This window comes from Crinia signifera, chromosome 9 (assembly GCF_055691185.1).
Source record: "Crinia signifera chromosome 9, ASM5569118v1, whole genome shotgun sequence".
Taxonomy (NCBI): Eukaryota; Metazoa; Chordata; class Amphibia; order Anura; family Myobatrachidae; genus Crinia; species Crinia signifera.
The window spans coordinates 153,813,423-153,885,511 of record NC_139225.1 but is presented as its reverse complement, the minus strand read 5'-3'; the positions used below and the strand labels follow the sequence as shown (position 1 = coordinate 153,885,511).

Sequence of the window (72,089 nt, the reverse complement as noted above, 5' to 3'; positions counted from 1 at the left end):
CCAGACACAGAGGGACCCGATTCCTGACCGCACACTACTCCTCCGCTACCAGAGACAGTACACAGCCAGCGGCCAGACACAGAGGGACCCGATTTCTGACCGCACACTACTCCTCCGCTACCGGAGACAGTACACAGCCTGCGGCCAGACACAGAGGGGCCCGATTACTGACCGCACACTACTCCTCCACTACCGAAGACAGTACACAGCCAGCGGCCAGACACAGAGGGACCTGATTCCTGACCGCACACTACTCCTCCGCTACCGGAGACAGTACACAGCCAGCGGCCAGACACAGAGGGACCCGATTCCTGACCGCACACTACTCCTCCACTACCGGAGACCGCACACAGCCAGCGGCAAGACACAGAGGGACCCGATTCCTGACCGCACACTACTCCTCCGCTACCAGAGACAGTACACAGCCAGCGGCCAGATACAGAGGGACCCGATTCCTGACCGCACACTACTCCTCCGCTACCGGAGACAGTACACAGCCTGCGGCCAGACACAGAGGGGCCCAATTACTGACCGCACACTACTCCTCCACTACCGGAGACAGTACACAGCCAGCGGCCAGACACAGAGGGACCTGATTCCTGACCGCACACTACTCCTCCGCTACCGGAGACAGTACACAGCCAGCGGCCAGACACAGAGGGACCCTATTCCTGACCGCACACTACTCCTCCGCTACCGGAGACAGTACACAGCCAGCAGGCAGACACAGAGGGGCCCGATTCCTGACCGCACACTACTCCTCCGCTACCGGAGACAGTACACAGCCAGCGGCCAGACACAGAGGGACCCGATTCCTGACCGCACACTACTCCTCCGCTACCAGAGACAGTACACAGCCAGCGGCCAGACACAGAGGGACCCGATTCCTGACCGCACACTACTCCTCCACTACCGGAGACAGTACACAGCCAGCGGCCAGACACAGAGGGACCCGATTCCTGATCACACATTACTCCTCCACTACCGGAGACAGTGCACAGCCAGCGGCCAGACACAGAGGGTCCTGATTCCTGACCGCACACTACTCCTCCGCTACCGGAGACAGTACACAGCCAGCGGCCAGACACAGAGGGACCCGATTCCTGACCGCACACTACTCCTCCACTACCGGAGACCGCACACAGCCAGCGGCAAGACACAGAGGGACCCGATTCCTGACCGCACACTACTCCTCCGCTACCGGAGACAGTACACAGCCAGCGGCCAGACACAGAGGGACCCGATTCCTGACCGCACACTACTCCTCCTCTACCGGAGACAGTACACAGCCAGCGGCCAAACACAGAGGGACTCGATTCCTGACCACACACTACTCCTCCGCTAGCGGAAACAGCACACAGCCAGCGGCCAGACACAGAGGGACCCGATTCCTGACCGCACACTACTCCTACACGACCGGAGACAGTACACAGCCAGCGACCAGACACAGAGGGACCCGATTCCTGACCACACACTACTGCTCTGCTACCGGAGACAGTACACCACAGCCAGCGGCCAGACACAGAGGGGCCCGATTCCTGACCGCACACTACTCCTCCGCTACCGGAGACAGTACACAGCCAGCGGCCAGACACAGAGGGACCCGATTCCTGACCGCACACTACTCCTCCGCTACCAGAGACAGTACACAGCCAGCGGCCAGACACAGAGGGACCCGATTTCTGACCGCACACTACTCCTCCGCTACCGGAGACAGTACACAGCCTGCGGCCAGACACAGAGGGGCCCGATTACTGACCGCACACTACTCCTCCACTACCGAAGACAGTACACAGCCAGCGGCCAGACACAGAGGGACCTGATTCCTGACCGCACACTACTCCTCCGCTACCGGAGACAGTACACAGCCAGCGGCCAGACACAGAGGGACCCGATTCCTGACCGCACACTACTCCTCCACTACCGGAGACCGCACACAGCCAGCGGCAAGACACAGAGGGACCCGATTCCTGACCGCACACTACTCCTCCGCTACCAGAGACAGTACACAGCCAGCGGCCAGATACAGAGGGACCCGATTCCTGACCGCACACTACTCCTCCGCTACCGGAGACAGTACACAGCCTGCGGCCAGACACAGAGGGGCCCAATTACTGACCGCACACTACTCCTCCACTACCGGAGACAGTACACAGCCAGCGGCCAGACACAGAGGGACCTGATTCCTGACCGCACACTACTCCTCCGCTACCGGAGACAGTACACAGCCAGCGGCCAGACACAGAGGGACCCGATTCCTGACCGCACACTACTCCTCCGCTACCGGAGACAGTACACAGCCAGCAGGCAGACACAGAGGGGCCCGATTCCTGACCGCACACTACTCCTCCGCTACCGGAGACAGTACACAGCCAGCGGCCAGACACAGAGGGACCCGATTCCTGACCGCACACTACTCCTCCGCTACCAGAGACAGTACACAGCCAGCGGCCAGACACAGAGGGACCCGATTCCTGACCGCACACTACTCCTCCACTACCGGAGACAGTACACAGCCAGCGGCCAGACACAGAGGGACCCGATTCCTGATCACACATTACTCCTCCACTACCGGAGACAGTGCACAGCCAGCGGCCAGACACAGAGGGTCCTGATTCCTGACCGCACACTACTCCTCCGCTACCGGAGACAGTACACAGCCAGCGGCCAGACACAGAGGGACCCGATTCCTGACCGCACACTACTCCTCCACTACCGGAGACCGCACACAGCCAGCGGCAAGACACAGAGGGACCCGATTCCTGACCGCACACTACTCCTCCGCTACCGGAGACAGTACACAGCCAGCGGCCAGACACAGAGGGACCCGATTCCTGACCGCACACTACTCCTCCTCTACCGGAGACAGTACACAGCCAGCGGCCAGACACAGAGGGAACCGATTCCTGACCACAGCCTACTCCTCCGCTACCGGAGACAGCACACAGCCAGCGGCCAGACACAGAGGGACCCGATTCCTGACCGCACACTACTCCTCCGCTACCGGAGACAGTACACAGCCAGCGGGCAGACACAGAGGGACCCGATTCCTGACCGCACACTGCTCCTCTGCTACCGGAGACAGTACACAGCCAGCGGCCAGACACAGAGGGACCCGATTCCTGACTGCACACTACTCCACTACCGGAGACAGTACACAGCCAGCGGCCAGACACAGAGGGACCCGATTCCTTACCGCACACTACTCCTCCGCTACCGGAGACAGTACACAGCCAGCGGCCAGACACAGAGGGGCCCGATTCCTGACCGCACACTACTCCTCCTCTACCGGAGACAGTACACAGCCAGCGGCCAGACACAGAGGGACCCGATTCCTGACCCCACTCTACTCCTCTGCTACCGGAGACAGTACACAGCCAGCGGCCAGACACAGAGGGACCCGATTCCTGACCGCACACTACTCCTCTGCTACCGGAGACAGTACACAGCCAGCGGCCAGACACAGAGGGACCCGATTCCTGACCCCACTCTACTCCTCTGCTACCGGAGACAGTGCACAGCCAGCAGCCAGACACAGAGGGACCCGATTCCTGACCTCACACTACTCCTCCGCTACCGGAGACAGTACACAGCCAGCGGCCAAACACAGAGGGACTCGATTCCTGACCACACACTACTCCTCCGCTAGCGGAAACAGCACACAGCCAGCGGCCAGACACAGAGGGACCCGATTCCTGACCGCACACTACTCCTACACGACCGGAGACAGTACACAGCCAGCGACCAGACACAGAGGGACCCGATTCCTGACCACACACTACTGCTCTGCTACCGGAGACAGTACACCACAGCCAGCGGCCAGACACAGAGGGGCCCGATTCCTGACCGCACACTACTCCTCCGCTACCGGAGACAGTACACAGCCAGCGGCCAGACACAGAGGGACCCGATTCCTGACCGCACACTACTCCTCCGCTACCAGAGACAGTACACAGCCAGCGGCCAGACACAGAGGGACCCGATTTCTGACCGCACACTACTCCTCCGCTACCGGAGACAGTACACAGCCTGCGGCCAGACACAGAGGGGCCCGATTACTGACCGCACACTACTCCTCCACTACCGAAGACAGTACACAGCCAGCGGCCAGACACAGAGGGACCTGATTCCTGACCGCACACTACTCCTCCGCTACCGGAGACAGTACACAGCCAGCGGCCAGACACAGAGGGACCCGATTCCTGACCGCACACTACTCCTCCACTACCGGAGACCGCACACAGCCAGCGGCAAGACACAGAGGGACCCGATTCCTGACCGCACACTACTCCTCCGCTACCAGAGACAGTACACAGCCAGCGGCCAGATACAGAGGGACCCGATTCCTGACCGCACACTACTCCTCCGCTACCGGAGACAGTACACAGCCTGCGGCCAGACACAGAGGGGCCCAATTACTGACCGCACACTACTCCTCCACTACCGGAGACAGTACACAGCCAGCGGCCAGACACAGAGGGACCTGATTCCTGACCGCACACTACTCCTCCGCTACCGGAGACAGTACACAGCCAGCGGCCAGACACAGAGGGACCCTATTCCTGACCGCACACTACTCCTCCGCTACCGGAGACAGTACACAGCCAGCAGGCAGACACAGAGGGGCCCGATTCCTGACCGCACACTACTCCTCCGCTACCGGAGACAGTACACAGCCAGCGGCCAGACACAGAGGGACCCGATTCCTGACCGCACACTACTCCTCCGCTACCAGAGACAGTACACAGCCAGCGGCCAGACACAGAGGGACCCGATTCCTGACCGCACACTACTCCTCCACTACCGGAGACAGTACACAGCCAGCGGCCAGACACAGAGGGACCCGATTCCTGATCACACATTACTCCTCCACTACCGGAGACAGTGCACAGCCAGCGGCCAGACACAGAGGGTCCTGATTCCTGACCGCACACTACTCCTCCGCTACCGGAGACAGTACACAGCCAGCGGCCAGACACAGAGGGACCCGATTCCTGACCGCACACTACTCCTCCACTACCGGAGACCGCACACAGCCAGCGGCAAGACACAGAGGGACCCGATTCCTGACCGCACACTACTCCTCCGCTACCGGAGACAGTACACAGCCAGCGGCCAGACACAGAGGGACCCGATTCCTGACCGCACACTACTCCTCCTCTACCGGAGACAGTACACAGCCAGCGGCCAAACACAGAGGGACTCGATTCCTGACCACACACTACTCCTCCGCTAGCGGAAACAGCACACAGCCAGCGGCCAGACACAGAGGGACCCGATTCCTGACCGCACACTACTCCTACACGACCGGAGACAGTACACAGCCAGCGACCAGACACAGAGGGACCCGATTCCTGACCACACACTACTGCTCTGCTACCGGAGACAGTACACCACAGCCAGCGGCCAGACACAGAGGGGCCCGATTCCTGACCGCACACTACTCCTCCGCTACCGGAGACAGTACACAGCCAGCGGCCAGACACAGAGGGACCCGATTCCTGACCGCACACTACTCCTCCGCTACCAGAGACAGTACACAGCCAGCGGCCAGACACAGAGGGACCCGATTTCTGACCGCACACTACTCCTCCGCTACCGGAGACAGTACACAGCCTGCGGCCAGACACAGAGGGGCCCGATTACTGACCGCACACTACTCCTCCACTACCGAAGACAGTACACAGCCAGCGGCCAGACACAGAGGGACCTGATTCCTGACCGCACACTACTCCTCCGCTACCGGAGACAGTACACAGCCAGCGGCCAGACACAGAGGGACCCGATTCCTGACCGCACACTACTCCTCCACTACCGGAGACCGCACACAGCCAGCGGCAAGACACAGAGGGACCCGATTCCTGACCGCACACTACTCCTCCGCTACCAGAGACAGTACACAGCCAGCGGCCAGATACAGAGGGACCCGATTCCTGACCGCACACTACTCCTCCGCTACCGGAGACAGTACACAGCCTGCGGCCAGACACAGAGGGGCCCAATTACTGACCGCACACTACTCCTCCACTACCGGAGACAGTACACAGCCAGCGGCCAGACACAGAGGGACCTGATTCCTGACCGCACACTACTCCTCCGCTACCGGAGACAGTACACAGCCAGCGACCAGACACAGAGGGACCCGATTCCTGACCGCACACTACTCCTCCGCTACCGGAGACAGTACACAGCCAGCAGGCAGACACAGAGGGGCCCGATTCCTGACCGCACACTACTCCTCCGGTACCAGAGACAGTACACAGCCAGCGGCCAGACACAGAGGGACCCGATTCCTGACCGCACACTACTCCTCCACTACCGGAGACAGTACACAGCCAGCGGCCAGACACAGAGGGACCCGATTCCTGATCACACATTACTCCTCCACTACCGGAGACAGTGCACAGCCAGCGGCCAGACACAGAGGGTCCTGATTCCTGACCGCACACTACTCCTCCGCTACCGGAGACAGTACACAGCCAGCGGCCAGACACAGAGGGACCCGATTCCTGACCGCACACTACTCCTCCACTACCGGAGACCGCACACAGCCAGCGGCAAGACACAGAGGGACCCGATTCCTGACCGCACACTACTCCTCCGCTACCGGAGACAGTACACAGCCAGCGGCCAGACACAGAGGGACCCGATTCCTGACCGCACACTACTCCTCCTCTACCGGAGACAGTACACAGCCAGCGGCCAGACACAGAGGGAACCGATTCCTGACCACAGCCTACTCCTCCGCTACCGGAGACAGCACACAGCCAGCGGCCAGACACAGAGGGACCCGATTCCTGACCGCACACTACTCCTCCGCTACCGGAGACAGTACACAGCCAGCGGGCAGACACAGAGGGACCCGATTCCTGACCGCACACTGCTCCTCTGCTACCGGAGACAGTACACAGCCAGCGGCCAGACACAGAGGGACCCGATTCCTGACTGCACACTACTCCACTACCGGAGACAGTACACAGCCAGCGGCCAGACACAGAGGGACCCGATTCCTTACCGCACACTACTCCTCCGCTACCGGAGACAGTACACAGCCAGCGGCCAGACACAGAGGGGCCCGATTCCTGACCGCACACTACTCCTCCTCTACCGGAGACAGTACACAGCCAGCGGCCAGACACAGAGGGACCCGATTCCTGACCCCACTCTACTCCTCTGCTACCGGAGACAGTACACAGCCAGCGGCCAGACACAGAGGGACCCGATTCCTGACCGCACACTACTCCTCCGCTACCGGAGACAGTACACAGCCAGCGACCAGACACAGAGAAACCCGATTCCTGACCGCACACTACTCCTCCGCTACCGGAGACAGTACACAGCCAGCAGCCAGACACAGAGGGACCCGATTCCTCACCGCACACTACTCCTCCGCTACCGGAGACAGTACACAGCCAGCGACCAGACACAGAGAAACCCGATTCCTGACCGCACACTACTCCTCCGCTACCGGAGACAGTACACAACCAGCAGCCAGACACAGAGGGGCCCGATTCCTGACCGCACACTACTCCTCTGCTACCGGAGACAGTACACAGCCAGCGGCCAGACACAGAGGGACCCGATTCCTGACCCCACTCTACTCCTCCGCTACCGGAGACAGTACACAGCCAGCGGCCAGACACAGAGGGACCCGATTCCTGACCGCACACTACTCCTCTGCTACCGGAGACAGTACACAGCTAGACACAGAGGGACCCGATTCCTGACCCCACTCTACTCCTCTGCTACCGGAGACAGTACACAGCCAGCGGCCAGACACAGAGGGACCCGATTCCTGACCGCACACTACTCCTCTGCTACCGGAGACAGTACACAGCCAGCGGCCAGACACAGAGGGACCCGATTCCTGACCCCACTCTACTCCTCCGCTACCGGAGACAGTACACAGCCAGCGGCCAGACACAGAGGGACCCGATTCCTGACCGCACACTACTCTTCTGCTACCGGAGACAGTACACAGCCAGCGGCCAGACACAGAGGGACCCGATTCCTGATCGCACACTACTCCTACGCTACCGGAGACAGTACACAGCCAGCGGCCAGACACAGAGGGACCCGATTCCTGACCGCACACTACTCCTCCACTACCGGAGACAGCACACAGCCAGCGGCCAGACACAGACGGACCCGATTCCTGATCGCACACTACTCCTCCACTACCGGAGACAGTACACAGCCAGCGGCCAGACACAGAGGAACCCGATTCCTGACCGTACACTACTCCTCCGCTACCGGAGACCGTACACAGCCAGCGACCAGACACAGAGGGACCCGATTCCTGATCGCCCACTACTCCTCCACTACCGGAGACAGTACACAGCCAGCGGCCAGACACAGAGGGACCCGATTCCTGATCGCACACTACTCCTACGCTACCGGAGACAGTACACAGCCAGCGGCCAGACACAGAGGGACCCGATTCCTGACCGCACACTACTCCTCCACTACCGGAGACAGCACACAGCCAGCGGCCAGACACAGACGGACCCGATTCCTGACCGCACACTACTCCTCCACTACCGGAGACAGTACACAGCCAGCGGCCAGACACAGAGGAACCCGATTCCTGACCGTACACTACTCCTCCGCTACCGGAGACCGTACACAGCCAGCGACCAGACACAGAGGGACCCGATTCCTGACCACACACTACTCCTCCGCAACCGGAGACAGTACACAGCCAGCGACCAGACACAGAGGGACCCGATTCCTGACCGTACACTACTCCTCCACTACCGGAGACAGTACACAGCCAGCAGCCAGACACAGAGGGGCCCGATTCCTGACCGCACACTACTCCTCCGCTACCGGAGACCGTACACAGCCAGCGACCAGACACAGAGGGACCCGATTCCTGACCGCACACTACTCCTCCGCAACCGGAGACAGTACACAGCCAGCGACCAGACACAGAGGGACCCGATTCCTGACGGTACACTACTCCTCCACTACCGGAGACAGTACACAGCCAGCGACCAGACACAGAGGGACCCGATTCCTGACCGCACACTACTCCTCCGCTACCGGAGACAGTACACAGCCAGTGGCCAGACACAGAGGGACCCGATTCCTGCCCGCACACTACTCCTCCGCTACCGGAGACAGTACACAGCCAGCGGCCAGACACAGAGGGACCCGATTCCTGCCCGCACACTACTCCTCCGCTACCGGAGACAGTACACAGCCAGCGGCCAGACACAGAGGGACCCGATTCCTGCCCGCACACTACTCCTCCGCTACCGGAGACAGTACACAGCCAGCGGCCAGACACAGAGGGACCCGATTCCTGCCCGCACACTACTCCTCCGCTACCGGAGACAGTACACAGCCAGCGGCCAGACACAGAGGGACCCGATTCCTGCCCGCACACTACTCCTCCGCTACCGGAGACAGCACACAGCCAGCGACCAGACACAGAGGGACCCGATTCCTGACCGCACTCTACTCCTCCACTACTCCTTACTATAAGGAAACACATACCGCTCACTTCCATTCCACTCATAAGTACTGTCAATATTTCAAATTGAGAGCAGGGGATACTCATAAAAAAGCCTAATCAAAGGGTTCGGGAAAAGCTGATCTATGCCCTCATCTTGCATTGAGAAACATAGGGTGTAAGCCAGCTACATGCACAGCTTGCTGAAAATTACAAGATACCTCCACAATCAGAATGGTGTGCAACGCTGAAATAGACGTGCTAACAAATACATACCTCCCAACTGTCATACACATCTTTTTGTGGGAACGTCACGTGTGGGGGGATGGGAGTTGGGGGTAGTTTGGGGTACCCCTGTCACCCGCAAATGCTGTGCGCATCTATTTCTGCAGCCAGAGGGGCAGGGGGCATGTTCAGAAGCTCACAGAGCCACTAGCAATGCCCCCACAGCGGGGAAAAATAGGGCGTGGCCTTGCAGTGTAGGCCACGCTCCTTTCCACTAGACAACACCCCCTGTAGGTCCAATGTTGGGAAGGATGCAGGTATGGCTATTGAAACTGTTCCTGTGTCTGGCTGTCCTCGCCAGTCGAGAGCCGAACCTCCTCCCAGTGGGCAGCATTCTGAACAAGTCATGAGCTGGGAAGGAATATAAGTGACCACTCCCACCCAGCTCATGACATTGTACAGAAGGCTACCCACTGGGAGGAGGCTCGGCTCTCGACTGGTGAGGACAGCCAGACACAGGAACAGTTTTTTTTCCCCATGCAATTTCCCTAATAAACTCAATGGACGGTCATCCCACCCTATCTGAAACTAAAAATTGACACATGTACCTGAGGGTTGCCGACCCTCTCGGAATTACCGGGAGTCTCCCGAAAATCGGGTCCCCCTCCCGGCCCCCCGGAAGGGTGGACAACCCTCCCGGATTCAGGGGGGACCCCCGCTGCGCCCACGATTACGGCATTTAAATGCCGCAATCCGCGGGTCTCAGAGGAGGGGGCAGAGCTAAAATGGCAAAATCTCGTCATTTTAGCCCCGCCCCCTCCACGGAGATCCGTGAATGCAACTCTTTCCCACAATGGGGGCGGGGCTTAGTGACGTCACGCTCAAGCCCCGCCCCCCGAGCAGCTGCTGAAACTCTTTAAAGTCAGTAACCCTGATGTACCTAGCAACCCGAATGCCCTCCTCCACGTTTATCGGTCCTGTTTGGTATTAGTCTGTTATGTATGTTTACTGTATGGGAGCAGCGGTTATCAGAAACAAATTCCTCGTGTATTGTGTGCACTGATATACTTGGAAGTTGGCAATAAAGTGATTCTGAAAGGAAACAAACATGTTTAAAGTTGCAGTATATGCTGACACCACAAGATGGCGCTGTGTAGATGTGTAGATGCACAGTGATGTCACATCAGTAAAGAGGATGACATTTTAAATAAATGTGTTACTGTTTTAAACCAGTCAACATAACTGGCTAGAGACAAGGATGCCACCGTCATCGTACGTTGTGTGGGTGGTAGTGTAAGTGAAGCATGCCTTCATTCATTGTGATCTGGGAAGCCAAGCAGCGACACCGTAATATCTGCCTATCTTCACTCATGTTCCCGGTGTCAACTGGGAGATGAAATACCCACCGGTGGGAATGCAGTAGTAGTGCGGGGCCCACACTATTTTCAATGATGTGAGTGTTTAAATATTCTCTGTAAAGCGCTGCAGAATATGTGTGCGCTATATAAGAAACTGATAATAAATAGAGATGAGCGGTTCGGATTCTGTGGTTCAGACATTGTGAGCTGTAAAGTGGTCAAAATTGTCTGGAAAGGGCTGGAAATTAATGTTATTGAGGTCATTATTACTCTAGGGACAAAAAAAACATAAACATTACGTGATTTGGGCATTTCTTGACCATTTTTGGAAAAAATCCAAATCTTTTCACCGTCGCTTGACAAAGCCAAATCCGAAACCAAATCCCGGTGACGAATCAAAATCAAAATCTTCTGCCCCGGTGCCCATCTCTAGTAATAAATAAATAAAATAAATAAATTAATGACATTAAATTAATCAGAAATACACCCTAAACATTGTTAATGTGGTTAATGACTATACAAGCTGCAAACATCTGGTTTTTAAAGGAATATTTACAAAGGTGTATAGAGGCCTATTTCCAGCAACCATTACTCCAGTAATGATACATTGGGTGACATTCTATGGGATGAGATTTGTGTTTTTTGGCGTTAATTAGTAAACAAAATGGCGACATCGCATTTTTCCGTCAAATCGCCTATTTAATAGGATGCGCTAAGGGACTGAAATCGCATATTATGTGCGTTAAAGCATGCGGCCCAAAAGTGCATGATAAATTCGCATTTATATCGCATCCAGATGTTTTTGTACAGAAAAGTATACAACTCGCTTATTTAATGCATTGCGTTTTCGCAAATCGCACTTTTTAGGTGTCTAATAATCGCACTTATTTCAGACCAGGTTCTGTTTGGCGAATTGGCCCAGAACTCACTTTGGTCAAGTGCACACATGGTTAATTTCAGCACAGGTGCCCTCATTTTCACTCAGAAACACCCCTACATAAACCCCAACATCATTAAGGACACCTGTGAGGGTTTGAGACATGGAGATTTTGCAGAGTGGTTTGGAGTTGCTTATTTGTGATGTGGCCCATTTGGAGGAGCTGCGCAGGAGGGAGGAAGCTGCGCGCCAGATCCAGGTAGCCCCCCGACTACTGCGTACCCCACGTATGTATCGTGCTCGGCTGTACCTGGACTCCCTCTCGGATCAACAGGTTGTGGGGATGTTTAGGCTGAACCGCATTAACCTGTTGGACTTATATGAGCAGGTGAGAGATGATTTGGACCCTTTTGGGGGAGGCAACTATGCAGTGTCTGGGCTGCACAAATTAATGTGTGCCCTCTACTATTTGGCCACAGGCTCCACTTAGTCTGTGACCTCATGGTCCTTGGGGGTATCACAGGCCACTTTCTCTAAGCATTTTACTCAAGTGTTACTTGCTTTAAAGAAGTTGTGGTGGACATACATCAGATTCCCCAGTTCTGAGTTGGAGTGGCAGGACCACAAGTTGGCTTTCTATAGACTCTCAACATTCCCTCACGTGCTGGGAGCTATAGACTGCACACACATTGGGATTAGGGCACCGCACGTGCGGGGCCACGTCTACATCAATAGGCGTGGGCGGCACTCCCTGAACGTGCAGGTTGTTTCCAATGCTCACCTCAAAATCCTGAGTGTTGTTGCAGGCTTTAATGGGAACTGCCATGACGCCTATATTCTGAGACACTCAGCCCTCTGGAACCGATTTACCGACCACCAAATGCCAGAGGGCTGGCTACTAGGTAAGTACATTTTTACATATTACCCTATCTGTCCTTATTTGTACCTGCTCTAATGTGTGTGTTTCCTGTTTCACAAGCATATTGTTCTTCTACCAGTGTCTCCTGTTTGCAAAAAACACATACCTTACCATATAAGGCAATCACTTCCTATCTGTGTTTTAGGTGACTCAGGATATGGGTGTGTTTCCTGGCTCATGACACCTTTGCGCTCCCCAGAGGGCCCTGCACAGCACCAGTATAATGAAGCCCATATTGCAACCCGCAATGTGGTGGAGCGCACATTTGGCGTTTTGAAGAGTAGATTCCGGTGTTTGGACCGGTCATCGGGTACGCTGCTTTACCACCCTGCAAAAGTAGTGATGATCGTCCAGGCTTGCTGCATGTTGCACAACATAGCCCTGTCCCAACCTGCCTATGTGGAGGAGGAACATGCAGTAGTCGTGCAGGAAGCCCAACCTACCACACCTCGGGTAGTGAGGGGTACGCAGAGGGGGAATCTGGTGCGCACACACATCATCAGCCGTTACTTTTCTGGTAAGCACATGTGCCCTGTATTCCAAAATGTACCTTTGCTGTAAGTGTACTCATAAACAAATTATTTACCAATACCATCTGTTTCCACCCACATTTAGCCTAATACACAGAGCCCAACGGATGCTGCTGGTGGTGCTGACCTATCCCTTGCTGGTATCAAGCTTGTAAGTACATTTGATACATGTATGAATTAAGTTTGCTGTAAAACATGGCTCACTGGTGTTGTGGAACTACACGTGCCAGCATGCCCTGACACACTATAACCATTATAGTCCAAACCATGAGTGTCAGAACTTGCTGGAATATGTAGTTCCACAACCTTTGACGGGCCAGGAGTTACCCAACACTACTTTACAGCAATCCCATTGTCATATACCATTACACTATGTCATAATTCACACAACAATTGGTTCATAAATAATACACTGACAAAATGGTATGCGGTTAGACATTTTTACTGCAGTATACTATGTCAGAAGCAATCTGCATTTTTGTCAGTAAAACATTAAAACTATCGGGGGATGTAACAAGATGTATTGCATATTACAAAATTTTCAAAAATATGACCTACAGATGGGGTAGTTCCCATCCTTGCTGGCGGGTCGCCAGTACGTCCCCTCTGGCGACCCGCCAGCAGCCTCGCCAGCGAATATATCGAGACGCGCGTGCGTCTCACGCGCACGCGCGTCTCAGTCTCCGTCGCCAGCGCGACAGAAACCCTGTCCGTCTCCGCCGCAGGGAGATGGACAGGGTTAGGGGGGGTTAGGGGGGGGTGCGGGCAGGCGGCGGGGACCCCGGGTTACCGCCGGCAAGCCGGCGGGGACCCGGGGGAACGGATGGAAGCGCCGTCGGAAGGGGACGCGCGCGCCCCCTTCTCGCCATCGCCATGGCGCTGGCGGGGGATGGCGGCTGGGGATGGCGGCTGGCGACGCTTTTATTTGTTTCTCCTTGAAATTGACCAAGGAGTTAGCTACTTGGGAAGCAGAAGCTGCTGTATGGGGTGTGTTTGTAGGTGGGGGTGGGTTGGGAGACACCCCACTTGGGGGAAGATCACTCTGTGATGAGGTCTATATTTCCTCCTCTGCCGCAAAGGTCTCCACGGGTTCAAGAATGATGTCCATTTCGTCCAACACCATCATCGAAGAATCAGTTTGATGTGTTCCTAGTTGTATAGTACCTGTGGATACAGATGAGGAGGTAAGTACTGATGCATATATAGGGCAGACTCTCTTCAGTACTGTTTTAGAAAGGGCTTGAGATGCTGGACGCACATACCTAGGGGTCTTATGTACTTACACATGTACCCCGATACAGCATGTAACATTGACATTAATAATAAGTGAGATGGCTAGGTCAGATTACATTCATTTCCGTTGCGATGTAGCAGCAGGAGATGAATGTAGTGTGACATATTGGTGATGTGATGGGTGTGTGTACTGTATGTGTAATGGCGTGTTTATTGTTCATTTACCTGCTTCCACAGATTCTGCAGCAACGGGCCTTCTTGTCTTGGATGCGTGAGCACTTCGGGATGGACAATCTGTGAAAGGAAAGATGGGCAGCCATTATGTACCTTGCAATGGATAAGCATTTACGGCAAACATGCATTGGAATGACATTACTGGACAATACTTCCTTTGGTTAAGGACTACATTATTTAGTCCCCACATTATTTGACATCTGTTTTTTACCTGATTATTTTGTTAGAGTATTATTAAACTATTGTACACATTACAACTGTTGGATAATCTGTGGTATGTAGCCATGGCAGCTAAACCACCAGTACACCTCTGTGTTTTTGGCCACATACATGTTAGGCTGCTAGAAAGAATGTTACAGTGTTGATCAATATCAGCAGTTGTGGAACTACAAGGCCCAGCATTATGAGCAATTTGAAAGTAGGAGCAGGCAATTTCTTGTGCATGACCTTGCTGGGCTATGTAGTTCCACAGCAGCACTTTAGTTAGCATAACAATTCAAGTGAACATTACAGTTTGAAAACATTGGCATGTATGTTTAAGATTGCATGTGGTCACACTTACCAGCTCTGGATGGCGTTTGCGGCCTATCGGTATCCGCCACGTGCATGCCAGGCAGGACCTCAGGAGGTATGATGCGCTTCAACTTCACCTTATAGGACGTGTAGCAGACAGTGGTGGGCCTCCTCCAACTCCATGGCCATTTTACTTTTCAGCTGCCTTTTGATGTCATTGAATCTCTTCTTGACATTTCTGACCAGGCGCTTGTGCTGACTTACAGCGTTCACCGCCTGGGTGATGTCCTTCCATATAGCCCTTTTGCACTGTGCAGTGGTCTTGTGGTGAGTTTTCCCAAGTAACCGGTCAAACACAGGCATGATAGCCCGGACAAACACAGCATTTTCCTCGTAGGAAAATCTGACCTTTCGGCCACTTTTTGTGCGGCCAGCTTCTACCTGCTCCTCCTCCTCATTTTCTACTCCAGCCATGTACCCCTCCTCCTCCATGCCAGTGTCTTCCTCCTCCACACCTCCATCTTCCTCCACCTCTGACATGTGGCCCTCCTGCAGCTGCTGTGGGGTATGGTCAAGGTCTTGGCTATAGGATGGGGATGCCAGCGGATCCTCCACCTCCTCCTGCTGGGGCTGGACGCCCAGGGCCTGGTCTGGGGCTGGCTTTGCTGTGGCCATGCTGCCTGCCACACTGCTGGCTCTCCCACTTGGCTGGCTGCTGCCACTGGTCCCTCTGCCACTTCTCCCTCTGCCACTGCTCCCTCTGCCACTGCTCCCTCTGCCATCAACACCTCTTCCTCTACTCACACTGCCACTGCTCCTCTCCATGCTCCTTACTTCCTATCAAAGAGTGAAATGGCGCCAGTGCCCCTTTATATAGGGGGTGTGATGCATAATGGAGGGGACAGAGGTGGGCCAATAGGTTGGGGGGTTCTTAGTCATGCGGAGACAGTTTTGTAAATTGCACTCCGGTTGGTCCAAAACGCGCACATGACCGGCGGAAGAAATCGCACTTTTTTGTGACTTAAATTCGCACCACTTCGCCGCTAATCGCACCACTTCGCACTTTTCAGCCTCCAAAGAGCATCCCATTAAATATGCAAATTATTACAAAAAAATGCGATTTTAAAAAGGGCGAATAGCGGCGATGTGGTGCGATATAAAAACATGCGCATTTATCTCCATAGAATGTCATCCATTGTGTTTTCTAATCTCGTAAGAAGACTGATGGATGATTAGAAAACAATTGAAAACCCTTGTTCAATTATGTTAGCACCGCTGAAAATGGGTTTGCTCATTAGATAAACAATAAAAAGCATCAAATTTGTGAGTTTGATTATACTCTCAAAATGGATAGAAACAGAGAACTTTGATGTGAAACTTGACAGTCTATTCTTGTTCTTAGAAATGAAGGCTATTTCATGTGAAAAATTGCCAAGAAACTTAACATTTCCTACAACGGTGTGTACTACTCCCTTCAGAGAGCAGCACAAACAGACTCTACCCAGAGTAAAAAAAGAAGTGGGTTGTCCTGGTGCACAACTGACATGTAGGGGGAAATTTACTAAGAATACGAATGCAAAAAGTTGCATTCGTATTCTTACTACGAATTAATACGACAGCATACCTCGTATGCTTTGTCGTGTTCTGAAGGGGGATTTACAAAGCAGTCAAATACGACTGCTTTGTAACCCTCCGATGTCGTATTAATTCGTATTAGCTGGCCATATATACGGCTGCTAATACAAATTAGTGTAGGCAGTCTGCACGGATCAGTCAGATCCGTGCAGGCTGCAAGGTGTAAAAAAAAAAAAGATAAATAAATTAAAAAAAAAACGGCATGGGGTCCCCCCCCACAGCTGTAACCAGCACCAGGCTGACAGAGCCAGGGCCGGTAATTAAAAATCAGGGAACCCGACAAATAGGGGTTCCCCGATTTTTAACAACAAGCCCCAGGCTCCAGGTCCAGGGCTGGTTCCCAAAATACGATTGTGTGTAAAAAAATAGAATAAACTGTTGTTTTTAACTGTAAAACTGTAAATCCCAGCAAGCATACCCTGCAAGCTGGGACTTGGAGAATCGCAAGTCCCAGCCTGCGGGGCATTAAAGGGTCTTGTAGTTCCACAGTTAAAAAAATTAGTAAAATAAACACATACTGACACATAAGAAAAAGAAAACTTTAATACATACATTACACACATACTAATACTTACCTATCTTGATCCCGTAGGTAGGTGAGGAAAGAAAGGAAAGAAAAAGTACTCTCTTTGTTTGGGGGCACACTTTGTTAAAACTTAACGTTTAATTAAATTGTCATTTTAAAAAGGAATGATTAGGACACCCGTAGGTAGGTCCCAGGGTCTTGATCCGGTGCCTTGTCCTGGTCCCGGATCCATGACGGCATTCTTCTCCATGTCGATGTCCATGTCAGCGTCGTCATCCGGTCCGGAGTCTGAAGAAATCCATGGTGGACCTGTGGAAGGAAATCCTACTCACCCAGGTCCTCCATGGATCTGAAGTCTTGATCCGCCATAGTCCTGGGCTTCTTCCATCTTCTTCAAGCTGCCAGCGATTCCTGGAGCTCCCCGCGTTGGACTGAGAGGCGCAGAGATCCTTCATCCTCTGCGCCTCTCATCAAAATGATTCTATTGGCCACTATCAGGAGCCAACTTTCTCAGCTCCTGATTGGCCGCCTAAAGGCCAATAGAATCATTCTGATGAGAGGCGCGGAGGATGAAACATCTCTGCGCCTCTCAGTCCGCTACGGGGAGTTGCCGGAGTACCACTTCTACACATTATGCAACAAAATAATTTGCTCCATAATACCCATTACACATTATACCACACGCCTTAATGCCCATTACACAGTATTCAGCAAGCTGTAATGCCTATACATATTATGTCACGCACCATAATGCCCATTAATGCAAGACTTAAAATAGTCGGGACACTGGACCTAGGGCTGCTGCAGTGTCCTGCCAGCCGGGCAGCTTGATGCTCTCTGCTCTCTGTGATTTCTTTCCGGCGGCAGCGGGTGGCAGCTAAAGTGAAAAAAAAGTGTCAGAAATGACAGGGGGGGGGGGGGGCACATGCCTGGGAGCGCCCCCCCCCCCTGAAGTCGCCCATAGGTCCATTGAGTGGCTTCCAGTGCTCAGTGGTGGTATTTAGCCTCATAGAGGTAGTTAGCTTTTTAAATATAAAGATGTATATTAGTAAATACTCCTAGTGCATGTATGATAATGTACTACAGTAATAACAACAATGCCCCTGTATAAAAAGGAACATATTCCTGTGCAGTGTAATGTAACATATGTATATATAGCACAGTTGGGAACCTTGAGGAGGACGTGGCCCTCATACGGCTCATACTGGGCGAGATGCACTAAGCCGCAAGAAGTGATAAAACGGAGAGATAAACCACCACCTAACGGAGAGATAAACCACCACCTAACGGAGAGATAAACCACCACCTAATCAGCTCTTAACTGTCATTTTCAAACCTCTCTCCTTAAATACTCTTGTCTCTTTTCGTTTAAATCCCTGGTCTGGCTGGAGATTTTTACACTGCAAGTGGGTACCACAGTGGGTGGAGTCTCGGAGCAGCATGAAGGAGGTTTTGTCCTCTGCACCAAATACCTTTACCAGCTCTAGGGTGAGAATCCGCGTCATTGTCACATTATTATTAATCATCGCAACATTGGGGGGTTATTCAAACCTGAACACTGGGCTGCGAGCTCACAGGCCGGCCGATTATTGATTGACTGCTCATTGCTACAGATCGGAGAGCGCAAGTGCTAGGCCATTCTCAGAAAAATTCTGCGTCTACAGTAGCGGTTTGCAAGTTGGTGGACAGTAAGCCGGCATATAGTAAATAATATGGGATACATAGGGATGAGCGGTGGTTCAGTTGCAGGTGGTCAGAATACCGACACCGGCATCCCAATGGAGGAATCTCGACAGGGGTTACTCATCCTCGTATCCCCGTATCCCGCCACGTAAACCTAACTCCCCTAACCATAATCCCTCCCTCTTGCAGCCTAACCCTAAGTCCCCCCTAGTGAATAAATCTCCCCCCCCCCCAATTTCCCTGACCTAACCCCAGTGGCGTAACTATAAATTTTGCTCCCCCCTGCCAAAAAGTTGTGGGCTCCTCTCCAGCGTGTTTCCCCAGTGTGTGACATGATGACGTCACACGCATAATGGAGAAGCTGAAGCAGGAGAGAGGAAGAGAGACCAGCAGACACTGCTGCTTCCCTTGGCTCCGACGCATCCCAGGCCACCCTAGCACGCCCATCCGCTCCCATCCTGTACACAGTAGCCAATAGCCGGCTCTGTGTACAGTCAATTGAATCAGTGGGGAAATTGGTCGCACCCACGCTGCGGCTGACTTGCCTCCAGTGCTCAGCCAGTGGGCAGCGGCAGGCAGCAACATGTCAATGCGTCGAGAGGGTGCCGGCGCCCACACAGACCCCACTGCTGCTTGCTCCCCCAAGCAGCTGCTGAGGCTGCCTTACAGTAGTTACGCCACTGCATAACCCTAAACCTTACGTTCGGCATCTCGACAGTCGGGAATCCGTCGCCAGCATCCTCATTGACGTTGGGATGTAAAAGTAACACATGAAAGACGAGGACCCTGCCCGTGAGCAGGGACATCGAGAGAGGGGTCGGTTACGGTTATTTTCTACCTGAGCCGGGTCTGCTAGAGGGGCCCGGGACCTGCTACCCCCTCCCAGAGAGCTGGGAACTGTGGAGAGAAATGACAGGTTGCAGCCGCAGCAAAGCCTCTCTCCCCAGCTCAGCACACATTTCTTAGTGACTTGTGCTGAAGAGAAGCAGCCTGACATCTCTCTCCCTCTTGTTTATTTTATTTCCACAGGGACGTAGCCACACCCCTGCTCGGTAGCCACGCCCCCACCATTTCATTGGGACCCAGCTGAGCTGTTAGCGCCCCTGCTTGTTAGAGCTTACATTCTAAAGGGGAGGGGCAGACAGAGAGGTGTCACACACACATACTGGTAGACAGTGCGCATGTAACAGAGAGTTAGGATGATTTATAGACAGAATGCACGCTCTGTTTGCAATAAATTAACATCCATCCATGACCTCTTTATCTCTCACAAATTCAACCTGCTGGCAGTTACAGAAACCTGGCTCACACAATCAGACACGGCCTCGCCTGCAGCACTGTCACATGGTGGTTTCCACTTCACTCACACCCCCAGGCCTGGTAACTGTAAAGGAGGTGGGGTTGGTATATTACTGTCACAAGACTTCACATACTCAGTTCTACCATCTGCTCCTTCACTCACATTTACATCATTTGAAGTTCACTCTATTAGGATTTTTTCCCCTTTCTCTCTGCGTGTTGCTGCTATCTATCGCCCACCTGGGCTTCCCAAAACTCAATTTCTAGAAGATTTCTCTGCCTGGCTCCCCCATTTCTTATCCTCTGACATCTCCACTGTCATCCTGGGTGACTTCAATATTGCTATTGACAGTCCACCATCTTTGCATGCTTCCAAACTCCTCTCTCTAACCTCCTCTCTCGGCCTCTCCCAGTGGTCTGACTCCTCTACTCATGAGGAAGGCCACTGCCTTGACCTTGTTTTCACCAGGCTGTGCTCAGTCTCTGATTTTACTAACACTCCCTTCCCTCTCTCTGATCACAATCTCATTACCCTCTCACTCTCTTCCATTACCCCAAGCTCACTGACACTGAAATCATGCAAGCCTACTTTAACCCGCAGAAATACTAATGCAATTAATTTTCCACAACTTACCACCTCCCTGCAACAACAGCTCTCACTAATTTCTACATTTACCTCTCCTGACTCTGCTGTTTCCCACCTCTACCAGACTCTTGAAACAGCCCTTGATGACGTGGCTCCAGCTACCCATTACACCCCACGTAGGCTTAGATGCCAACCGTGGCACACCAAAACAACAAGACAACTACGAAATCAGTCACGTAAAGTAGAACGCCAATGGCGCAAATCTCGTAGTACGACTGATTTCCTCGCATATAAAACTAGCTACTACTCCTACAGCAATGCTTTGGACACTGCCAAACAAACATACTACCAATCTCTCATCTCTTCTCATGCCACCAACCCTAAGCGACTTTTTAACACCTTTAAGTCTCTTCTGTACCCTTCCCCTCCTCCCCCACCGGCTACCATCAGTGTACAAGAACTTGCCTCCTACTTTAAGGACAAGATTGATAACATCCGAGATGAAATGGTATGCTCTTCCACAACCTCTAACCCTCTTTCTTTCCCACCTGAACCCTCTGGCACTTTCTCTTCATTTGAGCCCACAAATGAAAAGGAAGTATCCGCACTCTTCTTATCCTCTTACTCTACTACCTCTCCTCTCGATCCTATACCTGCGCAAGTCATTAAAAATATATCTCCTGTGATTATTCCAACCTTAACTAAAATCTGTAATCTCTCTCTTACTACTGGTACTTTTCCTTCTCTGCTCAAACATGCAGTGATAACTCCTATTCTAAAAAAACAGAATTCTGACCCTAACTCTCTCTCTAACTATCGTCCTATATCTCAGCTCCCATGCCTCTCCAAGCTACTGGAGAGACTTGTCTACTCTCGCCTCACAAACTTTCTTAACTCTAACACCCTATTAGACCCACTTCAGTCAGGTTTTCGCTCTCAACACTCCACTGAGACAGCACTGACTAAAGTGGTGAATGATCTGGTAACGGCTAAGTCTAAAGGCCATTACTCACTACTTATTCTTCTTGATCTTTCTGCTGCCTTTGACACCGTCGATCACTCTCTTCTCTTACAAACACTACACTCCCTAGGTCTTAATGATACAGCCCTTTCCTGGTTCACATCTTACCTATCTGATCGCTCTTTCAGTGTTCGATTCTCTAACTCTACTTCCTCTTCATTACCTCTGTTAGTCGGAGTTCCGCAAGGTTCAGTCTTAGGTCCTCTGCTCTTCTCAATCTATACCTCCTCTCTTGGCAAACTAATCAGCTCTTTCGGATTTCAGTATCACTTGTATGCTGATGATACTCAAATCTATCGATCAACCCCAGAGTTGTCACCAGTGGTTTTGGGTCGAGTTTCTGATTGTCTCTCTGCCATCTCATCTTGGATGTCTTGTCGCCAACTCAAACTCAATATTTCCAAAACGGAATTACTTATATTCCCGCCAACTAAGAACAGTTACCATCCTGACATCTCCATCGCTGTTGACAACTCGATAATCTACCCTACCCCACAAGCTCGTTGCTTGGGGGTCATCCTTTCTTCCCCACATTCAATCTGTCTCCAAATCATGTTACAAGCATCTAAAAAACATATCCAAAATACGACCCTATCTCACACAAGACACTACCAAATCTCTTATCCATGCACTCATTATATCCCGCATTGATTATTGCAATAGTCTCCTAACTGGTCTTCCCAAGAACAGACTCTCACCACTGCAATCAATTTTAAATGCTGCTGCTAGGCTGATCTTCCTTGCAAGACGCTCATCGTCTGCTGATCCGCTCTGCCAGTCCCTCCATTGGTTGCCTGTATATTACCGTATTCAATATAAAACACTTCTACTTGCTTATAAAGCTATTAACCATACTGCACCAGCATATATCTCTGCACTTATCACAAAATATCTCCCATCTCGACCACTACGCTCTACACAAGATCTGCGTCTCTCTTCTGCACGGATCACTAGCTCCCATTCATTATTACAGGACTTTTATCGGGCTGCTCCCATCCTATGGAATGCCCTTCCACGCACATTAAGACTCTCCACCAGTCTCCAAACTTTCAAGCGTTCCCTGAAAACTCACCTCTTCAGGCAAGCCTATCATATTTAAGTTCTACATGCATAACCCTCCGAGGCACTTATGTATTATATAGCATCCCTTCTGGACTTGTAACTGCTATGCTATTACTGGTGCCTGTCCTTATGTTTCCCCCCTATAACCCTATAGATTGTAAGCTTGCAGCAGGGCCCTCCTACCTCCGAGTCTGTCTGTTGTTACCCAGTTTGTCTTATCACTGTCTACTATTGTAAAGCGCAACGGAATCTGCTGCGCTATATAAGAAACTGTAAATAAATAAATAAATAAATAGACAGCACAAGACAGTGCATGGTCACCTATGGATGTTGTTTCCAGGTGCAATTATAAATGAAGAGCCAGCAATCCATCATATTTCTAATGCAAGACAGGACCTGACCTCAAGAACCCTTGGACCAGAGGATAATATAATGGAGTGATATGACCTTATTGCCTTTTATTCCCCCAGCTTATTTAGCTGGTATATTAATTCCACCGGCCAATGCTCGGAGTGCCTGGGACCAGATAGTGAGGCACAATACTCATCTCTCACACAAATTAGCTCCTCGTTTAAGACACTTCATTTAAAATGTTACCTCTAAATTACGTTCAGCTTCTCGCCATGAATTGCAGAACGATATTTTGGATATGATCATGATATTATGTTTTATGCCTATAGACTGTGCCTAGCAAATGACAGATCTCCCGAGCGCAGCCATGTAGATGTGTCTGGTAATGGAAAGCAAATTAATACACCAGCTCCGTCCTCTGGTGATTTCCCTCGGAGATGTGACTCCTTATCCAATTCTCACTAACATTTAAAAAATTGATATTCAGTTCTTGCAGCTGGGAAATGTCAGGTCATATATTTAAAAGTTTTAAATGACTTTCTGCGCACAGAGCGAGGTAGAGGGATACCTAACGCGGGGATCTACCCTATATACTTAGCATTAAAGCAGTAATGAGCCTCTGTTCTTCATGGGATGCCGGGCGGGAGGGTGTGACTCCGCATTAGGTGATGCTTGTAATCATCTCCTATATATTTGGCTACATCTGTCACTCAAAGTGGGTGTCTGTGTCTATAACGCTCTGTTCCTGGACTTTCCTCTTAATGTGTGATTGCCTTCATCTGTGCTGAACACCTTTCTGAGAAATTAAATGTATGAAAAAAAGAAAAAAGTCAATGGTAGTGTGCGCTTAGCAGCCTGTGGAGAGTTCAATCTAAAAGTGTGGTGACCCAAACACCACAAGTATCATGGACAAAAAACAAGGTGAAGACTGATTCCTCCACTGGCGCTCTGTAAAGGATGGTACCTTCCTTAAAATGGAGGTACGATCCTCTTCTCCCAAATATATACGATCACTGCAGTATAAGTATAAATACCATACATCCCATTGTCATAAACAGCGATCCTCTTCTCCGCCTCTGTATACTCAATTTCTGTGTTAGATAAACTTCGTCCAACTCAAATCGAAGGATAGGCACAAGAATTTAGCGTGCTCCCCCCAAAAAGGAATTAGGAGAAATGGCACAAATAGTGTAATACCATTTAATACATATAACACATTTAAAATACAGAAGTGGGACATAAACAATGCGGATGGTAAATGGAAGATTGGCCTGTTACCCGTATGCGTGGAGAACTTGGATGGCAATCCAGTCCTCAAAGTTGGCATAAGAGGATGACGGTGAGCCCGGGATTTCGACCGTCAAACGTCCACAGCAATAGGCACAGAGTCCAAATGGTCCATAAACGCTATCCCCATACAAAAAGGGTAACCCAGCTCCAAGCGCTTTCGACCTCCACTGGAGGTCGAAAGCGCTTGGAGCTGGGTTACCCTTTTTGTATGGGGATAGCGTTTATGGACCATTTGGACTCTGTGCCTATTGCTGTGGACGTTTGACGGTCGAAATCCCGGGCTCACCGTCATCCTCTTATGCCAACTTTGAGGACTGGATTGCCATCCAAGTTCTCCACGCATACGGGTAACAGGCCAATCTTCCATTTACCATCCGCATTGTTTATGTCCCACTTCTGTATTTTAAATGTGTTATATGTATTAAATGGTATTACACTATTTGTGCCATTTCTCCTAATTCCTTTTTGGGGGGAGCACGCTAAATTCTTGTGCCTATCCTTCGATTTGAGTTGGACGAAGTTTATCTAACACAGAAATTGAGTATACAGAGGCGGAGAAGAGGATCGCTGTTTATGACAATGGGATGTATGGTATTTATACTTATACTGCAGTGATCGTATATATTTGGGAGAAGAGGATCGTACCTCCATTTTAAGGAAGGTACCATCCTTTACAGAGCGCCAGTGGAGGAATCAGTCTTCACCTTGTTTTTTTTCTGAGAAATTAACCTGTTTAAAACAGGTGATGGCAATCATACATTAAGGGGAAGTCTAGAAACAGAGCATTGTGTCCCTCCTGGAGAGGGTCATGTTGGGAGGTATGTGACAGAGAACCAGCCCAGTGAGCCCACAGACAGTGCCAGACACCCACTGACTTTCCATGTTGCCCAGCACTGCTACTCCACAGCCACCAGGTGAGCGCCCCCCTCCCGCGATTTGGGGCAAAACCTCCCCCCCCCGCGCGCCCCCCCCCCTCCCGCGATTTGCGGCAAAAACACCCGCTCCCCCGCGACCCCCCCTACCGCGATTCGCAGCAAAAACACCCCCGCGACCCCCCCTCCCGCGATTCGCTGCAAAAAGAACCCCCCCACGACCCCTCCCGCAATTCGCGGCATAACCACCACCCCGCGACCCCCCCTCCCGCGAATCGCGGCAAACCCTCCCCCGTGACCCCCCCCCCCGATTCGCGGAAAACACCCCCCCCCCCGCGACTCGCGGCAAAAAGACCCCCCCGCGACCCCCCCTTGCACGATTGGCGTCACCCCCCCTGCGACCCCCCTCCCGCGATTCGCGGCACCCCCCCCCGCAATTCGCAGCAGCCCCAGGATTAAATGGCACATGCAAAACACTGACATGGCTATGGTCGACAATGAAAAAGGTTGACATGAGTTTTTGAAGATTTATTTTTAATTTTTTTAATTTTTTCATATTCATTGTCATGTGTCGACATGGACACCAATGAAGTGGCACACTTATGTCAACATTTACATGTGTTGACCTTTCTGTGTTGATTTTTTCTTGTGGCGATTCGCGTCACACCCCCCCGCAACCCCCCCTCCTGCGATTCGCGGCACCCCCCGTGACCCCCCACCTCCCGCAATTCACGGCAACCCCCCACCGGAACCCCTGTGAACCCCGCCCTCCCGCGATTCGTGGCACCCACCCCCGCGACTCCCCCTCCCGCAATTCGCGGCACCCCCCCGTGATTCGCGGCAGCTCCAGAATTAAATTGCACATGGAAAACACTGACATGGCTATGGTCGACAATGAAAAAGGTTGACATGAGTTTTTGAAGTTTTTTTTGTCATTTTTTGAATATTTTCATATTCATTCTCATGTGTCGACATGGACACCAATGAAGTGCCACACTTATGTCAACATTTACATGTGTTGACCTTTCTGTGTTGATTTTTTTCTTGTGGCGATTCGCGTCACACCCCCCGCAACCCCCCCTCCGGCGATTCGCGGCACCCCGGCACCCCCCTGCGACCCCCCCCCTCCCGCAATTCGCGGCAACCCCCCACCGGAACCCCCATGAACCCCGCTCTCCCGCGATTCACGGCACCCACCCCCCGCAACCCCCCCCTCCCGCAAATCGCGGCACCCTCCGCGATTCGCGGCAGCCCCAGGATTAAATGGCACATGCAAAACACTGGCACGGCTATGGTCGACAATGAAAAAGGTTGACATGAGTTTTTGAAGATTTATTTCATTTTTTTAATGTTTTCATATTCATTGTCATGTGTCAACATGGACATCAATGAAGTGGCACACTTATGTCAACATTCACATGTGTTGACCTTTCTGTGTTGATTTTTTCTTGTGGCGATTCGCGTCACACCCCCCACCCCCCCCCCGCAACCCCCACTCCCGCGATTCACGGCACACACACACCCCCCCGCGATTCTCGGCACCCCACCCCGTGACCCCCCTCCCGTGATTCTCGGCACACCCCCCGCGACCCCCCCTACCATGATTCGCCGCAAGCCCCGCCCCCGTAACCCCCCTCCCGCGATTTGCGGCAACCCACCCCGCGACCCCCCTCCCGCGATTCTCTGCAATCCCTCCCCTCCCGCGATTCGCAGCATCCACCCCCCCACAACCCCCCCTCCTGCAATTCGCGGCACCCCCCGCGACCCCCCCTCCTGCGATTCGCGGACACCTAAGTTGCAATACAGGCATCTTTCATACAATTCTAACCATATTTCTCATATACAAACGTTCACAAATGAAGGGGGCGCAGCCCCTTACGACGGTGTGAAGAGCGCCCGTAGGGCGCGATGAATCACCTAGTTATTAATAATGATTAATTCATTTATTGGATAATATTAATACAAAGAATGCAAGACTTAAAATCATAGCTTTTACGCTTGCGGGCAGGGCCCTTCTACCTTTGTAACTGTCTGTACATATCACGGTTTCCAATTTTAAAGCACAGGGGAATCCAGATTTCAGTATGTGATCACTGGGTTGACAGGCAAAAGGTTGACACATGAAAAGGATCAATGTGCAATTGGTCAACGTGATCAAAAGGTTGACACAAGCAAAAGGTCGACGTGGGGAATGGTCGATATTATTATTTTATTTTAAAGGACTTATTCATACTTTATCATCCCAGTTGGCATAAAGGTAGAATATAATAGTGCACCGAGCGCAGTGAAGCATGGCGAGTGCACCGAGCGCAGTAAAGCATGGCGATTGCACCGAGCGCAGTGAAGCATGGCGAGTGTTCCGAGCGCAGTGAAGCATGGCGAGTTTACTGAGCGCAGTGAAGCATGGCGAGTGTTCCGAGCGCAGTGAAGCATGGCGAGTGTTCCGAGCGCAGTGAAGCATGGCGAGTGTTCCGAGCGCAGTGAAGCATGGCGAGTGTTCCGAGCGCAGTGAAGCACGGCGAGTGCACCGAGCGCAGTGAAGCATGGTAAGTGTTCTGAGCGCAGTGAAGCATGGCGAGTGCACCGAGCACAGTGAAGCACGGCGAGTGCACCGAGCGCAGTGAAGCATGGTAAGTGTTCTGAGCGCAGTGAAGCACGGCGAGTGCACCGAGCACAGTGAAGCATGGCGAGTGCACCGAGCGCAGTAAAGCATGGCGATTGCACCGAGCGCAGTGAAGCATGGCGAGTGTTCCGAGCGCAGTGAAGCATGGCGAGTTTACCGAGCGCAGTGAAGCATGGCGAGTGTTCCGAGCGCAGTGAAGCATGGCGAGTGTTCCGAGCGCAGTGAAGCATGGCGAGTGTTCCGAGCGCAGTGAAGCATGGCGAGTGTTCCGAGCGCAGTGAAGCATGGCGAGTGCACCGAGCACAGTGAAGCATGGCGATTGCACCGAGCGCAGTGAAGCATGGCGAGTGTTCCGAGCGCAGTGAAGCATGGCGAGTTTACCGAGCGCAGTGAAGCATGGCGAGTGTTCCGAGCGCAGTGAAGCATGGCGAGTGTTCCGAGCGCAGTGAAGCATGGCGAGTGTTCCGAGCGCAGTGAAGCACGGCGAGTGCACCGAGCGCAGTGAAGCATGGTAAGTGTTCTGAGCGCAGTGAAGCATGGCGAGTGCACCGAGCACAGTGAAGCACGGCGAGTGCACCGAGCGCAGTGAAGCATGGTAAGTGTTCTGAGCGCAGTGAAGCACGGCGAGTGCACCGAGCACAGTGAAGCATGGCGAGTGCACCGAGCGCAGTAAAGCATGGCGATTGCACCGAGCGCAGTGAAGCATGGCGAGTGTTCCGAGCGCAGTGAAGCATGGCGAGTTTACCGAGCGCAGTGAAGCATGGCGAGTGTTCCGAGCGCAGTGAAGCATGGCGAGTGTTCCGAGCGCAGTGAAGCATGGCGAGTGTTCCGAGCGCAGTGAAGCATGGCGAGTGTTCCGAGCGCAGTGAAGCACGGCGAGTGTTCCGAGCGCAGTGAAGCATGGCGAGTGCACCGAGGGCAGTGAAGCATGGCGAGTGCACCGAGCGCAGTAAAGCATGGCGATTGCACCGAGCACAGTGAAGCATGGCGAGTGTTCCGAGCGCAGTGAAGCATGGCGAGTTTACCGAGCGCAGTGAAGCATGGCGAGTGTTCCGAGCGCAGTGAAGCATGGCGAGTGTTCCGAGCGCAGTGAAGCATGGCGAGTGTTCCGAGCGCAGTGAAGCATGGCGAGTGTTCCAAGTGCAGTGAAGGGGAAAGTGGTGTCCATGTTGACCATGTCGACACAAAAAACTCAAGTTGACCTTTTTCCATGTTGTTCTTTTCCATGTTGAACTTTTGCTTGTGTCAATCATTTTACCGTGTCGACCTCTTTCATATGTAAACCTTCTGCCTGTCAACCAATAGTGGTTGACTCATTGACTGTTGACCTTATGATCCCACCTCAGATTTCTGTGAGTTATCCAAGAAAAATGTGTAATATAAATTGAAATGACAATATATAAAGGGCCTGATTCAGACCAGTCGGCTAGGCTGTGGATGGTCGCATCCTAGCGAACAGTTAAACAAAGCCTGCCACCCACCCGACCGAACACCCGACTCCCCCCCGCCGCTGAATCTTCGTGTTTGCATGCAAGGGGTGTGTACACTGACATCCCCCACCCCACCCCCCTCCCGAATGCGGTCACATGGGTGAGAATTCCTGGTTGTTTTCCCGTTGGCAAACAAAGTTCGGTCCAAACTGACTTTTTTCCAAGGGAGAACCTTAAACCTGCTGCTAGACTGAAGGGGATATCAGCCGGGTCGGACCTGTGTACAAGATCCTGGGTGCGTCTAGGCATTGTCATTTGTTGGTACCTTTACATGCATGTACAGATGAGGGAGCAGAACAATAATTTGGGCCACCTGCAGAGCTGGCCCTGGGCACAGAGAAACTAGGCAAATACCTAGGGCATTTATAAGAAGTAACAAAAATGGCCACCTTCCCTGAAGAAAGCTTCTGCGCAGCTCCCCCTCCCATGGGCCTTTGTGATTCCAGCAGATTGAGCGTGAAGTGACTGCAGATATTGAAGCACGGGCTGGCTGCAGGGAGTCAGAGTCCAGGCTGGGTAAATCCTGAGCATGGGTGATGGGGGGATGGATTGGCATGTAGTAATGTGTAGCATTCAGTATGAGTAAGTGGCATTACCATGTGGTATTATGAGTACATAGCAACATTACTAATGTGCTGCATCTTGTGTAATTTGAGTAAATGTGTAGCATTATGTACATAAGGTGCACTACTGTGTGGCATAACGTGTATAAAGGGCACTACTGTGTGGTGCAGTGTGAATAAGTAGAAATCATTTTTGTATAATGTGAATTAGGAGCAATACTATTTGGCAATATTGAATAAGGGCCAATACATTGTGGTGTGATGTGAATAAGAAGCAATATGGTGTGGTGTAATGTGAATAAGGAGCAATGGATCAGGGACGGAAATAGCGACAGTAATGGGGCATCAACCAAAATCTTGCCTAGGTCATCAAATTAGCTAGGGGGAGCTTTGGCAATACCACTGGGTGATCAGCAACTGTGTACGGACCTTAAACACTTCTTATGGGAGCTACAAAATCTATGAACTTTAGAAGGTAAAAATATAATCAGCTCAGAGAAGCATTGATGCCTGTGATGGGGAAAGTGCACTATAAACAGAACATACAGTAATCACTCACATAGGAGAGATCTTGAATAAACAGGGTTGCATAGTACATACCGTATGGGAACATGATTCCTAAAAAATAAACGGCACCAACCAATGTGATTACATACAAATGTTTTTGCAGTAATAAATGGCAGCTAAAAGCCGCTGAAAATCCATTCTGCAACTAATGTAGCAAAGTATCCAAAATTATTTCAAAAGGAAACACATGAAGTAAAGAGTAAAAAGCCAATTCTTATTCTAAAAGCAAGTAATTTGTCAAGTAAAGACACAGCAAAGAAAGAACACATGATAAAGTAGAGCTAGGAATGGTAATACATTGAGAGAAATTTGGGAGAAAGTGCCAGGAAATCAGTTGGTAACTGTTGCTGCTGCTGCTATTAACTGCTGCTTCTTCAGGTGCTTACACACGGAGCGATTTTGGCTTACGATTTTGGCTATGTAGTCCAAACCGTAAGAAAAGTTAGTCAAAATCGTGTTTGTACTGATTGCAATATATATAATATGTAAAAATAGACTGTGCATAGGTCAAATCTCACATTGGGCGGTATTCAATGAGGCTGATTCGCCAGGTTTTTATGGCGATTTTGTGCTGTAAGGCGAATTTCTGACTAAAACGGTGAATCACCCTATTCAATGACCAGATGGCGAATACATTTCAAGGTTTTTTTCGCCATGATTCACCGAGTAGCAATCGCTATCTTTTTATGGTGAAGTGGAATGTGAACTTTTAAAATAGTGTTTTGTTTTTTACAATTGGTGTCAAAAAATCTGGAATTTTATTCTGAGGAGGGGCATGCTATTTTTATTCATGTGCTGTAAGCACATGAATATATATTTAATTTAAAAAAATATATATATATTTTTTTTTTTTACACAGACCGGCCAGCAGAGGCCGGAGCCGAGCTGCTCATTACATATTCATATATTCACTTCACCCGATCATTACATATGCATGATAGGGTGTAGTGAATATACCCGGTCCCCTGCTGGCACCCCGGGGGGGCAGCCTGTGCTGCCTGGCACCCGGGGAGCCCACCTCCCCCCCACAAACGTTCTGGGGCAGGCAGGGAGACTTCCATCTCCCTGCCTGCCACCGTCCTCAGGCTCCCTGCGGCGTCCGCCGCAGAAACTCAAATTCGCCGGGCAGGGGCAGCGAGCCCCTGACTCGTTGAATACCGGAGCCGGCGAGGCTCCGGAACGCAGCGAGCAGTGGCGAATGTGCAGCGAATCCTAAACAGGATTCGCTGCACGTCGCCAGTATTCACATTGAAAACTGCCCATAGTCAAAATCACAAGTGCATGTAGCCAAAGAGGGACATGAAGCGGAGGGGGCTTTGCCGGGTGTTCTTGTTATTAGGGAGGAGAGGGGACATACCTTTCTTTATTTCAATGAGTCTTGCAGATTCTGTATTTTCTTTCTTAAAAAGTAATACTTGAATGTTTACAGATAGTTCATACTTGCCTACTTTTGAAAACTAGTTTCAGGGAGGTAGTAGAATTTTGCACAGTGCCCCATTGAGGGGGCGTGTCAGGCACCACCCAAAGGGCGTGTCTAGTTCCATATATGGAGAGATTGTGAAAGAAGATTGTGAACGTGGCCCCTAGAAGCGTGGGTGTGTACTGCTACATCTGAGAGGAATCTTTTAAAATGACTTATATCCAAATGTAGATGAGCCCCAAAGCAGTTAGTAAGAGATACTGTACTTGCTAAAGTGCTGGGAAATGGAGCTGATGATTCAATGTAAATGTATCTGTCCCCCATTCCTTTTCTTACCAAAAAATTTAACAGTGTAATGTGGGCTAGGTGACATGAGGGAGATTGCTAGACTAATGAGGGAGAGAGGGAGATTGCTGCTATGTCAGGGAGTCTCCTGCAGAATGCAGGAGGGGAGGTAACTATGATGTAACAGTGTAATGTGGGCTAGGTGACATGAGGGAGATTGCTAGACTAATGAGGGAGAGAGGGAGATTGCTGCTATGTCAGGGAGTCTCCTGCAGAATGCAGGACGGGAGGTAACTATGATGTAACAGTGTAATGTGGGCTAGGTGACATGGGGAGATTGCTAGACTAATGAGGGAGAGAGGTAAGCCTCCCGTAGATCTGTCCTGCTCCCGTGACACCACCCCCCCCCCCCCCCCCCTAGTCGGGGGTATCTGTGGGTCAAATTGTGCGAATCGCGTCATTTTAGCCCCACCCACCACAGTGCAATGCCTGAAATTACAGAATTGCATGGCAGGGGCCTGTCTAAAATTAGACAATCTCTTTGACCAGTTCCTTAAAAAAGTCGCCCCTCCAGTGGCCCCGTGATCGCCCCTCCAGTGGCCCCGTGAATTTGTCACTAGGGGCAGCACCTATTACAGCCTGTGACCATGGCCGAGCGAGTGACAAGCAGAACCAATCAGAAGTGGGATGCTGCCGCCCTATCAGAAGGTGCATTCATCCCAGGCTCTGTGACTGGGCAGCAGAAGAGTGAGCAGCGCTCCACTGTTTGACATTGCCTCGCCAGCAGGAACCTGTCCTGTGTAACCCCTGCAATGCTACTGAGCAGGGGGGTACCTGCGCTGGTAAAAGCCTGGAGCAGACAGCACCTTCCTTCGGGTTTGGTGCGCAGGTGTGTGTCGGCTGAGCAGGGATGTTTTAACAAGCGGATGAACTGTGAAAATGCACGGATCGTCCAGCTCACACGCCCACTCAAACTATGCAGCTGACTGAGCAGTCAGCAGCTCTGTGTACTGACTACCTGGGAATGTGCGCTGACTATTGGGAATGGGACTTTCACTGGGAGTAAGCCGGGCCAGTGGCGCTATATCCTGTATGTGTGTCACATGTGACAGGTGGGGAGGGTAGGTGACAGGAAGACCTGCTGCAGCAGAAGGCAGGTCAGGACAAGGGGGCAGCCCAGTTAACCTGCATGCCCTGCACTGTGAAGGGGTGTATATACTACATTGTACAGTCATAGGAGTCTATGAAGAGGGGCACCAAAAAATGTTGTGCCTAAGGCGGCCCTAACCCTAAAACCGGCCATGGCGTCAGTGATGTACACCATCTGATGTATGTCATGTCCTGGCCACCTATACACTACTGTGCCATGGCCAGCTGGTCTATCTGTGCCCCGCAGCCATCCACTCCTCTCGGCCATTCGCCTGTACTGTGTATGCACCCCGAAGTCCTAGAGATGTGTTTGGGATTGGGGGGCCCCCAGAAATCTCAGTGTACAGGGCCCCAAGACCTCTGTTGCCGGCCCTGCGAACAGGTAAACGTTTCCTGGCCCAATGTCCACCCCCGGCTGCCAAATCCATTCCCAAGGGTGCGAGTGGATGCGTACACTTACACAACCGCTCGCATGCTGCCATCAGGACATTACCCCCCCTCCCCCCCCCGGGCCCACAGAAAGGTGGGCAACCCTCCCAGATAACAGCGAACCCCAATCTCCCACAATTCATGGCTTTTCGGGGGAAGGGGCGGGGATAAATATGCAAACCGCGTCATTTAGCCCCGCTCCCTCAAAGAACCGTGCATTGCGGGATTTGCAGTACTGGGGCGGGGCTTCATGACGTCTCCATCAGGCCCCGCCCCTGAAGTGCTGCTGGCAGTCTCCTCTCTGGGTTTCTCCGAGAGAGGAGACTTTAAGAGTAGGCAACCTTGAGTTATTTATCATAGTAAAAAATGCTTTACCTGAAATAGCAGATTTATTAATATACATAGAATTTGTAACAGTACCGGAAAACACAAGGAATAAAGAAGCATATCTTGGAGGTGTGCTTTGGCTGGCACAGCTGGCAGGGGGCATGGCAGCACGCCGTTGTGTCTTCCAGCATTGATGAATTGCTCTGCCCTCCTCCCTGCGGGATTCTCAAAACATTTTTTTTAAGAGTTTGCACCTTTTTAACATTATTTCTCCTGCGACGTTCTCTGGGGACTCCGCAAAACAGGAAACAGATTAAACACAAAATAACAGAGATTAATTCCTAGCTGGGGACAGTAAGATTACCCAGCACGCTTCTCCCACCCCGGGCTCACAGATTGGGCACAACTCTCTCTTATTAGAACCACGTATGTCTGCGATAATGATAAACCAGGTTCCGGAATATTCTAACATTGGGCGGTATTCTCTAATAGTCCCCGCCGCACATCGCAGGCATTCGCATTGTTAATAATCGCATATGCAGCCAGTAACATATGCGATTATTAAATCAAAGGCGATGGGCGGCAATGTGCAGCGGGTCCCCCCCTCCCTCCCTCTCTGCACCCTTACCCGGCTGTGAGGGCTCCGTTTCCTCCTCCCTGCACCCGGAAGCTGTGCAGGGAGAAGGAGGTCACTGGTCCAGGCAGCACAGCAGGAGGCTGCCCGGACACAGGTGAGGGGGGTGCGGCGCGGATCGGCGGGGGGAGCGCGGGACTTGAAGGGAAGTCTTCCATGGGGTTACGCCTTCTAGAACTGGTGTAACCCCCCCTGCACTATCTCTATTCACAATCTCTCCATATATGGAACTACACACGCCCTGTAGGTGGAGCATGACACATCCCCTCTTTGGGGCTCTGTGCAAAATTCTACTACCGACTATAATCTCCCTGAAACTAGTTTTCAAAAGTAGGCAAGTATGTTACCTACCCTCCCTGAATGGCCTGGAGTCTCCATGTCGATGAAATTACGCAAATTACATCATCGTAGCCGAGCCCCCCCCCCCCCCCAAGATTATGCAATCACACTGGCCATGCCCCCAAATACAACAATTCCTTAAGAAGTCTCTCCCTCCCAGGCAGCCCCCCCCCCCCCCCCCCCTTTACTGCTTGGAGCTGGCCGCCCCCTCCTCTTCTGCCCATACACACATCTGTAGATATATCGGCCATGAGCTGTGCTGCAGGGCGACACAATGAGGTATATTTACTAATGTGGGACTTCTAATGAAGATGGGATGTTGCCCATAGCAACCAATCACTTATTTATTTAGCACCATCTAGAAGATAATAAGTAAATAAGTCTGTCATTGATGTTGTTCCCAGACATATCGGCGACACACACCTGCCAATGGGCTTGTGATATATAGGCCGCTTGATCGAACAGCCGATATATCAGAAGGATTTTTACATCGAAAAAGTAGCAGGGACTTCATCACAGGATGGCCTCGTGCATGGTTACTATGGGATGCACGCATGCGCAGTCTATCGATAATCTATCGATAATCGTCCGCTGTATGAATTCGCAGCCGTGTGATCAGGACTGAATTACGCTCTCATCAAGGGCCAGATGTATCAATCTTCAAAGAGTAATAAAATGGAGAGTGATAAACAGCCAGCCAATCAGCTCCTACCTGCCATGTCACAGGCTGGGTTTGAAAATGACAGATAGGAGCTTATTGTCTGGTTGCTTATCACTCCCCATTTTATCACTTTTTAAGTTTGACAAGCCTTAACAAGAGGTAAATGCAAGGGTGATAAAGGGCCAGATGCTCTAAGCAACCAACCAATCAGCTCCTGCCTGGCATATTTCAAACACAGTCTGTGACATGACAGGTAGGAGCTGATTGGCTGGCTGTTTATCACTCTCCATTTTATCGCTTTTGAAGCTTAGTGCATCTGGCCCAAAGATAGATAAACGTCCAGCCAATCACCTCCTAACTGCCATGTTGAAGGCTGTGTTTGAAAAAAGTTAGTAAGGAGCTGATTGGCTGAACCGTCCGCCTTCTCCCTCAGCTTTACAAGTGAAGTTAACCCCTTCATTTCCTGGACAAGGAAGTTAATCAGGATTAATATGGTTTGATTGTCCCTTCGGTGTTCACATAACCTGCGTCTCAGGCTTCTGGTTGTCCTGACAACCTATGAATTCATGCAGGGGAGCCATCGTGGGCCACAAATGGGATTCTGCCTCCAACTTTGAACCACTCACAACTAATATTACTTGTAAAGTCCTCAGCATTTTCCTGACAGACCCTGCACGAGTCACATTGATTACAGCCTGCCAGATATCCCCGCTGGAGGCTGCAAATGCTATTTATATTTGTTCTAGTATAACTTCATCCTATTACTCATCACGGAAGCTGAAGGTAGACTCTAAGGGGTACATTTAATAAAGATTCTACAAATGAATAGAGGCGATGTTGTCAATAGCAACCAATCAAAATATGTCTATACTTTTCTAGGAGGCAATAGAGAAATGATAAGGGGTAAATTAACCCCCTTATGGGCATATCCCATTGGCAGCAATGTTTTCTCTGCAGAAATGAAGGCGGACATGGCAACCGATTTCCTGTTACCGCGGGTACTGTATGTGCGCTCCCAGATTGCAAGATTTTTTTTTTCCCAGCAAAGTCCATCAAGATTTTTTTTTTTTTTTTAAATGGGGGAACAGCTTGATCCCTATAAAAAATAAAATATGTATTTGGTAACAGGCCGGATGAAGCTGTGAGAGGGACTGTCATATCTAAATGCATGAGTTTCTCAGGAGAGCATTTTGGATAGGGGATTGTTCCACATTTTGGAATATCTTTTGTTTTTTCATACTCACCTGGCCCCCAAGTGTCCCCCCCCCCCTCCGCATCCATCTTGTGAAGCATCCCCGGTCCCAATGATGCATTGCGTGGGTGCACGGTTGTTGTAAAGGGAAGCGGTCATCTATTAGAATGAACTTAGATCTACAGTCATTAGGTCGACCCCACTAGGTCGACTGGCAGGAAGGTCGACCTGACTTAAGGTCGACATGGGCCAAGGTCGAATTTGCATAAAGGTCGACATGAGGTCATAAGGTCGACATGGGGTTTTTCACTGTTTTTTGAGCCCACATGTGCCGACAGGCGGTATTTCATGCCCTACCATCCACTAGGGCGTGGAGGAGGTTATTAAAGCTGTGGCGAGCGAAGCGAGCCACCGTGCCCGAAGCATTGCGAGCGAAGCGAGCGATGCGAGGGTCCGATTCTCATTGCCAACTGTGTCCATGTCGACTGTGTCAACATTCGGATAAAAAAACAGTGAAAAACCCATGTCGACCTTATGACCAGTCGACCTTCCTCATGTCGACCTTTATGCAAATTCGACCTTAAGTCATGTCGACCTTGGCCCATGTCGACCTTAAGTCAGGTCGACCTTCCTGCCAGTCGACCTAGTGGGGTCGACCTAATGACTGTAGACCTAAGTTAATTCTGACAGATGTACCGATTCCGTTGTAAAGATGTCACCCGGGCACCTGCGCGATGCATCATTGGCACCGGGAATGGTTCTGAAGATGGACATTATAGACGCTGGGGCACCAGGTGTATATGAAAAATAAAAAATCTGGTTGCAGGAGATTAATAAAAACCTGTGATTTTCCAAAATCTGAATATTTCATTTTTTGGATATCTGGATAAGGGATACTCAACCTGTGCAATTACACAGATCAGTAAATGATTTTAACTCTGGAACATCCTGTTGAATGCCATGCACATCAGCAATAAAGCTTCGGTACTCTTTACTTAGAAGGGCGCCCACGATTTTGATCGTGGGCATCGTTAGTAAAAAATCTCGGGCATTGAATGCACTAAAAAATCGGGTGCGATCAACCGACGAGATGCCCGAGATTTCCCATAGGGAACAATGTTAAATGTCTCAATTGACCCAATTTTTCTGTTCAATGCCTCAATTGACCCGATTTTTCCATAGGAAACAATGTTAAATGGGCCACAGAGGCCAAATAGGCACCCTGAAGTGTATAATGGCCACCCGAATTGTTAACGCCACCCCACGATCAACGTCAACCCGATGCGTGGCGAGCGCAGCGAGCCCGCGAGGGGCGGCGGTACGCGTCCTACGACCTTTTCATACCCCCACTATCCACGTCGGCGTGGAGTTGAGAATAGAAAGTGTGGCGAGCGCAGCGAGCCACCGAGCCCGAAGCGTGGCGAGCGCAGCGAGCCCCGCGAGGGTACGCGGACAGCTGTGAAGCCCGCGAGGGGAGGCGGATACCTGTGAAGGTATCCGCCTGCGCTCGCCATGCTTCGGGCTCGGTGGCTCGCTGCGCTCGCCACACTTTCTATTCTCAACTCCACGCCGACGTGGATAGTGGGGGTATGAAAAGGTCGTAGGACGCGTACCGCCGACCCTCGCGGGCTCGCTGCGCTCGCCACGCTTCGGGTTGACGTTGATTGTGGGGTGGCGTTAACAATTCGTGTGGCCATTATACACTTCAGGGTGCCTATTTGGCCTCTGTGGCCCATTTAACATTGTTTCCTATGGAAAAATTGGGTCAATTGAGGCATTGAACAGGAAAATCGGGTCAATTGAGACATTTAACATTGTTCCCTATGGGAAATCTCGGGCATCTCGTCTGTCGCATCGCACCTGATTTTTTAGTGCATTCAATGCCCGAGATGGCCGAGATGGGCGCCCTTCTAAGTAAAGAGTACCAAAGCTTCTAAAAGCGAAAAATTGGATGTTGCCCTTAGCAACCAATCATTTTATCATTTTCTAGGATGCTACAGAGCAGGGGTTCTCAAACTTGGTCCCCAGGACCCCACACAGTTCACGTTTTCCAGGCTGACTGACACATTACTGACTGACACATTTTAAAAGATCCACAGGTGGCGCTAATTACTTCACTTGTGATTCTGTGTGAGGAGACCTGCAAAACATGCACTGTGTGGGGTCCTGTGGACCAAGTTTGAGAACCTGTGCAATAGAGAAATGATAGCTAGAATCTTATTGGTTGCCCACTTTTCACTTTTATACCCCTTTCACATCGCAAAAAATAACCTGAGTCGGACCTGGGTTGGTGACGCATCGACCCAGGCCAAGGTGCAGTGTGATCGCACCACACCGAATTATACTGCTTTCACATTGCCTAAACGTTTAGGACCTGGTATTTAAAACGGGTCTGAGCCACAAAACCTTTTTCACATTTCAGGTGAAAGCTGGCATATTACCGTTTTAAACCCCTTTCACACCGCACATAAATACCTGGCCCTAAGCAGGTTTGCAGTGTGAAAACAGCTAGAAGAACAGGACAGACAGACAGCGCAGTGCATATTTAATGAGTGGGACCCGGTCATTACATATGCGGATCCCGCTCATTACACATGCGCATATGTAATGATCGGCTCATTACATATGCACATATGTAATAAGCGGCTCCTTCTCATTAAATATTCATATTAAATAGCCAGCTCAGTGCTCACTGCTGTCTGAGTCCTATATACCGGTTCAGACCCGTTCACATTGCATAAAAATACGTCTCTGAACTGTGTAGGACTCTGCTTTTTACCCGTTTGCAAGTACCGGTTATTTGTAATTGGTAAATCTGTGATACCCACAGGTAAGTATTTCTTTCTTTTCAGAAGCAGGTAACTTTTCTTTTCTTCACAGGTAATTTGACACTTGTAACCAATTACAATTCGAGACAGTGAAAACACAAATAAGTAATATACTAAGTTTTATTTTACTGGAACAACTTTTCCGGTTCCTATGTGAATAAAAGGTTAGCAATTCAACAGATATTGACAGATGACAACGTTGTCATCAAAACAATTTCAATTACCATCTGTTACATTCAACAAGATAACAATTCTTAATGTTCTAAAAATCTGTATTTACATTCCTTAAACCTTTAAATTATCCGGAGATATAATAAACACTAAAATGACTCTATATTTCTAGTATAAAACCTCGATGGAGGTCACTCTAATGCATTAGAGTAGTTCTGAAAATTCCTTCACTAAATCTAAAGCAATTGCATTTTTATTATGTTTTAGGTTAACCTCTCGTCTGAGTCTCTGAAGTGGTCCGGTTAATCCTTCCAGGCAGAATTAGAGGTGTGTATGCACGAAAGGGAGACAGAAAATGTCCGATCAAAGTTCCTCACCCTCCGTCTCAACCTTTCGGCACAACGCGACAGTATTGTAATCCTAAGGAAATGTTTTCCCGATGGAGATGTTGGGCACAATAAGCTTAATAACAGTATTTCATTTGGAATAGCTAGGAATCATGCCCTTTGGGATGACATATATACAATGTCCCTTTTTATCCTGACGGGGGTCAACTGGCGTGGGTTAAAGTAACTTAAGCTGAGATGTAGACTCCCTCCACTCTGCTTTACGTATAAACTTTAGCGGGGTAAACTCCCTTCAAACTGTATTAAAACTAAAGTACCAACTGGGTACCAGGTTCCTATCAAAGTAAGTCTCTCGGCAATAGTTCCACTTTAAATTAACGTACTGTAGTTTTCCTGCGAAACTTTTGCTGTAACCAGCCTTCCTGACTCCACTGTGCGCAGGCTAAATAACTGATGACAGCTGTCTATATGTGGTATTACGGTCCTACTATTCTGGTGCGGAAGTTGCAAGTGTATCTCTCAAGGATTGAGTGCTGGGATATTATATAGGGGTTAACAGGTTCCCTCTCTCTCCCTATACAGCTCCGATTAGGCTTTTGTATATAAGTCACTGGGACGTCTCTGTAGAGCTGTCAGTCACTGTAAGCGAGCACTGTGGAATGATTGGGCAGGCTTGACAGGTCTTGAAAGGGGGCGTTGTGGCTATCTGTCCCTCACACACTTGGTGACGCCTCTGTAAGTGGCTAGGGCTTGAGGGGGCTGGACGGAGGTCGTATGTGGGTTTTGCAGGAGGTTGGATTAGGACTCACCACTCCCCTTTTTATGCAGGCCTCCTCTGTGTCACCGCGTCTAGCGCCGCCTCCGATGACGCCGCGGCCGGACGGAACCCCCGGTCAGAAGCAGGAATGAGGACACGGTTGGATCTCTCTCCAGCAATAGACACCGGATCGCACCGGAGGACTCGGGGACCCGGCGTGGACACCGGGTAAGTCGTCTGATTCACTCCAGCACCGCTATCTGCTTTCTCTGATGCTGCGCAGCTCTGCCTTCAATCATCACTCCCGGGGCTCTGCGCAACAGTTGTCAACCGCCACACTTTTATATCCCAGTCCTCTTGTCTCGAGGTGCCCGTTTTGCCCACGGGCATAATAACGTTAGCAGCATGTCTGGTGGGCGAACTATTGCTCCCCCGTATGTGGGGTAGTTAGTGCAGTCCAACCCTCTCCTTCCATTCTCCAAGGGCTGCGGGACAGTCCACAAGATTACAAGGAGGGGAGGCTGGCTTTGACTTGTAATGCCTTCCACAAGGGTCTTAAGGACTATAGCTATCTGTCTTTTTATAACAAATAAATTGTGTTGCTTTCTGTGAAAGTCCTCTATGCCTTCCATGAAGGCAAATATGCATATCGAGCTTTACATGTAATCTAAGATTCTGTATGAAATCTACAGTATGACATTGCCTGAGTGTTAATAACATATACATAAACATATACAGCATGGGTGTATGTTCCCCTTTTTCCGTGGTAGTCACCACACACTTCCCCACAGAACTTTGCATGTCCCCATGCAACAATTTTTAAAATAAGAACGGACTTTACTTAGAACAAGATTCAAAAATGAGAAGAAAAAAAAAAAAAAAAAACTATATTACGTTTGACCATGTCAGTAATACATTAAAATTTCTTATATTTCTATTCGGTACCTCAGAGGTAAGACGCCCCTCGTGCTCCTGTCAGAACGTCTCAACTCTGAGGTAGCTCGTGTAGAGTCATCGGGCAACTCCATTAGAGCATCACAGGGCATTAACACATTTGTTTCAGCTACATTGTTTTTCTCCCAGGCATTAGCATTATCATACACTACAGCACTACCAAGACTGGGCCAGAATAATTTGAAAATTTTCTGAAATGTCTCTTCAGCCTCTTCTTCTGCCGACAATTCTGAACAGGTCATTTCATCGAGGGCAACATCCTCAGCCTTATTCTTTTTGCACTTCTTTAGCTGATTTCGGTGCACAACGATTGACGTGTTTTCGCCCAGTCGGGCAATTCTATAAACGTCCATCTCTGCCCTCGGAATTTCGGTAATCAAATATGGACGTTCTTCCCAGAAAGACTCCAATTTGCTATGTCGGTGGTTATTCTGTCTCCAGACTAGATCGCCAATGTTTAAGGGTTCGGCTAAGGCGTTTTTATCATAATAGTCCTTTTGTTTTCGTTGGAACTGTTCTCGCCTTTGATCCACTAGTTTGTAAGCTTCATGTAGTCTCTCTTGATGAGTCTGGACCCAATCCGTCTGAAAGTCACTATCCTTATTAAAGTCCTTGGGAAGGTTTAACTGGATATCTGCCGGCAGTCGTCCTTTCCTCCCGAATAACAGATAGTACGGAGTAAACCCTGTAGTTCCATGCTCGGTGTTGTTGTAAATAAAGGAGATCTCGGGTAGTAGATTGGGCCAATCTTGTCTTTCAGTTTTAGGGAGTGCTCTTAGCATGCTGATCAGCGACTGGTTGAGTCTCTCGCAGGCTCCGTTGCATTGCGGATGATATGCAGTAGTGTGAGACTTTTTGCAACCATACCATCGACACAATTCCTGAAACAAGTTAGACTCGAATGCGGAGCCTTGGTCAGTGAGTATCTGTTCTGGATAGCCATACTGTCTAACAAAAGCCCTCCACAGAATCTCTGCTGTTGTTTGAGCCGTCAAGTCTTTCACTGGCAGAATCACTGCGAATTTAGAAAAGTGATCAACGATGGTAATTGCATACTGGTAGCCCTGTCGACTGGGTTCTAGCTTTACATGGTCAATTGAGACGAGTTCCAGAGGAGAACGTGTGACGATAGGGTGTAATGGAGCTTTTTGAGTTGATGCAGGTCTTTTCTTTAGGGCGCATCTCTCGCATTCACCGCACCACTCTTCAATGTCTCGCCTCATGTATACCCAGAAGAATCTCTGTCGGATGATTGTTTCTAATTTTTCAACTCCAAAATGCCCTGACCGGTCGTGGTATGCTTGAAGAATCTCCTGTCTTTGACTCCTTGGCACCAAGGTTTTGACGTATCAATGCATGAGTTCGCGGATCGATTATTTCTCTTACTATTAAGCTTCTCCATATACGAAGTCGGTTCCTTTGACTATACAGTCTTCCAAGCTCAACTTCCTCAGCTCCCTTGCTTTCTGGCTTCCACCGCTTTTCGGAAGACAAAAGGATCTTCAGCCTTTTTAGCAGAGCACTGCTGTCTTGTATTCGTTTCCAGTCATTTTCAGGCTCTACAGGGGAGTCATCAACTCCTTTTGGACTTGAGTGATAGGCCCTCGTTGACGCCTTCTGTCGAATGGTTATGCAAGCATGGAAAGCAGGCATTTCCACTTCCTCCCATTCATCATCGTGGTCACTGGCGAATTGGTCTTGTGGGACGCGGGAAAGGGCATCAGCGTTAGTGTTGCTTCGCCCCGACCGGTATTTGATGGTAAACTGGAAGTTGGCAAGCCTTGAGTACCACCTTTGCTCCAACGCTCCCAATTGGGCAGTAGCCAAGTGTGCCAGCGGGTTGTTATCTGTGTAGGCGATGAAGGGGGTAGCCAACAGGTAGTTTCTAAATTTTTCAGTAACAGCCCAAACAAGCGCCAAGAGTTCTAGTTTGAATGCGCTATAGTTACTGTCATTCCTCTCTGTTTTTTTTAAATTTCGGCTGGCAAATGCAATAACTCTTTCTTGTCCATGTTGCCGCTGAGAAAGCACCGCCCCTAGACCATGGAAACTGGCATCCGTGTACAAGTGGAAGGGCTGACTGTAATCGGGATAGGCCAATATGGGGGCCGTGGTCATTACTTGCTTAAGAGTTTCAAAGGCTGTCTGTTGATTCTCTGCCCAATTGACCAATGTGCGTTTGTTCTGTTGGCTTCGGTTCACCCCACGCAGTAACTCTTGTATGGGGGCAGCAATCCGCGAAAAGTTCTTAATAAATCGGCGGTAATAGCCAATGAAGCCTAGAAAGCTGCGGACATCTCTTACTGTCTTTGGAGTTGGCCAATCTCGAATTGCGGACACCTTTTCCGGGTCTGGAACAATGCCTTGAGCGCTTACTACATGGCCAAGGTATTTCACACTGCTCTGGAGCAGATAGCATTTTGAAGGCTTAACTTTCAACCCGAACTCCGCCAGTCTTCGGAACACCTCATTCAAGTGATGTAGATGGTCGTGATAGGTCTCCGAGTATACAATTACGTCATCCAAATACAGTAGGACGATGTCAAAGTTCCAATGACCTAAGCAATGCTCCATTAGCCGCTGGAAAGTCCCTGGAGCATTGCAAAGCCCAAAGGGCATTCTGTCAAATTCATAAAGGCCCATCGGGGTGGTGAAGGCGGTCTTTTCTCTATCCCCCGTGGCCATCTGTATCTGCCAATAGCCGCTTGTTAGGTCTAATGTCGAGAAGTACGAGGCAGACTTCAAAGCGGTCAACGACTCCTCAATTCTGGGCAGTGGGTAAGCGTCCTTATGTGTGATATTATTAAGCCGTCTGTAATCTACGCAAAACCTCAAACTGCCATCTTTTTTCTTTACAATAACGATGGGTGCGGCCCAGGGGCTAAAACTCTCATGAATCACTCCGCTTTCTTTCATCTCTTTGAGCATTCTCTTCACGGGTTGGTATAGAGCAGGTGCCAACGGTCGATATCTTTCCTTTATCGGTGGGGCGCTTCCCGTGGGAATGAAGTGTCTGATGGTCTCAACCTTCCCGAAGTCTGAAGAGTGCTTGCTGAATGTTCGGGCATTTTCTTGTACCACTTTTAGCACTCCCTCGATGAGCTCTTCAGGCGTATTCTCTTCTCCCACGTGAATCTCTTTCCACCATGGGGCCTGAGTCTCCTCTTCATCGGTGTGGGTGGCCGTCATGTTGAAATTCGTCAGCTCATACACGTCTTGGAAGTTTGTCCAGCTCACTCTTGCCATGATTTGGTTACGTGTCACACGGATAGGATAATCATGGGGGTTCATCACCCGTACTGGTACTCTTCCATTCTGTACTGTAACTAATGTCCGAGCTACAACTATGTCCGTTTTTGTCTGTAGTCGACTTGGTTCAACGATGGCTTGATATGACTTTCCCATCGGACCACAACGTGCTTTGCACCATAATATACTCTCGGTATTGGGTTTCAATACTACGGTTTTAGGGTCTGTGAATTTGACTCGGCCCACTTCACCAGTCTCTTTTATGAAGTGTTCTTGTTTCTGCAACAGCTTGATAACTTTACATAGAGCTTTCTGACAATTAACGGGCATACGTGGCAATTCGGTTTTCAAAGCATGAATAAGTTCATGAGGGCAGCTCTGTAACACGTTCATCCCAATGAGGACGGACGGGATGGAGGAGCTATCAGTACCCGTGATGATGCATCCCTGTCGTGACAATGAAGATTCACCAATACGAATGTCCATCTCACAGTAGCCTTTGCACGCAATGTCCAGGCCATTACTGGCCAGTAACCGAAGCCAAGAGGGGGGTGGAGGTAAAGTCTTCTTTTTATCCCATAGTTCATAAAAAAGTTTCTCGTCAATGGTTGTAACCTGTGATCCAGTGTCAAGAGTAGCCAGGACTTGGATGTTGTCGATGTACACAGGTATCACGGGGCACTCCCCCACATAGCGGGGGCACCACTCTTCTGGTGTTGGACCTATTGTGGAAAGTTTCCCCGAGGATTGGTCTCTGTCCCCGGGGCATTCGCGTTTAAAGGTTCTTCTTGTCGGCAGACTCTTTCGACATGGCCACTATGCCCACATCTACGGCAGATAGGTCGTCCCTGTGTATCAAATTTATCAGTCGCTCGGCGGCCTCTGCCTTGGCCAGGGCCCCACCAGTCATTTCTTGAAGGACGACTTCTAGAGCGCCAGGTCGATTCAGACCTTTCAGCTGGTTGGTTGGATGCAATTTTTTGGATTTCCCTTTTCATGTCTGCCATTCCCGCAACTAGATCTTCAATTTGGCCTTTCAGTAAGTGTGTGATGTCACCCGCAGCTGCTTGAGCCCCTTGGGTAGCCATTTGGGAAGTCTTTGTTTCTCTGGCTGCTCCTGACGTCCCTTCTGCTATTGAATCGTGGTATTCTCGACAACCTGGGAATTCCGGGAACTCATTTTCTTTGTACTTAGTAATCCCAATGATCTTTATGGCCGCTTCTTTAAAGTCAAGAAATGAGCTCTCATCCATTTGTAGTCGCAATAGCTTAAGTTGAGTTTTCACGCTGTCCTTATATGTTCCTTCAATGAATCGATTTATTAAAATCTCGTCAACCTCTGTGCTATCGATATCGTCTAGATCCATTTCTTGTATGTCTTTTAACATCTCTTGCAAGCTTAATGCGAAATCTCTTAAAGTTTCATCCGGTTTTTGTTTTCTGGCGTAAAAGCAGGATTTTAGTTCTGATAACGTTGCTACGTGGAACGTAGTAGCCAATCTTTGAAATATTTGCTCAGCCGTCTTTCGCTCGACTTCTGGCCAAGACAGCACCTCTCTTAAGGCCGACCCGGTTAGTTGCCCAATGAGTATTTCGACTTGTTGCTGTGGTGAGAGAGGATACAACTTATATATTGACTGCAACTTGTTCTTGAAGTTTTTGAATGAGACGGCTCCTTTTCCCGGTTTTTCTCCAGAATAGATTGGGATCCATGGTACGCCAAAATAATATGGCAGGGTGATAGGGTTAGCTGTGGCCATAGTTGGTTGTGCACCTGAGGATGCGTCCCCTGCTGAATCTCCACTTGACATTTTGTTTGTTCTATCCTGTTCGTACGACGCCAAATCTGTGATACCCACAGGTAAGTATTTCTTTCTTTTCAGAAGCAGGTAACTTTTCTTTTCTTCACAGGTAATTTGACACTTGTAACCAATTACAATTCGATACAGTGAAAACACAAATAAGTAATATACTAAGTTTTATTTTACTGGAACAACTTTTCCGGTTCCTATGTGAATAAAAGGTTAGCAATTCAACAGATATTGTCATCAAAACAATTTCAATTACCATCTGTTACATTCAACAAGATAACAATTCTTAATGTTCTAAAAATCTGTATTTACATTCCTTAAACCTTTAAATTATCCGGAGATATAATAAACACTAAAATGACTCTATATTTCTAGTATAAAACCTCGATGGAGGTCACTCTAATGCATTAGAGTAGTTCTGAAAATTCCTTCACTAAATCTAAAGCAATTGCATTTTTATTATGTTTTAGGTTAACCTCTCGTCTGAGTCTCTGAAGTGGTCCGGTTAATCCTTCCAGGCAGAATTAGAGGTGTGTATGCACGAAAGGGAGACAGAAAATGTCCGATCAAAGTTCCTCACCCTCCGTCTCAACCTTTCGGCACAACGCGACAGTATTGTAATCCTAAGGAAATGTTTTCCCGATGGAGATGTTGGGCACAATAAGCTTAATAACAGTATTTCATTTGGAATAGCTAGGAATCATGCCCTTTGGGATGACATACATACAATGTCCCTTTTTATCCTGACGGGGGTCAACTGGCGTGGGTTAAAGTAACTTAAGCTGAGATGTAGACTCCCTCCACTCTGCTTTACGTATAAACTTTAGCGGGGTAAACTCCCTTCAAACTGTATTAAAACTAAAGTACCAACTGGGTACCAGGTTCCTATCAAAGTAAGTCTCTCGGCAATAGTTCCACTTTAAATTAACGTACTGTAGTTTTCCTGCGAAACTTTTGCTGTAACCAGCCTTCCTGACTCCACTGTGCGCAGGCTAAATAACTGATGACAGCTGTCTATATGTGGTATTACGGTCCTACTATTCTGGTGCGGAAGTTGCAAGTGTATCTCTCAAGGATTGAGTGCTGGGATATTATATAGGGGTTAACAGGTTCCCTCTCTCTCCCTATACAGCTCCGATTAGGCTTTTGTATATAAGTCACTGGGACGTCTCTGTAGAGCTGTCAGTCACTGTAAGCGAGCACTGTGGAATGATTGGGCAGGCTTGACAGGTCTTGAAAGGGGGCGTTGTGGCTATCTGTCCCTCACACACTTGGTGACGCCTCTGTAAGTGGCTAGGGCTTGAGGGGGCTGGACGGAGGTCGTATGTGGGTTTTGCAGGAGGTTGGATTAGGACTCACCACTCCCCTTTTTATGCAGGCCTCCTCTGTGTCACCGCGTCTAGCGCCGCCTCCGATGACGCCGCGGCCGGACGGAACCCCCGGTCAGAAGCAGGAATGAGGACACGGTTGGATCTCTCTCCAGCAATAGACACCGGATCGCACCGGAGGACTCGGGGACCCGGCGTGGACACCGGGTAAGTCGTCTGATTCACTCCAGCACCGCTATCTGCTTTCTCTGATGCTGCGCAGCTCTGCCTTCAATCATCACTCCCGGGGCTCTGCGCAACAGTTGTCAACCGCCACACTTTTATATCCCAGTCCTCTTGTCTCGAGGTGCCCGTTTTGCCCACGGGCATAATAACGTTAGCAGCATGTCTGGTGGGCGAACTATTGCTCCCCCGTATGTGGGGTAGTTAGTGCAGTCCAACCCTCTCCTTCCATTCTCCAAGGGCTGCGGGACAGTCCACAAGATTACAAGGAGGGGAGGCTGGCTTTGACTTGTAATGCCTTCCACAAGGGTCTTAAGGACTATAGCTATCTGTCTTTTTATAACAAATAAATTGTGTTGCTTTCTGTGAAAGTCCTCTATGCCTTCCATGAAGGCAAATATGCATATCGAGCTTTACATGTAATCTAAGATTCTGTATGAAATCTACAGTATGACATTGCCTGAGTGTTAATAACATATACATAAACATATACAGCATGGGTGTATGTTCCCCTTTTTCCGTGGTAGTCACCACAAATGCAGACTGGAGCTTTCACACTGCAGCTCTAACCGTTTTAAAAGGCTAAAAAATCTGCAATTTGACCCGGGTTATTAGAAGGTTAAACCCAGGTTGCCCTCTGTATAACGGACAACCTGGGTTTAATCTGAAAGGAACAAAGCATACCCTCCAACAATTGAGTGGCAGAAATTGGTACACATTTAGGAAGGGGCGTGGCCACTGGTAAAGTGGGCATGGTCACGTCCCTTTTCCGAATGTGTACTGGGCAGTTTTTTCCCCCACATTAATAGGTTACCCCTGTATATAATACCCCCAGTACAAGGAACATCTGTATATAATACCCCCAGTAGATTGTACCCCTGTGTATGTAAAGAGTGGCCCTGTGAGACATATGGCACCCTGACATATGGCACGTCTTGATGCACGGCACCGGCCCGCGCAATGCACTCTTGGAAACGGGTGGGGGAGAGGGGAGAGCCAGCGCACCACAGGCAGCACACGGAGCCGGGGCCCGTGAGCCAGGAGGAGGAACATTTAATGCGACGCACATGAGTGAGTGACTGACCGCTGAAATGTAAAAAATGCGGTACATTCGGTACAATTTATATTTGCCGGTACAGGGGGTACGGGGTTTTTACCGCATTTTGATATGCATCAAAACCCACGCTGCGGGTTTTCGCTGCGAGGGGTATCGCCAGCAAAAGCTGGCGATACCCCATAGAAACCTAAGGGCTTCTTAACGAGACCCACGCCGCCCCGAACGGACCTCCGCTGCCTCGCGCCGACACCCCCCCCACACACACACACACACCTACTGAGTCCAGGCAGCACAGCGCCGTGCTGCCTCGACCAGTGACCTCCTCCCTGCACTGTATCCTCTTCCGGGTGCAGAGAGGAGGAGAGCCTGCAGCAGCAGCAGCCCCGGGTAAGGGAGGGAGGTGGGAGCCGCCGGGACCCGCAGCACATCGCCAGCAAGATCGCAAAGGACAGCTCTTAACGCAAGAGCTGTCCTTTGCCATAATTATCGCATATGTTAGAGCATATGCGATAATTAGGTGTGCGGTAGCCGGCGATGTGCGGCGGTAAGGGGGCGCGGATGATACAGCATCCCGCCCATTATATGTTGTCTTCCTGGGCACTCTGTTATGGGTTGTATTCAACCTTATCCTGTCTTGTTCTGATACATAAAGTACTTGAATTAATGCTCAGCGCTACTTAAAAAAAATTAGCTACTTTTGGGGCCCATTTATCAATGATCGATCTGGGTGGGATATTACTGCCCAGGATTGCATTGTAAAATGCGATATTTGCGCTGGGATGTATCATCCCACAAGCGCAGGGACAGGGCTCCAAAAGCGATGCGCTCAGTCGGAAGCTGGGGAGTCTGTGCATGCGCAGTAAGCTGACCCGATGACGACACTTCCCCGGCACCAGGAGCCCATAGGCTAAAATGGGCTATCGCCATCTCAGAATGGCGATATCCCAGGGATACGAAGCCGGGCTGCCCGAGGTTGATACATCGGCCAGATTTGCATCCCCCATAGAAACCTATATGCAGTCTATAAATACTAGAGACCAGGGCATAAAGTGGTCCTGGAGAGATGGTGGAATTCATTCCCCTCTGCCTCCTCATTCCCCCTCCTCTCCCCCCATTAGGCAAGGCCAGGGCAAGTGGTAGGGTTTTGTCACTCCCCTGCAAAATATAAAGCTTTTCTGTTATTAGAATGACTGTGCTGGTCCAAGGTGGAGATTGAGCTAGTTCCACCTCACCATTACAGGTGGCGGAGCTCAGTTCCACCCCATTACACCCAGTTGAGCCCCTGCTACAGACCAAACTTATTAAAACCAGGTGGGCGAGTTGCTACTCCAAGCTCGCTACCCCCCTACCCTGTTGCAGAGAGAGGGCCATAAGAGAGAGAGGACAGGCTGCCGCTGCAGCCCAGCCTCTCTCCCCAGCCAAGCATGCTCTGCTCAGTGCTGTGTGTTGAGTGGGCATGGGGGCGGGGGGGGTGTATGTAACAATAGCGCCCGCAGACCTCCGGCAGCCACACTGGGTCTGCGGCGCTATAGTTACACCACTGAATTTATTTTTTTATAGGGGTGTGACCATGCCCCCTCCCATTGACCACTTCCTCTTATTTAACAGGGGCCTGGCAAAACTGTCTGGTTACACTAGAATTATGGGGCATATCTTTAATAAGCAACTGTCCAAGTCCAAGCAGGAAATCCTGTGTGGTATCCTGGATTCATTCGCCTCAAGCTTCCAGCGCTCACACCGCAAACAGCAAAGAGAAACATTAGCGGCACCTGCACAGACGCATCGTTACAGCAGAGAAATGGCTGCAATCATTTAGATTGAACACGCCGGCTAATAGCCGAGGTGGCAGCCGTGTGCCTTTAATGAAGTCCTTTTAAGTGTTTAAATAGTATCCAGAATTAATTTTTCTCCATTAATTTCTAAGACACTTCCATTAAGCTCTGAGAGTCTGTGCTAATGAGGATTCCGCGGCTTCTCTCGATGCTCAATTGGAGTATTGATCGCAGGCAGAGCGGTGGTTACATGTGTATCCAGCCGTGGTATCAATCTCATCTATGGGCCTAATTCAGATGGGTCGACCAACACATTGGGTTGACCACTGAAGGTCAGCGGCTTAGGTCGACACCTGAAATAGGTCGACTTGGATGGAAGATCGACACAAGCATTAGGTCGACAATGGCTATGTTGACATGGACACCATATTAACGCACGATTCTATTCTTCCTCCACGCCCAAGTCAATGGTTGGGTATGAAATACCGCCTGTTGGCACATGCCGGCTCAAAAAAACCCATGTGGACCTTTTGACTGTAGACCTAGCCATTGCCGACCTAGTGCTTGTGTCGACCTTCCATCCATATCGACCTAAGGCATGTTGACCTATTTCAGGTGTCAACCTAAGCCATGTCGGCCTTCAGTGTGTTGATCTAACGAATGTTTACCATTCAAATACAGGCCCTTATTCTGGTTCACTCGCAAAGGCAAAATCCTTCTGAAATATACGGAACCATGTGCACTGCAGGGGGGCAGATGTAACATGTGCAGAGAGAATTAGATTTGGTGAGTTATTTTGTTTCTGTGCAGGGTAAATACTGGCTGCATTATTTTTACACTGCAATATAGATCTCACTTTGAAGTAAAACCCCACCCAAATCTAATACTCTCTGCACATGTTACATCTGCCCCACCTGCAGTGCACATGGATTTGTCCATTTGAGAAGGAGTTTGCCTTTGCGAGTGAACCAGAATAAGGGCCACAGTCTCAACTTTCATGGCGTTGCAACTGAGCGATTATAGGGCAGGTTGTGCATGCGTCACGTGTGCATTGCAAAGTTCCATAGTACCTCTGCGAAGTGGCTCAAAGTGAGGAATCAGTTGCAGCAGGATTAACAGGAAAGTAGGCCTGGCCATCGGTGTGCTCACTATAGATGGTTGCCATTGATAACGAAACCTGCAAGTGCACATCGATGGTCATCAACTGTGCCATAGGAGACCATCGATGGTTTCAGCCAACCCTGTTCTTTCAGTGAATGGCCACTCAAGCCAAACACGGCCTGGAGGTGGGTCTTCGCATGTGTCAGGGTGCAACCATCGATGAAGCGAATGGAAAAAACATTAGACATCGGTCAGAAACATCTATGATTGTGAAACATCAATGGTCAATGGTCATTCCTACAGGAAAGGGATGTTTCAAGGAGGTAACCGGGAGTGTCTTAAAAAATGCTGGAATTTCATGACCATTGTTGGGTGTCTCTGGGCATGTGACTACGATCTGGTACACATAAACCATGGCGCCAGCATACCAGTTCCCCTGTGAATGAGGCCCTCGGGGACTCAATGTTCCTTTCCTCCGCTCTCCAGTTGCGATGGAGTACGCATTTGCTGAGATTACTGCAGTGGCTTTGGTAAGTGTCCCTTCCCCTGTGGGTGGTCTCTACACTTGTGATGCCGCGCAGGTCTGTCCCTGAATAGGATCCCATGATGTTGTTCCTGCATCCCGAATGCATGTCTCAAACAGTATGTCTTCCATGTACTGTGTATAAGCTCAGAATCTGGGACTGAAAATGATCACGGTAATATACACATGTGCAGAAGCGATGTGCGAATGCCTTCAGCAACTATCACAGCCGCCGAGGCGTTTATACACAGCGGGAGGGTAGCAGGGGGGGGGGGGGGCAGGGGGCTGTATAATGGGGTCCTGGGCCTTATTCAGGGTGGATAGAATGGTGGACTGAGCGGTCAGGCAGCACCAAGTGCTCCAGACCACTCGGACATGTTTCCGCGTGAAAGCAGGGATATGGGCAGGCAGCTGGCATCCGGCTATGTCATATGTCCGCCCCCCACACGTGCGTCACGGCCGGATTACCATACGTACGCCCAGCGTTGTCATGGGAACGCCCATGAAACGTGGGGCGTACACATATGGTAATGAGCCCAAACAGCCCTTCACGTCCCTCTCCACCCCCTGCTCGGATGGTTCCAACCGATCATTTTCTGCACGGAACTCACGCCGTGTTCGGACATGCGAGGCATTCGCAAATGCGCAGAAACGCCTCTGCACATGCGCAAACACCAAACATCGGATGTCCGACCGCACACACAGCCATCCAATTCAACCAGAAAAAGGGCCACAGAGTGATAAAACTATCTTACAAATATTCCTGATTTTAGCAAGACTGTGCTGATTAGAGGACCTTAATATCCTTGGGTTTTACAATAAAGCAGATTGGCCTTCATCTGAAGTGGGTGTGGTTAGATGGATTAGGTTCCGGAAGAACTGAGGGCGTGGTTTATGCTGATCAGGGGTTGGATTTATGTTGCCTCGATTTTGTTGGTATAAATTAAGATGTGGTAGCATGAAGGTGTAGTGGTTGGCATTACTGTCTCATAGAAGTGAGGTCGTGAGTTCAGTTCCTGGACATGTCCCAGTATATGCGGAGTTTGTATGTCCTGTCCAATGATCCAATTTCTTCTCCTACCCCAAAAAGCAAAACTTAAAGCTCCATTAGGGCAAGGACTGATATGAATAACATATTTTTCCTGCATAGCACTTTCTTCTCAAGAGTTCAGTGACATCACAGCACTTTGGTATACAAGTTAAACAATAAGGATGAGACAGCGAAAGGCTCAGTCTAGTATCCATTCCCAAGGAGCGGAGAAAGGCTGGGACTGAGTAGATGGCTCCTGTTCCAGAGGTTCGTAGCCTTTGATGGGGAGACTGCGAAAGGCCCAGCTTAGTACCTTAACCTTGGGATCGGAGAAACACTGAGACTGAGTAGATTGCTCTTCCGAGGGGGTCGCAGCCCCTAAGGGAGTCAGTCGAAAAGCCCAGTGGAGTACCCATTCCCATGCCAGGGGCTGGAAAGTGCCCTATAATGGGAGCAGAGAAACACTTGGTCGGACACTGATCGGTCGGCTGCTTGGAGTCCGAGGCTGCACTGTGCCCCCGGGGAAACTCGGGGGGTGCCGAACATGCATGGGTGATCCCAAAATCACCATGCACTAGTAAGCACTAGCACTGCACACTTCCCTCTAGGTTAGCGCTTCACGTCCTTACCTCGTTCTTTTGGATGGGGTAGGACAATTTTTCACACCCCCACCCCGGCCTTCTGGCTAGGGTCCTCTTTATTATATATTTCTCTTCTTCTTCATGTTCGTGCATTTTCACGTTTTTTGTTTTTCTGTAGTTTGTCACGTTTTTTTGGGGTAGTGTGGTCGACCCTTACGGGCCTTCCATTTCCCCAATGTGCCAAAGCTCTCGCCTTTTGGGGAGAGCTGCGGTCCCCCCGAGGACGACCCCGAGCCGCAAGGCGGAGGGAAGTCCACTGAGGGTCTCTCCAAACCTTCGGGTGTGGAGGACCCACCATCCTAACCCTTCCGGGGGTTGAGGAATGAGGGTCTCTCTAAGCTTTGGCAAAGAGGACCCACCGTTCCCTATTTTCCCCTCTTCGGCCTTATGGTTGAGAGGGGTTATGGGAAAAACGGGGCCCTATCTCCTTCGGGAGTAAGCCCACATCTATCGCACGGCCCCCTTTGCACTTTTTTAGGCACAGCACTGGTGGTAGCGAGCACACCTCGGGCTCCTGAGTTTCTTCAAACTCAGTTAAACAATAAGTTAGTAGTTTTCAAGAGTGCAATGACATGACCGCACTTTGGTATAAAAGTTAAACAATAAGTTAGTAGTTTGCAAGAGTGCAATGACATCACAGCACTTTGGTATAAAAGTTAAACAATAAGTTACAACTCTCATCATGTATTAAAGCTTTGCAGTTAATACAGCAGCAATGAGCTTTCTCCACCCTGAGGCATCATGACCAAATTCCCTGCATAGGAAAGTATTTAATCCAGAGAGCAAAAATCTGCAGAACAACACAAATATAATATAACCTCCGGGGAGGACAGGCATTGCTGTCATCTAATCTAAAGCTCACACATGCCACGTGTGGCAGGGACAGCATACTTCCACATGAGGTGAATGTGGAAGATCCAGTCCAGTTTTTAGAGCAGCAGCAGCAGGGTTATTGAGATACAGTCCGGGTTTTCCTATGATGTATTGTGAATCACTGTCTGCTAATTAACAACACCTGTTACTTCCTGTTATATGTTTGTCCAGAGCAGAGGGTCAGTGTTCCCAATTCCTTTTAGCGGCTGGGCAATAGGCTGGGTGAATGTAGGGAATTTCATTAGGATCCTCTGGAGCAGTGGCGTCAAACTCATGGCCCTCCAGCTATTGTGGAACTATACGTCCCAGCATGCCCTGCCACAGTTTTAGCAATCCATTCTATAAAATCTGTGGCAGGGCATGCTGGGATGTGTAGTTCCACAACAGCTGGAGGGCCATGAGTTTGACACCACTGCTCTGGAGTGTACCCTTATTGCAGGGGTGAGGAACCTTTTTTGTGCCAAGGGCCGTTTGTATGGGGGAAAAAATCCTTCGGGGGCCATATGTAAAAAAAAAATCTTACAAATTTTCCTGCTGCAGCCGTTTCACGCTCTGAAGGCGGCCGCTGGGTAGGACTGACAGTCCCCGGCTGCTGTTAATTAAGAGGAATCTCGTAAGAACTACCAACTTCTCGTGAGAATTCCCCTGTTCTTGACTCCTGGCAAAGGGTGGGAGGGCCACTCAAACCGGCTATGGGGGCCACATATGGGCCCCGGGCCTGAGGTTCCCCACCCCTGCCTTATTGTGAAGCCTGTGTGTTGCCTGCTGGAAAACCTGCCATTGCTGTAACTTAAGAATTGCCAAGTTGTTATCCTGGTATGCTGTCTACCTGCTACAAATAAAGAACCAGACTTTGGGGGTTATTCTAGTTCACTCTTTCTGACAAAATCCTTCTTAGATGGACAAAACCATGTGCGCTGCAGGTGGGGCAGATGTGACATGTGCAGAGAGAATTAGATTTGGGTGGGGTTTTACTTCAAAGTGAGATCTATATTGCAGTGTAAAAATAAAGCAGCCAGTATTTACCCTGCACAGAAACAAAATAACTCACCCAAATCTAATTCTATCTGCACATTTTACATCTGCCCCCCTGCAGTGCACATGGTTTTGTCCATCTAAGAAGGAATTTGTCAGAAAGAGTAAACTAGAATAACCCCCATTTCAATCCAATGTATGTGATTCCTTGTCACATATGTCATATTAGTAAACTAGGTGATTCATCGCGCCCTCCGGGCGCTCTTCACACCGTCGTGAGGGGCTTTGCCCCATTAGAAGTAGGAATATATGTGAGTGTGAAATGTAGTGTAATTTGCAGAATAATGTGCTTAAAGTGCATTTGAGAGCATAAATGTTTTTTAATGAAAGTGCATATAAGGTACGGATGTGTGTGTGTGTGTAGTTGTGAGTATAGGAGGCACTGAGGGGTGTGTGAGTAGTTGTGAGTAATGGAGGCATGGATGGGTGTGTGTGTATTTTTGAGGCATGGATGGATGGGGGTGTGTGTGTGTATTTGTTTGTATTAAAGGCATGGCTGTGTGTGTGTGTGTGTATAGTTGTGAGCATTGGAGACATGGATGGGTGTGTGTATTGGAGGCATGGATGTGTGTGTGTAGTTGTGAGTATTGGAGGCATAAGTGAGTGTGTGGCTAAACGCACACTAAATAGTGTGCAATGAAATGTTTAAGGGAGCAGAGCTGTGTTTGAAAAGGCGTTGGTGGTGTAGTGGTATGGGGTGGTGGGTGGTACTTACATATGGTGTTGGAGAGTGAAGTTTGGTGGCAGCAGGTTGTGGAGAGTGTAAATAGATGTGGGGATGTGTTAGGTGCAGTAGTGCGAGGTGCATGCATATTGCAGATGTGAGTGTAAAATGTGAGGTTTAGTGAGTGGTGTAGGGTGCTGGAGTTAATAGAGATATAGGGTAGGTAGTGTGAAGGCTGTGTTATGTAGGTGGGAGTATTAGAGGCATAGATGTGTGTGTGTGTGTGTGTGTGTGTGTGTGTGTATGTAGTTGGTTTTGGAGGCATGTATGGTTATGGGTGTGTGTGTAGTTGGGAGTATTGGAGCCATGAATGGGTGTGTGTAGTTGGGAGTATTGGAGGCATTGATGGGTGGGTGTGTGTGTGTGGGTGAGTGAGTTGGTAGTATTGGAGACATGTATGGGAATGGGTGTGTGTGTGTTTAGTTGTGAGTATTGGAGGCATGAATGGGTGTGTGTGTAGTTGTGAGTATTGGAGGCATTGATGGGTGTGTGTAGTTGTGAGTATTGGAGGCATGAATGGGTGTGTGTGTAGTTGGGAGTATTGGAGGCATTGATGGGGGTGTGTGGGTGTGTAGTTGTGAGTGTGTTGGAGAGTGAAGATTGGTGGCAGCACGGCGTAGAGAGTGTAAATACATGTGGGGATGTGTAGTGGTATGGGCTGCTGGGTGGTACTTACATATGGTGTTGGAGAGTGAAGATTGGTGGCAGCACGGGGTGGAGAGTGTAAATAGATGTGGGGAAGTGTTAGTTGAAGTAGTGTGAGGTGCATGTGTATTGATATGTGTGTGTGTGTGTGTGTGTGTGTGTAGTTTTGAGTATTGTTGGCACGGATGGGTGTGTGTATAGTAGTGAATATAGGAGGCATGGAGGGGTGTGTGAGTAGTTGTGAGTATTGGAGGCATAAGTGTGTGTGTGTGTGTCTAAACGCACACAATATAGTGTGCGATGAAATGTTTAAGGGAGGTTGTGTTAGAAAAGGCGTTGGTGGTGTAGTGGTATGGGGTGCTGGGTGCCATAAGCCTACCCAAGTAGTACATGGTTAGTGAGAGTGCAGCGTGATCAGGTTATGGAGGGTGGGGCTGACCGGCACCCCATAGATAGAGAGGCGTTGGTAGTGTAGTGGTATGGGGTGGTGGGTGCCATACGTCTGCTAAAGTAGTAAATGCAGCACGGTAATGTTTAAGGGGTAGCTGCTGTTTTACTACTTTAGCACACATATTATGGCACCCACTACCCCATGGTGGTGTAGTGGTATGGGGTGGATGGCATAGTACTTACAGTCTTGGTCAGCAGTGGTGGTCAGCAGCAGTCCGTGGGTCCGGGAGAGTGCTGCTCTGCGTCATCTATGGGCGGCTTGTTGTGTGATTAAGGTGGCAGTGGCGGGCGCACGGCAATGTAGTGTGCGGCTCTGTAGATCCTGGTGGGTGTTGGGAGACGGGTCTTCCTCTGGAGCATGGCAGTGTACGGGCAGCGGCTGGCGCATGGCAATGTCTTGATTTGCCGGGTATGTGGAGACGGCAGTGGGTGGGCAGGGGCGGGTCTTGTGGCGTGTGCACGGCAATGAGCTGTGTGTCTGTGACAGATGCGGGCGGGTGTGGGGGGACGGCTCCTCCGACAGAGCGAAGGCACTGGTTGGCTGGCTGGGTAAAGAAGGTGCCAGCGGCGTGCGCACGGCAAGGCTGTGCGTCTGAGTGATGCTGGCGGGTGTGGGGGACGGGATCTCCGACAGTGAGGGCAGGGGGGGGGGGGGGCAGCTAGTATCAGGGCGTGTAGTGCTGGAAGGGGTGGTGAGGACGGGCCGAGGGAGATGCAGGCTTAGTGGTGAAGGGGGTGCGGGTGTGGGCGTGCTGTGCTTCGGTGGGGCGGGGGGTATGGCGGTGTTTGTGCTGAGAGGGGGAGTGGTGCTTGCTGAGGGGTGGAAGTGTTGTTTGGGGGGCGGTTATGTGCTGGAGCTGGGTGAGGGCTGTGTATAAGGCCCCCGTTGCTGTGCTGTGCTGTTACAGCGTCCTCCTTATGTGCTGGTGCTGCTTCCTCCTCTCCCTGGCAGCAGTGAGAGCGCAGGTTAGGGTGGCCAGCACATGGGAGCCTTCGTGCTGCTGCTGTTGGGGGGGACCGGCGCTGTGCGGAGAGGAGAGCAGGTCTCTCCCACCTGCGCCCCCGTGCTGCTGGTGCTGGCGGGGACCGGCGCTGTGCGGAGAGCAGGTCTCTCCCACCTGCGCCTCCGTGCTGCTGCTGCTGCTGGCGGGGACCGGCGCTGTGCGGAGAGCAGGTCTCTCCCACCTGCGCCCCCGTGCTGCTGCTGGCGGGGACCGGCGCTGTGCGGAGAGCAGGTCTCTCCCACCTGCGTCCCCGTGCTGCTGCCCACCTGCACCCTGCTGCCCACCTGCACCCTGCTGACATCTTTCACCCTCCAGCTGCCTCTCTCCCCCCTTGCTCCGGGCGCAGGAGTCCGCACTCCGCCCAGATCCCGCCCCCTTTCCCCCGCTCGTTAGCAACTACATCTGTTATGAGAGTGAGGGGGAAGGGGCGCGCGGTGTGTAGCGGGGGGGGGGGTGGCAGTGTATGGTCGGGGGGAGCACGGTGTGTAGCCTTGGGGCTGGCCGTGTATGGGCGGCCATAGGGGGGGTGTTGGGCTTGGAGGGGGTGGGTAGTGCATACTTGCCGACTTTTGAGCTGGGCTTTGCGGGAGAGAGCAGCTTGTTACAGGAAATAGGGGGCGTGGGAGCTCTCAAACGTAATTTGGATAGCTCCGCCCATGGTCCCGCCTCATTTACGGCATGTAAATGGGGCGGGCCATGGGCGGAGCTATGCAAAGTACATTTCAGAGTGTACTTTATAGGTACATTTTGCAAATTTGAAAATCTTTCCTTCTTCTCTCCCTCCCTCCACGACGCTGCTGCTTTCTAAAAAGAAATGTTCCTCTCCTCCTGCACCTTATATGTTATAAGGTAGTGGGGACTGGGGAGGGGAGCAATTTTTATGAAGCTGCAGCGGCAGCGTGGGGGTCTGTAGCGAGGGGGGGGGGGAAGAGACAGCCTGAGCCCGAGCCCTATTAAAGAAAACAGCGGGGAGCAGAGGGAGAGAAGCAGGAGGGAAGCCTGCCGCTAGCTTACCATGTACTCTGCGGCGCTGCCCTCTGCTGCTCGTACTGCTTCCTCTGCTGCTCCCGTGTCTGCCCCATGCTGTCACTGTGCTGCCGCTGCCAGGGCTATGACGGTGACCTGAACACGTCCGGTAGTACAGAACCCCAGCCGGCATGTAATAGGAAAGCCGCAAGGTCACCGTCAGCCCCTGCGCTTTGTAACTTGCGCATGCGCAGTCACTGGGGTTTTTTTTTTTTGGACAGGCAGCCTAAAAGCCGAGGAGGGGGCGGATTGTGTGGAGAACAGAGGCCAAGGGGGGTGGTGTGTATTACGGAAGTGGCCAGGTTTTGCAGTGTGGCTGACGGTGGACGGGCCTGTCAATCACCCGTGTAACCCCGCCCACCGTTTGCCACACTGCTTTGAGTGACGGATCTGGCTAAATATATAAGAGACTAGGTGATTCATCGCGCCCTCCGGGCGCTCTTCACACCGTCGTGAGGGGCTTTGCCCCATTAGAAGTAGGAATATATGTGAGTGTGAAATGTAGTGTAATTTGCAGGATAATGTGCTTAAAGTGCATTTGAGAGCATAAATGTTTTTTAATGAAAGTGCATATAAGGTACGGATGTGTGTGTGTGTGTAGTTGTGAGTATAGGAGGCACGGAGGGGTGTGTGAGTAGTTGTGAGTAATGGAGGCATGGATGGGTGTGTGTGTATTTTTGAGGCATGGATGGATGGGGGTGTGTGTGTGTATTTGTTTGTATTAGAGGCATGGCTGTGTGTGTGTGTGTATAGTTGTGAGCATTGGAGACATGGATGGGTGTGTGTATTGGAGGCATGGATGTGTGTGTGTAGTTGTGAGTATTGGAGGCATAAGTGAGTGTGTGGCTAAACGCACACTAAATAGTGTGCAATGAAATGTTTAAGGGAGCAGAGCTGTGTTTGAAAAGGCGTTGGTGGTGTAGTGGTATGGGGTGGTGGGTGGTACTTACATATGGTGTTGGAGAGTGAAGTTTGGTGGCAGCAGGTTGTGGAGAGTGTAAATAGATGTGGGGATGTGTTAGGTGCAGTAGTGCGAGGTGCATGCATATTGCAGATGTGAGTGTAAAATGTGAGGTTTAGTGAGTGGTGTAGGGTGCTGGAGTTAATAGAGATATAGGGTAGGTAGTGTGAAGGCTGTGTTATGTAGGTGGGAGTATTAGAGGCATAGATGTGTGTGTGTGTGTGTGTGTGTGTGTGTGTGTGTATGTAGTTGGTTTTGGAGGCATGTATGGTTATGGGTGTGTGTGTAGTTGGGAGTATTGGAGCCATGAATGGGTGTGTGTAGTTGGGAGTATTGGAGGCATTGATGGGTGGGTGTGTGTGTGTGGGTGAGTGAGTTGGTAGTATTGGAGACATGTATGGGAATGGGTGTGTGTGTGTTTAGTTGTGAGTATTGGAGGCATGAATGGGTGTGTGTGTAGTTGTGAGTATTGGAGGCATTGATGGGTGTGTGTAGTTGTGAGTATTGGAGGCATGAATGGGTGTGTGTGTAGTTGGGAGTATTGGAGGCATTGATGGGGGTGTGTGGGTGTGTAGTTGTGAGTGTGTTGGAGAGTGAAGATTGGTGGCAGCACGGCGTAGAGAGTGTAAATACATGTGGGGATGTGTAGTGGTATGGGCTGCTGGGTGGTACTTACATATGGTGTTGGAGAGTGAAGATTGGTGGCAGCACGGGGTGGAGAGTGTAAATAGATGTGGGGAAGTGTTAGTTGAAGTAGTGTGAGGTGCATGTGTATTGATATGTGTGTGTGTGTGTGTGTGTGTGTGTGTAGTTTTGAGTATTGTTGGCACGGATGGGTGTGTGTATAGTAGTGAATATAGGAGGCATGGAGGGGTGTGTGAGTAGTTGTGAGTATTGGAGGCATAAGTGTGTGTGTGTGTGTGTGTGTCTAAACGCACACAATATAGTGTGCGATGAAATGTTTAAGGGAGGTTGTGTTAGAAAAGGCGTTGGTGGTGTAGTGGTATGGGGTGCTGGGTGCCATAAGCCTACCCAAGTAGTACATGGTTAGTGAGAGTGCAGCGTGATCAGGTTATGGAGGGTGGGGCTGACCGGCACCCCATAGATAGAGAGGCGTTGGTAGTGTAGTGGTATGGGGTGGTGGGTGCCATACGTCTGCTAAAGTAGTAAATGCAGCACGGTAATCTTTAAGGGGTAGCTGCTGTTTTACTACTTTAGCACACATATTATGGCACCCACTACCCCATGGTGGTGTAGTGGTATGGGGTGGATGGCATAGTACTTACAGTCTTGGTCAGCAGTGGTGGTCAGCAGCAGTCCGTGGGTCCGGGAGAGTGCTGCTCTGCGTCATCTATGGGCGGCTTGTTGTGTGATTAAGGTGGCAGTGGCGGGCGCACGGCAATGTAGTGTGCGGCTCTGTAGATCCTGGTGGGTGTTGGGAGACGGGTCTTCCTCTGGAGCATGGCAGTGTACGGGCAGCGGCTGGCGCATGGCAATGTCTTGATTTGCCGGGTATGTGGAGACGGCAGTGGGTGGGCAGGGGCGGGTCTTGTGGCGTGTGCACGGCAATGAGCTGTGTGTCTGTGACAGATGCGGGCGGGTGTGGGGGGACGGCTCCTCCGACAGAGCGAAGGCACTGGTTGGCTGGCTGGGTAAAGAAGGTGCCAGCGGCGTGCGCACGGCAAGGCTGTGCGTCTGAGTGATGCTGGCGGGTGTGGGGGACGGGATCTCCGACAGTGAGGGCAGGGGGGGGGGGGCAGCTAGTATCAGGGCGTGTAGTGCTGGAAGGGGTGGTGAGGACGGGCCGAGGGAGATGCAGGCTTAGTGGTGAAGGGGGTGCGGGTGTGGGCGTGCTGTGCTTCGGTGGGGCGGGGGGTATGGCGGTGTTTGTGCTGAGAGGGGGAGTGGTGCTTGCTGAGGGGTGGAAGTGTTGTTTGGGGGGCGGTTATGTGCTGGAGCTGGGTGAGGGCTGTGTATAAGGCCCCCGTTGCTGTGCTGTGCTGTTACAGCGTCCTCCTTATGTGCTGGTGCTGCTTCCTCCTCTCCCTGGCAGCAGTGAGAGCGCAGGTTAGGGTGGCCAGCACATGGGAGCCTTCGTGCTGCTGCTGTTGGGGGGGACCGGCGCTGTGCGGAGAGGAGAGCAGGTCTCTCCCACCTGCGCCCCCGTGCTGCTGGTGCTGGCGGGGACCGGCGCTGTGCGGAGAGCAGGTCTCTCCCACCTGCGCCTCCGTGCTGCTGCTGCTGCTGGCGGGGACCGGCGCTGTGCGGAGAGCAGGTCTCTCCCACCTGCGCCCCCGTGCTGCTGCTGGCGGGGACCGGCGCTGTGCGGAGAGCAGGTCTCTCCCACCTGCGTCCCCGTGCTGCTGCCCACCTGCACCCTGCTGCCCACCTGCACCCTGCTGACATCTTTCACCCTCCAGCTGCCTCTCTCCCCCCTTGCTCTGGGCGCAGGAGTCCGCACTCCGCCCAGATCCCGCCCCCTTTCCCCCGCTCGTTAGCAACTACATCTGTTATGAGAGTGAGGGGGAAGGGGCGCGCGGTGTGTAGCGGGGGGGGGGGGTGGCAGTGTATGGTCGGGGGGAGCACGGTGTGTAGCCTTGGGGCTGGCCGTGTATGGGCGGCCATAGGGGGGGTGTTGGGCTTGGAGGGGGTGGGTAGTGCATACTTGCCGACTTTTGAGCTGGGCTTTGCGGGAGAGAGCAGCTTGTTACAGGAAATAGGGGGCGTGGGAGCTCTCAAACGTAATTTGGATAGCTCCGCCCATGGTCCCGCCTCATTTACGGCATGTAAATGGGGCGGGCCATGGGCGGAGCTATGCAAAGTACATTTCAGAGTGTACTTTATAGGTACATTTTGCAAATTTGAAAATCTTTCCTTCTTCTCTCCCTCCCTCCACGACGCTGCTGCTTTCTAAAAAGAAATGTTCCTCTCCTCCTGCACCTTATATGTTATAAGGTAGTGGGGACTGGGGAGGGGAGCAATTTTTATGAAGCTGCAGCGGCAGCGTGGGGGTCTGTAGCGAGGGGGGGGGAGAAGAGACAGCCTGAGCCCGAGCCCTATTAAAGAAAACAGCGGGGAGCAGAGGGAGAGAAGCAGGAGGGAAGCCTGCCGCTAGCTTACCATGTACTCTGCGGCGCTGCCCTCTGCTGCTCGTACTGCTTCCTCTGCTGCTCCCGTGTCTGCCCCATGCTGTCACTGTGCTGCCGCTGCCAGGGCTATGACGGTGACCTGACCACGTCCGGTAGTACAGAACCCCAGCCGGCATGTAATAGGAAAGCCGCGAGGTCACCGTCAGCCCCTGCGCTTTGTAACTTGCGCATGCGCAGTCACTGGGGTTTTTTTTTTTTGGACAGGCAGCCTAAAAGCCGAGGAGGGGGCGGATTGTGTGGAGAACAGAGGCCAAGGGGGGTGGTGTGTATTACGGAAGTGGCCAGGTTTTGCAGTGTGGCTGACGGTGGACGGGCCTGTCAATCACCCGTGTAACCCCGCCCACCGTTTGCCACACTGCTTTGAGTGACGGATCTGGCTAAATATATAAGAGATGTCCAAGCATGGATTGACTATATGTAATAGAAGCTTATTTCTTTTAATGTGGAATTACCCTTTGCGCATGTTGCTTTCCGCTATGCACTGCAGAATTTACTGACAACATGGACTGTACATAATGATCAGCAGATTGCAGCAATTGAATTAATCTGCCGAAAACAATCATTGAGAAATAATAACTGTACTCCGCTAAGGCGCTAATGACGCGCTCAGACTTCCTCCCAATAAAGACGGGATAAAAGGGATGATTTGTAAGTGTGTTATAGGAGGTCAGGCGAGGACTGTAAAACTGACTGACTCTGGGAAAATTTGACATTTACATAAATTAATTGAAATGTCCAAGCAAGGAACGGTAGACTGAGCGTTTTATTCCGGCGATGATGTATGGCCAGTGCCGGCTAAAAAGGTCTTTATGCCAAAATGTATTTAGGATTTAGCTCAGGCCATAAAAGCGAGCCATCAATCTGAAATATAATATGATGTGACCAATTGTTTCCATTCTAAAATTAGGATGGCCTTAAATAACGGATTTTGACGCAAGTTTATACAGTATCTGTATTCAATGGATATTTCCGTGACAATTCGCATCCAAAGTTTTGAGTGTTGCTAACATGAATCTGTTTTCTGTGGAATATTAAATAAAGTAATATTTTTTTACTCCCAGTAAATCTAAAATCCTATTAACCTAACTAGCAATGCCCCGTACAAGGGTTACAGCTCCCATTGGCGGAATTTAACCAGCGATATCAATGCCTGCCCAGTGTCTGTCTGCAGAAGTTCAACTGTGCAATAAATTATTTATTTGCCTTTAAATTGTGGTGCAATCAAACACTTTGTCATGTCTGGGAGGTGTAAAAGTTTGCTGCAGATCTGACCCTTGTAACGTCGTATAGGCCATACAGATCTGGGTTAATCATGGGCAGATACAGGGCCGCCGACAGGGGGGGTGCCCTGGGTACATCTGTCCCGAGCCCTGGCCTCTGGAGGGGCCCGGGCAGCTGCCCACAGACCCCCGCACCCAGCCACCCGCACCCAGCCACCCCCACCGGCGGCCAGGCAGGCACAATACACAGTGCAGCCTGCAGAGCACCGAGCCTAGGACACAGAGTGGCTCGGCGCTCTGCAGGCTGCACTGTGCAGTGTGTGTGCCGGACCTGACTGTGGACACCGAAGGAGCCGGAGAACGATGCGGGCCTTGGGTGATGGTAAGTAATGGGGACAGGGGAGGTGGAGGCGGGGTGCTGTCATGAGGGGGCGGGCGTGCAGGGGGGGTGTCGGTCGGCCGGCCGGAGGTATGACACTGTGCCGCTGGGGGCCCAGACTGTAGGTCAGTCCCGGGCCCAACATTTCTAGTGGAGGCCCTGGACAGATAACAAGGGTAGACTTTATTTAACCTCTTAATAATGTATTTTTTATAAACGCACCAAAGAAAACATCCACCCACTCTTTGTTTTGAAATGTAACCTCATTGCCCAACCTCTGAGAGTGCAGCTGCAAAAATCACTGGGAAAATGGCCATTTTCCAATGATTCGTGCATGCATAATAGATGTGTCACCCGGAAATGAGGTGCAGGGCACCATGTTCAGGGAGCCCTGTGCATGTGGAGTAGGGTGGACAAACCCTGGATCAGGATCGGTGGGATCCTCGGATTTGGTGCCAAAATCACTGGGATTTCAATCCTGGGATTTCGGAATTAGACTCGGCATGCGCAGTCTAATGCTGGGCAGCGTCTAAGCACCCACTCAGATGTTGCCCAACTGTTCACTATACCTGGCATGCGGCTCTGCTCAGTGTGATAGAGGTCACGCTGCACAGCGCGTGCCATTGTTGCCCGCTTCCGCCGTCACTCCAGCAACCACCTACACTCTCTTGGTGGCACCCTGCACACCTATGCCTCGAGTCCCGCTCCCGACGTACCTCCCGGGGCTGCACGTGCGTGGTTTTTTTTAATTAGGGAGGCCAATCCCGGGATTGAGCATTTTTTAATCCTAAATCCTGGTATTGAAAAAATACCCGGGGATTGGCATCCCTAATGTAGAGTAGACTCTGGCACAAAGTAACCGCCAGAGAGGAGGAGGCCCAATCAGAGTCTGAACACCTCCTCTCTTAAAGGCTTTCCAAATGAGGTTGGTTCATTGGGTCAACCGTGTATAGGTCAATCACAAAAGGTCAACATGGAAAAAAGGTGGACACAAGTTTGTTGTGAAAATGGGTGACTCATGTAAAAGTCGACATGTTTTTTTTTGGGGGGGGGGTCAATTTTTATCTTGTAGCTCTATTAGTGTACCGTTATCCCCGGGTGTGTACCTATATATCAACATCTGCATGCACATAGGGCCTTATTCGAGTTCACTCTTTCAGACAAAATTCTTCTTAGATGGACAAAACCATGTGCACTGCAGGGGGGCAGATGTAATTTGTGCAGATCTAATTAGATTTGGGTGGGATTTTACTTCAAAGTGAGATCTATATTGCAGTGTTAAAATAAAGCAGCCAGTATTTACCCTGCACAGAAACAAAATAACTCACCCAAATCTATTTCTATCTGCACATGTTACATCTGCCCCCCTGCAGTGCGCATGGTTTTGTCCATCTAAGAAGGATTTTGTCAGAAAGAGTGAACTCGAATAAGGCCCATAATTTGAAAAACAACCGAGTCAATAGACGGGAATATTTCAGAAGCAGGGTTGCGTAGTGATCAGTAGCTAGGCTAGATCCAGACTAGGCAATCACCTAGCACTGAGTGCTAGTTTCACATACAGGTTGAGTATCCCGTATCCAAAATGCTCGGGACCAGGAGAATTTTGGATAACGGATTATTCCGTATTTCGGAATATTTTAATATTTCAATTATGTATTTTGAAGTATCTTGCATGTATGCTGTATAAACACATAAAATACACACAAATATATTTTATTACCACATAAAATACACACAAATATATTTTATTTGTTGAAAAAACAAGGTTTCAAAACATGAAACAAAATTTGTGTACTATCTCAGATATTGAATTTGAATGCCAAGCAATCATTTTCTTGCACATATATAGTGCCAGTTACATATCATGTCACCAGTGATGCTGTTACAAATGTCCCCAGTGAGTTTTTAGCAAAAAAAAATATTTTTTATTCACTTTCTGGAATGTATGGTTTTCGGAATAATTCGGATAACGGATACTCGGATACGGGATACTCAACCTGTATTCTGTATATCCCATGGAATCCGGAACAGAGACTGCTGGCAACCTTACATATGCATAGTTCCCAATGAAATTAAGTCCTCTTTTTCCGCCTGCAGACAATGTTATAATTTGCAACCCATATAGCCTTGGCAACCTAAAACCCAATCCGGGTATTCCGATGAGATCCGATCTGAACCAAGTCATAGTTCAGATCTACCTGCAGTTACGAATTTGGATGAATTTGTCAAAATGGGTGGGAAAATTGACTTGCAAACATTTTTATTTATCATGTAATGATAATGACCTGTAATGTCACCTTATATTTCTATACAATATAATGATGTATTATTTTACTATTAAACCCACAGCACCACCAGGGATGAGGGAATAGTTGACTCTTTGAGGTAAGATCTTGAGGTTCCAGATTTCAGGAAGTTCAGCGCTGAGCTGACCAGTTTAAGGCTTGTTGCTGTTATGGCAGATGGGGGGGGGGGGGGGTTATGCCGTGTGTCCAGCTACTATAGCGAGACCCGAGGAGGGTGTAAGGAAAGTTGTCTACTGGTGCAGCGCATGTGTGGGAACTTCTGCAGCAGTGCATTAATGATATCTTATTTCCATAATAGAAGGGTTGTGTCCACTTGTTTTTTAAACAGAATGTGGCGCTAGGTGAGGGCGGAAGTTGTTAGATGGGGGGGATCGGGGCAGCGAGGGGAACCGTCAGCGGTCGCGGGAAGGCGGCCGGGACCAGGGGGGAGCTCTGTTGCCCCGGGGTGCGTGAGTTTCTCGTGCGCACGTGCCCCCTGGCGGGAGCTGGCGGCTGGCGGGGGCTAGCGATAGAATCGCCAGCCCCTGCAAAGACTAGACAGGCTACATCTGTATGTAGGTGGAGCTTAATTCATTTATTTCAGCTGGATTGTACCCTTGCGGGCTCGCTTTGCTCGCCACACTTTGGGCACGGTGGCTCGCTTTGCTCGGCAAAGCTTTATATTCCACTTCCAGGTATACGTGGACCATGTGCATGATGGGAAAAGTCCAAAAACAGAAGTGGTTCTAGATGCAACCATAATAGAAGCCATGCACTTCTGGCCCTCATAGGTGCTTCCCACATGGCCTATGTTTACCAATTGTTACTGGTCAGAGACATGGAACCCTCGACAAAAGTATAATCTACTCTACATGGTGCCACCATTCCTCCGGACCGTAATACAGAACATAATCTCTTTTGGAGATAAAACTGAAGATAAAACTGGAGACATTATCTGGAACGGTTTTCCTCTATGCAGCTGAACATTAATGGAATTAAAGAAATGTTGTTTTGTGTAATGTTTTCTGTCGGCAAGGTAGGGATTTGTACTGAAGCTACATGGAGCGGGAGAATGGAGCGGGAGAATGGAGCGGGCGCCTGTGGTTTTCTTATAAGGCTTGAACATGATCGTGTGAATGCTCCTTCATCTTCGGGTCTTTGTGGTGCTTTCTGTTGCACCAGCGGGCTGATGGGCGAGAACATATCTGTTGTGTATTTAGCAGAGTGCATAGGAAAGGCCGCAGCAAGCCGGCTTCACTCCAATAATTACAACGGCAGAAGAAAAAAACCTATTTCACAGTCTTAATTTTACGTTTTTTTTTCTCTTCTTTATGTTACATGATAATAATAGTATATGTAATAATGCACTGCTCAATATGTAATATATAGGGGAATTCTGTAAGCCTACATAATGTTGTGTAATAGAGCAACAAATAACATTTGGCCCTTTTTCCGATGGTTGGGGTTTGCGCCAGGGCCAGATTAAGCCTTCGGGGGGCCCAGGGTCACTTTAGACAGGGGGCCCCCCTCCCAATTGTCATTACTGGCCGCAAAATGCACAGGAGAATATTACACTGTCAAAATACAGAGTAAAGGCAGTATAAACTTGGTCAATGCATAACTGCACGGGGAAGGGGGGGGATTAATACAAACATAAATATATGTATAAAATACCACGTGAAAGCCTGTGTTTGTCCCTCTGTATCTTACTATGTAGGAGCCCTGACAGGCTCAGCGCTGCCTCTAATTAAAAACCCTCCCATAATGAGGCTGCTGCTGCTGTCCTCCATGGGTCTGGGAAGCATGTGATGAGCTCCACCAAGCAGAGCTCAGCACAAGCCTCTCAGCATCTGACCTCTTGTGCAAAGTCTCATGTAATGTACTGCACACTTGTGCAGTCCGAGTGCCTTGGCTCCCGATGCTCAGCACCATTAATCATTGTTACATTGGCAGATATGCGAAGCTGCAGCTCTACCCCACTCCCTTTAGCTAAAAAAAAAAATTGAAAAATGTTTATATATATAAATATATATATATATATATATATATATATATATGCCCTAGAGGGGGCCCAGGAGTACTGACACCCGGGTAATGGGCAGATGGGCGATGTTTAGATGACCCGCAAAACTGCCAAATTCCCATCTTTGCGGGTCAATCAGAATGACCTTCATTGTAAGCAAGGGGATTCTCCAACAAAATAATATCAAACATGTTTTGTGCCCAGATGTCAGATATCCACGAATGAGCCCACGTCCGTCCTACGCTGACTGGATCCTTTTATAAAAGACAAGCCTGGGAAATGTAACCCTTTCCCAGCCGAGGTGCGCTCCCCATCTAACGCCGCACCCGCAAGCACCCAACTCCTCATTATACTGTCACAGACGACTGGTAAATGACGTCTGTATTCATTAAGAGGAAATGGCAGCTGAAACGAAACATTAGACTTTGCCTTCTGGTTGTAAAGCGAGGATGAAGGCGCTGTAGGAATGGCGGCGCTCCCTCCTCTCTCTGATTTGCATAACAGCTTCCGTGCGAAATGGTCCATGTATTGCTTTATATTTTGCAGCTCTCAGCTTCCCCCCGTTTAAGTTATACTGTGGCAGTTGCATTTCACAGCTTCCTAAAGTAAAGGCGCCTACAATGAGGAATTCTGTAATAAAGGTTTTATAATGCATTTAATGTACAGTAGCGGCATTCTATTCCGTCTGACAACACGCCCCAGGCATAATATTAAACCTAATATATTGGCCATCAAGTCAATTGGGGAAATGGGTACGGAAGCGCCTTCGCCATCACAGATACGTGCAGCGTAAAGCGAATGTTTGACATTAAAGAATATTCCTCTTTTAATACAAGTGGCGTGTTATTATAGCTGAGCTTACGGATGTGTCAGTAGAGAAGAAAATGCAGATGTTCCCTTTATAGTGCCCAGCGCTGCTTCTTACTTAGGCCCCCATACACTTATGTGACTTTTTGGAGAGAGAATTCATATAAGAAATCCCTTGAAGGCAGGAGGTACCGGTCTATTTGCATGCATGGGATCCTACTCCCCACTGCCGGGAGGCTGCTTGTGACGGAGGTCGGACCTGCAAGCAAATCTGATCTTCGACTCCGATCCGATGTTCACAGGAACGTGCATCAGATTGGATTAGATATCAAACATACGATTTGACCACTTTTCACCTGATCTCTAA

The 72,089-nt window shown here is 50.1% G+C and overlaps 1 long non-coding RNA gene across 1 annotated transcript; it reads left to right on the top strand.

The window, feature by feature from the left end:
- The first annotated feature begins 40,370 nt into the window (after window positions 1-40,370).
- LOC146036360 (uncharacterized) lies at window positions 40,371-49,475 on the top strand. The gene is made up of 4 exons (XR_014460806.1): window positions 40,371-40,676; window positions 41,525-41,681; window positions 47,938-47,997; window positions 48,846-49,475. It is a non-coding gene; the product is annotated as an uncharacterized LOC146036360 (long non-coding RNA).
- Window positions 49,476-72,089: the final 22,614 nt, after the last annotated feature.